Source organism: Arachis stenosperma, chromosome 6 (assembly GCF_014773155.1).
Source record: "Arachis stenosperma cultivar V10309 chromosome 6, arast.V10309.gnm1.PFL2, whole genome shotgun sequence".
Taxonomy (NCBI): domain Eukaryota; kingdom Viridiplantae; phylum Streptophyta; class Magnoliopsida; order Fabales; family Fabaceae; genus Arachis; species Arachis stenosperma.
Window position 1 is genome coordinate 88,093,941 of NC_080382.1, and position 72,089 is coordinate 88,166,029.

Below are 72,089 nucleotides of genomic sequence, written 5' to 3' on the forward strand. Positions count from 1 at the left end.
GAGGCTGGGGTGAAGATGGGAGTAGATGAATTCATACCCATTGAACATCCAATCACCAAGAAGTCAATGGAAGGACAAATGCAAGACAACTCTATCAAAAGGAGGGCGCAGGAGTTCCTCCCTGAATTCCCTGAAATTGGCTACTGGGCCAGCCTAGAAGCATCTATCAACAAGTTGCAAGAGACTATGGAGCAACTGAAGGAAGAACAGCAGAATCAGAACTGCATGCTCTACAAATTGCTGAAGGAACAAGAGAAGCAGGGGCGTGAACTCCAAGAGTGGAAACGCCAAAAGCTCTCCTCTCAAGCTGAGGGAGCATCCACTTCTCAAAATCAAGGTTGTTGAGTCCTAACTCTGTGAAAACCTCTATCATTAGGAGCCTAATCTTTTCGTTTTTTGTTGTTTTGTTTTGTTTTCTATTTTTATTTTTTAGTCTCATCTTATATCTATTTTTGAGTCTTGTTCTTAATTCATAATTAATAAAATTTAACATTCATGTCTTAAAGCTATGAATGTCCTATGAATCCATCACCTCTCTTAAATGAAAAATGCTTTAATCACAAAAGAACAAGAAGTACAGGATTTTGAAATTTATCCTTGAAACTAGTTGAATTAGTTTGATGTGGTGACAATACTTTTTGTTTTCTGAATGAATGCTTGAACAGTGCATATGTCTCTTGAAATTGTTGTTTTGAGAATGTTAAAATTGTTGGCTCTTGAAAGGATGATGAAAAAAGGAGACATGTTATTGAGGATCTGAAAAATCATAAAAATGATTCTTGAAGCAAGAAAAAGCAGCAAAAAAAAGAGAAAAAGAAAGAAAAAGAAAAAGAAAGAAATAAAGTTGTGATCCAAGGCAAAAAGAGTGTGCTTAAGAACCCTGGACACCTCTAGTTGGGGACTCTAGCAAAGCTGAGTCACAATCTGAAAAGGTTCACCCAATTATGTGTTTGTGGCATGTATGTATCCGGTGGTAATACTGGAAGACAGAGTGCTTTGGGCCACAGCCAAGACTCATACACTAGCTATGTTCAAGAATCATTATACTTAACTAGGGGAATCAATAACACTATCTGAGTTCTGAGTTCTTATAGATGCCAATCATTCTGAACTTCAAAGGATAGAGTGAGATGCCAAAACTGTTCGGAGGCAAAAAGCTACTAGTCCCACTCATCTAATTGGAACTATGTTTCTTTGATATTTTGGAGTCTATAGTATATTCTCTTCTTTTTATTCTATTTTGATTTTCAGTTGCTTGAGGACAAGCAACAATTTAAGTTTGGTGTTGTGATGAGCGGATAATTTATACGCTTTTTGGCATTGTTTTTAGTATGTTTTTGGTATGATCTAGTTAGTTTTTAGTATATTTTTATTAGTTTTCAGTTAAAATTCACTTTTCTGGACTTTACTATGAGTTTGTGTGTTTTTCTGTGATTTCAGGTATTTTCTGGCTGAAATTGAGGGTCCTGAGCAAAAATCTGATTCAGAGACTGAAAAGGACTGCAGATGCTGTTGGATTCTGACCTCCCTGCACTCGAAGTGGATTTTCTGGAGCTACAGAAGCCCGATTGGCGTGCTCTCAACGGCGTTGGAAAGTAGACATCCTGGGCTTTCCAGCAATATATGATAGTCCATACTTTGCCCAAGATTTGATGGCCCAAACCGGCGTGGCAATTCAGCCTCAGAATTTCCAGCGTTTAACGCTGGAACTGGCATAAAACTTGGAGTTAAACGCCCAAACTGGCATGAAAGCTGGCGTTTAACTCCAGAAAAGGTCTCTACACATGAAAGCTTCAATGCTCAGCCCAAGCACACACCAAGTGGGCCCGGAAGTGGATTTTTCTGTCATTTACTCATTTCTGTAAACCTTAGGTTACTAGTTTACTATTAATAGGATCTTTTGACATTGTATCTGTACCTCATGACACTTTTACACGTTTCTTTGTATACCTTCCACGGCATGAGTCTCTAAACCCCATGGTTGGGGGTGAGGAGCTCTGCTGTGTCTTGATGGATTAATGCAATTACTACCGTTTCTTATTCAATTATGCTTGCTTCCATTCTAAGATATCACTTGTTCTTAACCCGGATGAATGTGATGATCCTTGACACTCATCATATTCTCAACTATGAACGTGTGCCTGACAACCACCTCCGTTCTACCTTAGATTGAGTAGATATCTCTTGGATTCTTTAATCAGAATCTTCGTGGTATAAGCTAGAATTGATGGCGGCATTCAAGAGAATCCGGAAGGTCTAAACCTTGTCTGTGGTATTCTGAGTAGGATTCAATGATTGAATGACTGTGACGAGCTTCAAACTCCTGAAGGCGGGGCGTTAGTGACAGACGCAAAAGAATCACTGGATTCTATTCCGGCCTGATTGAGGACCGACAGATGGATAGCCGTGCCGTGACAGGGTGCGTTGAACATTTCCACTGAGAGGATGAGAGGTAGCCATTGACAACGGTGAAACCCTACATACAGCTTGCCATGGAAGGAGCCTTACGTGTTTGATGAAGAAGACAGTAGGAAAGCAGAGATTCAGAAGATGGAGCATCTCCAGAACCTCAACCTATTCTCCATTATTGCATAACAAGTACTTATTTCATGTTCTTTTGCTTTTCACAATCAACCCTGATAATTTCTGATATCCTGACTAAGATTTACAAGATAACCATAGCTTGCTTCAAGCCGACAATCTCCGCGGGATCGACCCTTGCTCACGCAAGGTATTACTTGGACGACCCAGTGCACTTGCTGGTTAGTTGTGCGGGATTGCAAAAAGTGTGATTGCAATTTCGTGCACCAGCAAGCTTTCTCATCATTGAGAGGGGCATTAAGTTGATACTGGCACCTAGATCACAGAGAGCTTTTTATAATGTCATCTTGCCTATGGTGCATGAAACTACAAAGCTCCCTGGATCTTTGAGCTTTGGTGGGATGCCTATTTGAATCACAACACTACATTCCTCAGTGAGCATAATGGTTTCCTTCTCATGCCAACTTCTCTTTTTATTGATAAGCTCTTTCAAGAACTTTGCATATAGAAGCATTTTCTCTAATGCTTCAGCCAGGGGGATGTTAATTTCCAATTTCTTAAAGACTTCAAGGAATTTGGGGAAGTGTTGATCCTTGGTCTCCTTGTTAAACTTTTGAGGGTATGGCAAGGGAGTTGTGAGAGTTTTCTTCACTTGCTTTTGCTCATTAGTTGGTTCTTTCATTATTTGCTTCCCTTTCCTTGGAATTTGTGGCTGTTTCTCTCCTTTTTTAGGCTTCTCTTGAGTTTGCTTGCTTGCTGTCAACTCTTCTTTGTTGCTGGCTTCCTCTTTCTCTGCTGACTTTTTGTCATTTTCTACAGGCTTTTTGATAGTTTCTTTGTTATTTACCAAAGTCCTACCACTCCTCAGTTGAATAGCTTTGCATTCCCCTTTAGGATTCAGAATGGTGTCATTTGGTAGTAAGCTTGTTGGCCTTTCAATCACAGCTTGCTTGGACAATTGTCCAATCTGCCTTTCTATATTTCTTATTGAAGCTTCATGATTCTTGCTTGTCATCTCTTACTGCTTCATCATCTTTTCCATCAGTATCTCTAGGTTTGAGATCCTCTGAGAGTCTTGTGGTATCTGTGGCTGATTATGAGATGTTGAGGGTGAATGATAAGTGTTTTGGTAAGTGGCTGGGTTATTGGATGGATAATGGTTGGAATTGGGGTAGTTATTTTGGGGTTTTCTATATGGATTTTGGTTATTGTTCTGCTGGTTGTGGTTCTGGTTGTTTCTTGAGTTGTTTTGTGTTGAATTTCTTTGCCATGGCTGCTAATTTTGATTATGGTTATCTCCCCATATGAGATTCGAATGGTTCTTCCAGGATGGATTGTAGGTGTCACTATAAACTTCATTTAGTCCTGCTCCTTGGTTTGCATATAGTTTACTTGTTCCTGTTACTGATCTTCTTGGTTTTCTTCATTCTGCCCCTATGTGGTTGATGGTTGGCTTGTATTCACTACTGCAACTTGGAGGCTATCAATCCTCTTAGTCATTTGTTTAAATTGTTGCTGAATTTGCTGTTGCATCATCTTATTTTGAGCTAGGATAGAATCCACTCCTTCCAATTCTAGCACTCCTTTCCTTTGTGATGGTTGGTGTTCATACCCTGGGTCGAGCTGTCCGACCCGGGATGTTCTACAGACAAAGAGACCGACCTCTTCAGGTCAGGACAACCCGATCTCTTTTCAAAAAGCTCGGCCAAGTCACAGACGGCCCAAACAAAGGGCCCAAAATAGAGGAACACGTCCCAAATCCAAGGGCGGCCCAAGCCCGTAGAGACAAAGGTGGTTCCCTTGAAGATAAAAGGACCCCAATCAAAGATAAGATAAAGATAAGATAAGATAACTAACTTATCTTATCTAAGAAGGTCACTCAACGCCATTATAAATACACTGGAGCACCCAGATATAACTCATACTCTGATTCTACATAAAAACCTGCTTAATACCCTTGCTAACTTAAGCATCGGAGTCCCTTGCAGGTACCACCACCCTCCGGTGACAAAGGATCAGCAGCATTGTCAGTCTAGTAAACCGGACACATCATCTCCGATCAGCACAGAAGATCTCGTCCGAGATCGACCTACAGTTTCAGGTAACCCTTGGAACATTGGCGCCGTTGCCGGGGAACCTGGAAGTCATCCCATTACCATGGTGGACGACCATGACAACGATCACACCTCATATCTAAAAGAAAGAATGCCGCACAAAAACGTGGGCACAACACCAAAAGATACTCCTCAAGTCAATGATAAAAACTTCAAGGGAGACTTGGAGGCATTCCAAAGTCAGTTAAAGCAACTCGAGGAAGACGCTCTACGTCAACGAGAGGCCGAAAAGGATCTACAAAGAGAAATAAGACGACGCCGGGAATTGGAGAACAAACTCTCAAAACTTGAGGCCGATGTCAAGACTAAAGCCAGCCATCCCACCCCCGAAGATAGCACCCGTAAGGAACAAGATCCATTCACCAGGGAGATCATGAAAATAAGAATCCCAAAAGACTTCAAACTCCCAGACATGACCTTGTACGACGGCACGACGGATCCCACCCATCATCTCAGCAACTTCAGAAGCAGAATGTACCTCACTGATGCCTCAGATGCAGTTCGTTGCAAAGCCTTTCCAACCACTTTAACAAAGACAGAAATTAGATGGTTCGACAACCTCCCTCCTAGGTCCATCTCAAGTTTCGACGACTTGGCTAAAAAATTCCAGGCCAGATTCTTCATCCACAAGGACAAAGCAAAACATGCTCCGAGCTTACTAGGAATCAGACAAGGAGAGCGGGAAACCCTGCGAAACTACATGGAGAGATTCAACAAAACATACATGGATATACAAAACCTTCCAACAGAAGCTGCCATCATGGGTCTCAATAACGGTCTGCAAGAAGGGCCTTTCAGTCAATCCATATCAAAGAAGTATCCCACATCTCTGAACGAAGTGCAGGAGCGAGCAGAAAAGTACATCAACATGGAGGAAAAATCAGACTTCAAAACCAGGGTTCACCCCTCGGGATAAAGACAAAGATTCCAGAAAGAAGGAAGATCAACACGGAGAAAAAATCAAAAAGTACCACAATTACACCCCTCTTCGGGTGTCTCTTGTGGATGTCTACAGAGAAGTTTGCAACACAGAAAAAATACCACCAGCTCGACCACTCAAAGGCAAAAAAGGAGGAAGAAATCGGGCTGAATACTGTGAATATCATCGGATCCGTGGACACTCCACTAATGAGTGTTTCGATTTAAAAAACGTCATAAAAAAGCTCCTACGAGAAGGAAGGTTAGATCAATATCTGGCCACCCACAAAGATGAACAAAGGAAAAGAAGAAGTGCAGAGGATGTTGGACCCACTATGCGATCATCCTGGACACCAGAAAGACACGTCCACATGATACACGGCGGATTTGCCGGAGGAGGAATCTCCAAGTCATCCCGCAAAAGACATCTCAAAGACATATATCACGTCGCGGGAAGGAAGGAAGCACCCGACATCCCGGCGATCACTTTTACCAAAGAAGACGCATCCGGCATCACATCAGGACATGACGATCCCATGGTCATCACAATCATACTGGCAAACGCAAATCTCCATCGTACACTAATAGACCAGGGGAGCTCTGCCGATATCCTATTCAAAACTGCCTTCGATAAACTCGGCTTGGAAGAAAAGGAACTCAAAGCATATCCGGACAGCCTGTTCGGATTAGGAGATACCCCGGTTTAACCAATGGGATACATTCCGCTCTACACAACTTTTGGAAAGGGAAGTCAGTCAAGAACACTCAAAATAGACTACATCGTTGTTGACGTAAACTCAGCCTACAATGCTCTAATAGGTCGAACAACGTTAAATCAACTCGGCGCAATAGTCTCGACTCCGCCGCATCTATGCATGAAATTCCAAACCGCAGAAGGAATAGCCATAGTAAAGGCAGACCAGAAAATGGCGCGCCGCTATTACAACGAAAGTCTAAACCTCAGGGGAAGAGGTGAAGAATTCCATACAATCGAGCTTGGTAGAGCTCGGAGGCAAGAGGAGCTTCGCCCACAACCTGAAGGAGAAATAGAAAAAATCCAGATCGGAAACACCCCGGACCAAATAACCAACATCGGCACACTCCTAAAAGGGGACATAAGAGAATCACTCATACAGTTCCTACGCGATATTGCCGACCTCTTTGCATGGAAGGCCGCAGATATGCCAGGTATAGATCCCAAACTAATGTGACATAAGCTAGCAGTCTACCCAGGATCTTGGCCGGTATAACAAAGACGCAGAAAACTAGGACCAGAAAGCTCTCAAGCGGTGGAAGAACAGGTGCGAGCTCTACTGGAGGCAGGCTTCATAAGAGAAGTCAAATACCCGCTCTGGCTTGCTAATGTCGTTTTGGTAAAAAAGTCAAATGGGAAGTGGAGAATGTGCACTGACTATACCGATCTCAACAAAGCTTGCCCAAAAGATCCTTATCCACTCCCAAACGTCGACGCATTGGTAGATGCCTCCTCCGGATACAAATACCTCTCCTTTATGGACGCATACTCAGGATATAACCAAATCCCAATGTACCCACCCGACCAAGAAAAAAACCTCTTTCTTAACCACAAAGGCAAATTACTGTTACATTGTTATGCCTTTCGGTCTCAAAAAATGCAGGAGCCACTTACCAAAGATTAATGAATAAAATTTTTTCGGATCACATTGGAAAAATCATGGAGGTCTATGTAGACGACATGCTAGTGAAGACGCAGAATGAAGAGATGTTACTATCCGACTTGACACAAGTATTCAACACTATAAGACAACACCGCATGCGACTCAATCCCACAAAATGTACCTTCGCGGTAGAAGCCGGTAAATTCGTGGGTTTTATGATCACACAGAGAGGAATCGAAGCAAACCCGGACAAGTGCAGGGCCGTACTCGACATGAAAAGCCCGACTTGTATCAAAGAGGTGCAACAACTCAACGGACGGCTGGTAGCCTTGTCCAGATTCCTGGCGGGATCCGCAATAAGATCTCTCCCCTTCTACGCCACTATAAGGAAGGGAAAGGAGTTTGAATGGACAGTCGAGTGTGAGCAAGCCTTTTAAAACTTTAAAAAGTTTCTGGGAGAACCACCTATATTAAGTCGGCCTCAGAAGGGGGAACCGCTCATCTTGTACCTCGCAGTGGAAAATATGGCAATAGCTTCAGCACTGGTCCGAGAGGACAACAGCGGACAGCAACCCGTATACTTTATCAGCAAAGCATTGCAGGGATCCGAGCTGAACTACCAGAAAATAGAAAAATTTGGTTACGCTATCATAATAACATCGCGCCGACTTCGCCCATATTTCTAGTCTCTCACCATTAAAGTTCGAACTAACCAGTGATGCCAGGGCATTTAGGCCAGTTTCACTGACCTTTTCTTTGCTATTTTAGGGTAGTTTCATGCATTTTCTTAGTGAATAAGGCAAGTTTTGGGTGAATATACACTTACACATTGATTCAAGCAACTATTGTGAATTTTGCATGATTTCATGAGATTGTTGCCATAATTGCATGATAATTTGATGATGCATAATCTCATGACTTTGGCTAGAGCTTTGATGCACTTTAATTGCTTGATTTCAGGACAAATGAAGCATGGAAGAACTACGTTAGCATTCACGTTAACTTAGTCAACGTGAATACTAACGTGGGATGGTAAAGAGCTTGCAACGTTAATGAGAAAAGTGATCACCAATAACGCCTGCGAAGCTATTCATAGCTTACGTTAAGAGCCACGTTAACTAAGTTAACGTGGTACTTAACGTAGAAGAAAAAAGAAGACTCCACATTAACGAGAAACATGAACTCCAATAACGTTTCTCCTCAACGTTAGTGGTAAAAGTGAACACCAGTAACGGTGGGAAACTAGGCAATGCCCTACGTTAAGAGTCACGTTAACTTAGTTAACGTAAACTCTAACGTGGAAGAGGATCAACAACGCCAATGTTAGTGACACTCACTTTTGTCACTAACGTTGGATCATTAGCATTGCCTACGTTAACTCTCACGTTAAGATTGTTAACGTGAAAGTTAACGTGGAGTTGAATTCAAAGAACCAACGTTAGTGACACTCACTTTTGTCACTAACGTTAGGAGATGGCTTCATTACTACGTTAAGAGCCACGTTAACTTAGTTAACGTGGGTTCTAACGTAGGGACTTAAGGCAATTGGAGCATTAGTGACAAAGGTGAGTGTCACTAACGCTCTCGAAGGTGATAGATACCCACGTTAAGAGCTACGTTAGCCAAGCTAACGTAAGATCTAACGTAGGGGCAAGGAGGCAAGCATCGTTAATGAGAAAAGTGATTCCCATTAACGTTTGCAAAAAGGGGCACAAGCCAACACTAATGGAAAAAGTGAGTCCCATTAACGTTGGACAAGGATTGAGAAAGAAACGTTAGAAGTCACGTTAAGATTTCTAACGTTGAGACTAACGTGGGTATACAAGGGTGGAACGTTAGTGGAAAAAGTGAATGCTACTAACATTCTCGCACCCAAAATGTAGTCAACGTTAATCTCACTAAATGCCTAAGCCTAATTCATATTCCTTTGCAAGCTGGGCCCACTAAAGATGAGAATTGCTTCAACTCAAGGTCCAGAACCCACATCCAAGACTTGAGGAACTCACTAGAAGATCATGAGGAGTAGTATATATAAGAGTAGTTTGAACTAGAGAAGGGATTAGCACTTTTGGGAACTACTCTCTGCATATTTACTTTTCTGTACTTCTAGCATGGATTCTTCTTTTCTGCCATTTTTCATTCCTAGAGCTATGAACAACTAAACCCCTTTCATTGGGTTAGGGAGCTCTGTTGTAATTTGATGGATCAATTATAGTTTTCATTCTTCTTCTTCTTTCTTTTCTCTTGATCTTACTAGAAAGCTTTCGATCTTAATTCGATTGGTTAGTTGTCTTGGAAAAGAAATTCTCCATAATTGGATCTCCTTTGAACCTTGGAAAAGGGATGAGGAGATCATGCTAGAATTGCTTTCTCATGTTGGACTAAATTGGGGTTTAGATGGATATTGTGACATTTAATCCTCCCAACACTTTGATTTGGAAATACATGTGGTATAATCAGTGACCAAACTTCATCTCTTCCCATGAGCAATTAAATCAAGGAATTGGGCAATTGTTCAAGCTTAGAGAGATTGGATTGCCAAGGAATTGGAATCCAATCACTTAAGATTGCTAAGGAGATTAATGAATGCATTGATTGAGGAAGAGATGAGAATGAACTTGATCCGGAGAATGCAACATCTCCTAAACCCAATGATTTCCCCATTTCTGATCTTACCCATTCTATTTACTTTCTGTTATTTAATTTCTTGCTCTTTACCCCAACTCCCCGTTTAAGATTCTGCACTTTAAATTCTGTTATTTACTTTCTAGTCATTTAAATTTCTGCATCTCAATCTAAATTCTGTTTAGCTCAACTAGCATATTCTTCTAACTAAAGTTGCTTGACCAATCAATCCTTGTGGGATTCGACCTATGTGAGTTTTACTTGACAACAATTCGGTATACTTGCCGAAGGGAAATTTGTTGAGAGACAAGTTTTCATGCATCAAGTTTATGGCGCCGTTGCTGGGGATTAATTTTGAATCAACAATGATCAAGTTAGAAGATTACTAGATTGAGCATTTTTTTTATTTCATTATTCATTTTTTTTTCATTCAGTCAATTTATCTTAGTTCGTTTTTAATTTCTTCCTCATCCCCTATACCCTCTCTATTTTCTGTTCTTTTTTTTAGTTGATCATAATTCAGTCCACTATCTGTTTGATAAATTGCATCACTCACACTAACAATTACTCTAACAAGAATAGCCTTCACTATACCTCCTGTTGTGTAATCTGTTTGTTGTATGACAGGGAGAAGAGAAGGAGTTTCAACATCCTTTGATTCAGAACCTGAAAGAACCCTTCGGAGACTGGTGCACGAAATTGTGATCATCAATGGCGCCATCAGCATGGTACGCACAATTGCAATCTCAACTCTTTATCACAACTTCGCACAACTAACCAGCAAGTGTACTGGGTCGTCCAAGTAATAAACCTTACGCGAGTAAGGGTCGATCCCACAGAGATTGTTGGTATGAAGCAAGCTATGGTCACCTTGTAAATCTCAGTCAAGCAGACTCAAATGGGTATAGATGATGAATAAAACATAAAGATAAAGATAGAGATACTTATGCAATTCATTGGTGAGAATTTCAGATAAGCGAATGGAGATGCTTTGTCCCTTCCGTCTCTCTGCTTTCCTACTGTCTTCATCCAATCCTTCTTACTCCTTTCCATGGCAAGCATTATGCAAGGGTTTCACCGTTGTCAGTGGCTACCTCCCATCCTCTCAGTGGAAATGTTCAACGCACCCTGTCACGGCACGGCTATCCAGCTGTCGGTTCTCGATCATGTCGGAATAGAATCCAGTGATTCTTTTGCGTCTGTCACTAACGCCCCACAATCGCGAGTTTGAAGCTCGTCACAGTCATTCAATCATTGAATCCTACTCAGAATACCACAGACAAGGTTTAGACCTTCCGGATTCTCTTGAATGCCGCCATCAGTTCTAGCCTATACCACGAAGACTCTGATCTCACGGAATGGATGGCTCGGTTGTCAGGCGAGCGTTCGTTTGTCAGGCGAGCAACAACCATGCGTCGTGTATCAGGAATCCAAGAGATATTCACCCAATCTAAGGTACAACAGAGGTGGTTGTCAGTCACATGTTCATAGGTGAGAATGATGATGAGTGTCACAGATCATCACATTCATCAAGTTGAAGAACAAGTGATATCTTGGAACAAGAACAAGCTGAATTGAATAGAAGAACAATAGTAATTGCATTAATACCCGAGGTACAGCAGAGCTCCACACCTTAATCTATGGTGTGTAGAAACTCCACCGTTGAAAATACATAAGAACAAGGTCTAGGCATGGCCGTGAGGCCAGCCCCATGATCTAAGATAGCATAAGACTAAAGATAGCTACCAAGATGTCAAATACAATAGTAAAAGGTCCTATTTATAGGGAACTAGTAGCTTAAGAATTACAAAGATGAGTAAATGACATAAAAATCCACTTCCAGGCCCACTTGGTGTGTGCTTAGGCTGAGCATTGAAGCTTTTTCGTGTAGAGACTCTTCTTGGAGTTAAACGCCAGCTTTTGTGCCAGTTTGGGCGTTTAACTCCCACTTTGGTGCCAGTTCCAGCGTTTAACGCTGGGAATTCTGAAGGTGACTTTGAACGCCAATTTGGGCCATCAAATCTTGGGCAAACTATGGACTATCATATATTGCTGGAAAGCCCAGGATGTCTAATTTCCAACGCCGTTAAGAGCGCGCCAATTGGGCTTCTGTAGCTCCAGAAAATCCACTTCGAGTGCAGGGAGGTCAGAATCCAACAGCATCTGCAGTCCTTTTTAGTCTCTGAATCAGATTTTTGCTCAGGTCCCTCAATTTCAGCCAGAAAATACCTGAAATCACAGAAAAACACACAAACTCATAGTAAAGTCCAGAAAAGTGAATTTTAACTAAAAACTAATAAAAATATACTAAAAAGTAACTAAATCCTACTAGAAACATACTAAAAACAATGCCAAAAAGCGTACAAATTATCCGCTCATCACAACACCAAACTTAAATTGTTGCTTGTCCCCAAGCAACTTGAAAATCAAATAAGATAAAAAGAAGAGAATATGCAATGAATTCCGAAAACATCTATGAAGATCAGTATTAATTAGATGAGCGGGGCTTTTAGCTTTTTGCCTCTGAACAGTTTTGGCATCTCACTTTATCCTTTGAAATTCAGAATGATTGGCTTCTCTAGGATCTCAGAATCCAGATAGTGTTATTGATTCTCCTAGTTAAGTATGATGATTCTTGAACACAGCTACTTATTGAGTCTTGGCCGTGGCCCAAAGCACTCTGTCTTCCAGTATTACCACCGGATACATACATGCCACAGATACATAATTGGGTGAACCTTTTCAGATTGTGACTCAGCTTTGCTAGAGTCCCCAATTAGAGGTGTCCAGGGTTCTTAAGCACACTCTTTTTGCCTTGGATCACAACTTTATTTCTTTCTTTTTCTTTCTTTTTCTTTTTCTCCCTTTTTTTCGTTTTTTTTTTGTATTCACTGCTTTTTCTTGCTTCAAGAATCATTTTTATGATTTTTCAGATCCTCAGTAACATGTCTCCTTTTTCATCATTCTTTCAAGAGCCAACAACTTTAACATTCATGAACCACAAATTCAAAAGACATATGTACTGTTTAAGCATACATTCAGAAAACAAAAGTATTGCCACCACATCAAACTAATTAATCTGTTATAAAATCTGAAATTCATGCAATTCTTCTCTTTTTTCAATTAAGAGCTTTTTTCATTTTAAGAAAGGTGATGGATTCATAGGACATTCATAACTTTAAGGCATAGACACTAACACACTAATGATCATAAGATACAAACATAGATAACCATAGAGCATAATTTTTGAAAAACAGAAAAATAAAGAACAAGGAGATTAAAGAACGGGTCCACCTTAGTGATGGCGGCTTGTTCTTCCTCTTGAAGGTCTTGAGGTCCTCAATGTCTCTTCCTTGCCTTTGTTGCTCCTCTCTCATGATTCTTTGATCTTCTCTAATTTCATGGAGGAGGATGGAATGTTCTTGGTGCTCCACCCTTAGTTGTTCCATGTTGGAACTCAGTTTGGAACTCAGTTCTCCTAGGGAGGTGTTCAGTTGCTCCCAATAGTTTTGTGGAGGAAGGTGCATCCCTTGAGGCATGATGGTGTTTTTGCGGAAAAACGAATTTCCAACACATAAATCCAACCGGCAAGTGTACCGGGTCGCATCAAGTAGTAATAAATCACTTAGAGTGAGGTCGATCCCACAGGGATTGATGGATCAAGCAATTTTAGTGGGTGATTAGTTTAGTCAAGCTAACATTTAAGTGGAATTGGATGAAGTGTAGCCAACAGAAAGTAAATAGCAAGGAAAATTAAAGTGCAGAAAGTAAAATTGCAAGTAACTTAAATAACAAGAAAGTAAAATAGCTGAAACTTAAATTGCAAGAAAAGTAAATTACATGAATAGTAAAGGGGCTGGGGTGCTGGAATTTAAAGAGAGTAATAGATTAAGCAACTAGAAATTTAAATTGCAGAAAATGTAAATGTGCAGGAAATTAAATCAAGCTCAATGTGAATAAAGATGTGAAAGTGGAGAATGCAGGAAAGGAAATTGCAGAAAAGTAAATGTAGCAGAAGAGGAATGAAACAGAAAGTAAAATGCAGCTCAATTTCAATAGCTAAAGGAAAGTTGAAGATCTCAGGGGTGGAGGAGACTAGAAAACAAGTCTAGATCTCAATCCCTTCCTTGATCAAAGTAGAAAGCAAATTGAAGAAGAAAGAAAGATGAAAGCCGTAGAGAAAAACTTGGATCCAAAACTCAATTAACTGAATTATGCAGAAAATCAACAAAGAGCAATCTTAGATCAAGAATGAAACAGAATTCCTTCAAATCTCAATCCAAGATTCAAGCAGAAAGGAAAATTAAAAGAGAGAGCTATCAAATCCTAACACTCCTTAGTGAGCTAGCCTTTTCTGCTTCTCATCGAGCTCTAATTGATGCCTTTATATAGGCTTTACAAAGTGAAAATGAAAATAAAATTAAAACAAAATAAAAATCCTAATCTAATTGATCCATGTGCCTTTGAGTCATGTTGAGTGGGCTTTGCTTGCTTTGGATTTGAGGGAAATGGGTCTTGGATGGCCTTGGTTCAATTGGTGAAGATTTGAGTTCAAAGGGAATTTGAATTGAATTTTGATTGAATTTGGCCCATGACACTCCCAGGAGGCTGCCCTGCCCTTGTGGAGGGCAAGGCAGAAAATGTTGCTTGTGCCCTTGGTGCGTGCGTGATGCGGGCTTGGTGTGTGAAGATGCTGCCCTGCCCTTGTGGAGGGCAGGGCAGAAAAATCTGGTGCGCCAGTTTGGTGCTTGTGCGTGCTGCTGGTGCTGCCGAAGGATGCCTTGGTGCGCCAGAATGGTGCGCCTGTGTGCACCACAAAATGCTGCCCTGCCCTTGCGGAGGGCAGGGCAATGTTTCCAAAAAATGAAGCTCCGCGTTCGATACTTGGTGGATGCACACGCTACTTCTTTTCCTTGGTTTATTTTTGCTTATTTTTGGCCCTTAAAGATGCCTCTCGTTCCTGCCCCAATTGTTCGCCAAATATGGATTGCTATATATCGTTGGAAAGCTCTGAATGTCAGCTTTCCAACGCAACTGGAAGCACATCAATTGGACGTCTGTAGCTCAAGTTATAGCCCTTTGAAGGAGGCATGGTCATGCTGTGAGCGCCCAGATTTTACCTTAGCGAAATTCTTGCTTCCAATCCTCAATGTGCATCACGATTCTGCCCTGCCCTTGGCAAGGGCAGGGCAGTGTGCGTGCTGGCTGCTTCCTTCCTTGATTTGGTCATGGGCCACACTTTTAAAAGTGTGGCCTAAGGCTCCAAAGTGTACCCCAACTTCAAAGTGTACCCCAAAGCTTTTTTTTCTCCTTTTTTTTGTGCTTCTTTGCTTCTTTTTCTTCTTATTTCCTACAAGATTTATAAAATTAAAATATCAAGAAAATATATCATTTAAGTACAAAAAGCATTCAATATTTAAGCACAAATCATCAATTTCTTGTATGAAAAAGCATAGAAAATGGGTATATGATGACATGTCATCACAACACCAAACTTAAATCTTGCTTGTCCCCAAGCAAGAAAAGAATCATGCAATAAAGATTGACAATCCAAGGTAAGAAGAATAGCAACTCAATGTTCATGGCAAGCTAGTTTTCTATGCATGCTACAATTACAAAAGAGATGTAAATGATTGATGCTTCTATTTAGCTTATTTATGAAATCTTTTTCTTATAATTCTTCTTGAAACAAGCTTTTGATTTTTTTTTTCTCCTTTTGGGTGCTTTGCCCCATGAGTTAATAACAAAGCTACGACTTCTAAATGCTTTGTTTTCAAGTATTACCACTTGATACATAAGCACCACAAGCATTTAATTAGAGGACTTCATTAAGCTCATTTTTTCTTTCTTTTCTTGACTCTCTAATCATTGATGCTCAGAGCCTTGAGCTTTGAGGGAGTGCTTTTGCACTTGAGCCTAGCCTTGACTTCTAAGTGTTTTGTTTTCAAGCATTTAGCTTGATACATAAACACCACAAGCACTTAGCAAATAAATTGCCATTGGTACTCAGAGCCTTCAGCTTTCTCATTCTTTCCCTTTTTCTTTTCTTGCTTTAATTGTATTTGCTTCTTCAAGGTTTTCATGATTTCAAAAGATTTCACAAAATGTACTAGATGAAAAACTTCAATTAAATAAAATCCAATGCAATTGAGCAACAATCAATCATACTAGCTTTCCAATACTTGTATGCACATGCTAAATTCTTCTTTAATTCCTTGTTTGTTTATGATCATGATGCTTTTTTGCTTTTGGATTCATAAAACTCAAGTTGGTAGTCATAATGTCACAACAACATGTTTCAAATCAAATTCAAGCTATGCTTAGTCATACCACACATGCCTAAAGAGAATATAAAGACAATCATGCAATTTAGAGTGCTGGAAATAAATTAGAGGAAAAGGAACTTTACAACCTTGTAGTTCATCTTCTCTATTGTTGTCCTTTTTCCTCTATTCTTCCTCTTTCCCTTGCCAAACTCAAAATGCTTGCTCATCCTCAAGCAACAATTAGAACAATGGCTATGGGGCTAAGATAGATCATGAATGTCTTACATAATGAAATGTTAGCGTTACATGTGTTGCAAGCAAGCAAAAATGAAAAATAACAATCAAGGCACAAGAGACAGCGACATTTTGATTGCAAGCATAAGAAGGTGAGCACAATACATTGCATAAAAGATAAGTGGCACACCAAACTTAGTGTGACACTTTCACTTGGAATTAATGCAAGTATCTAGTAAAGATTGGAAGAAAATTTTTATTGCATAGCAACACCAAACTTAGAATGCAATCATATGTCAATTTTATTTAAAACAAAACTAAATGAAACTGTTGTATGTTAAAGACAATCACCAAGCCAATAATCTGTCATGAATAAAGCTCTCTTGGTAAAGTATTAACAAACACAGTAAATAAGCAAACTAAAATGAAAGCAAACAGAAAAATGACTAAAGAAAGTAGAATGAAAAGTGTCAAATTAAAAGAAAAAAATAAAACTGCAGAGGCATTATGATTATGCAGACAAGTAGTGTTGCTTGAATGAATTGCATAGAAAAATAAGTGGCACACCAAACTTAGAATCTTGGTGTGTCACTTTCATTTTTGATTTGATGCAATCATCCAAAAAGATTGAAAACAATTTTGTTGCAAGGCAACACCAAACTTAGAATGTAACCATATGCCCATTTATTGAATTTAAACAAAGTAAAGAACAAAAACAAAGCAGAGAAGAAATTATACCTACGGTTGGGTTACCTCCCAACAAGTGCTCTTTTAGTGTCATTAGCTTGACATGTTGTTCTTCACTTTCTTCCTCTTCTTCCAATTAGTTAAGAGGAATGACTTCATGGGGGGAGAAGTTTCAGCTTTTGTCCCTTTCTTGGTTTCCTCTCAGCAAGCTTTCTTTTGAAATTGGCTTGGTTGAGCTTGCTTGCTGACTTAGGGACAGAATTGGTGCTCTTGTTAGTTGCCTTCACTTCTTTGTTGTTAAGACATGGTTGCTGTGTGATTTTTGGAGTTTGATCTTCATCCAGAGCCTTTTGAATTGGTGGTTCCATGACCACTTCCTTCATGTGATTTTCTGCTTTACTTGAGTTTGACTTCTCTTGAGTGTCTTCCTCCCTTTCTCCTTCATGATTTTCCATTAATGCCTCTGAGAGGGAATCTTTATGTTTCATTGTCACCTCAAGTGGCTCTTGTGAATGTAAAAGTTCAGGATCCAATGCCTCCTCCACCTCATTTTTCATTAAAATTTTGCTTGACACATAGGCTTCTCCATCTTGCCTTTCCACTTTCTTCGTTGCACTCAACAATTGAGCTACGTGCACTTCCATGTTTGTGAAGAAGTTCTCTTTCCTTTTCTAGAATATCTGTGCCTCCCTCTCATATTTTTCAAACATGGTCTCAAGCTTTGAGAGGCTTTGGTTCAAGGAAGTTTGTGTGGGTGGTGGATTTTGATAGAGGCTTTCTGTTGAAGCATGGTCAAGTGATGATATCTTTGGATGAATATCATATGGAGCATTAGAATTTCCTTCCCAGCCACCAGTAGAATCATGACTAGCATCATTTTGTGGTGGAAGAAAATATCCCATATGGTTTTCTTGCTCATCTTGTGGTTCTGAAGCATAGCTCCATGGATTGGAGTGCTCAGAATCTGTATCTTCTTGGTGATATTCCCAACCATCATTAGAATAATGACTTGAATCATATTGTGATGGTGGGCAATATCCTATGAAGTTTGGTTGATTAAAAGATGAGGTGAACTCCATTTGAATTTTGTAGAACACAACACCAATGAAAATTGAAATTACTCATATCAGATATGAGTTTTGCTTAGTGAGGCAAAAACACAAACACCTTGGTTTCAATTTGAATCAGAGAACAAAAATAAAAAAAATGCTTGATCTAGACTTCTCACCCACTTAATCATTGTTGATCTAAATCAATCCCCGGCAACGGCGCCAAAAACTTGATGGTATTTTTGCAGAAAAACGAATTTCCAACACACAAATCCAACCGGCAAGTGTACCGGGTCGCATCAAGTAGTAATAACTCACTTAGAGTGAGGTCGATCCCACAGGGATTGATGGATCAAGCAATTTTAGTGGGTGATTAGTTTAGTCAAGCTAACATTTAAGTGGAATTGGATGAAGTGTAGCCAACAGAAAGTAAATAGCAAGGAAAATTAAAGTGCAGAAAGTAAAATTGCAAGTAACTTAAATAACAAGAAAGTAAAATAGCTGAAACTTTAATTGCAAGAAAAGTAAATTACATGAATAGTAAAGGGGCTGGGGTGCTGGAATTTAAAGAGAGTAATAGATTAAGCAACTAGAAATTTAAATTGCAGAAAATGTAAATGTGCAGGAAATTAAATCAAGCTCAATGTGAATAATGATGTGAAAGTGGAGGGCAGGGCAGGATTTGATGAGTGCGCCTTTGGTGCGTGCGTGATGCGGGCTTGGTGTGTGAAGATGCTGCCCTGCCCTTGTGGAGGGCAGGGCAGAAAAATCTGGTGCGCCAGTTTGGTGCTTGTGCGTGCTGCTGGTGCTGCCGAAGGATGCCTTGGTGCGCCAGAATGGTGCGCCTGTGTGCACCACAAAATGCTGCCCTGCCCTTGCGGAGGGCAGGGCAATGTTTCCAAAAAATGAAGCTCCGCGTTCGATACTTGGTGGATGCACACACTACTTCTTTTCCTTGGTTTATTTTTGCTTATTTTTGGCCCTTAAAGATGCCTCTCGTTCCTGCCTCAATTGTTCGCCAAATATGGATTGCTATATATCGTTGGAAAGCTCTGAATGTCAGCTTTCCAACGCAACTGGAAGCACATCAATTGGACGTCTGTAGCTCAAGTTATAGCCCTTTGAAGGAGGCATGGTCATGCTGTGAGCGCCCAGATTTTACCTTAGCGAAATTCTTGCTTCCAATCCTCAATGTGCATCACGATTCTGCCCTGCCCTTGGCAAGGGCAGGGCAGTGTGCGTGCTGGCTGCTTCCTTCCTTGATTTGGTCATGGGCCACGCTTTTAAAAGTGTGGCCTAAGGCTCCAAAGTGTACCCCAACTTCAAAGTGTACCCCAAAGCTTTTTTTTCTCCTTTTTTTGTGCTTCTTTGCTTCTTTTTCTTCTTATTTCCTACAAGATTTATAAAATTAAAATATCAAGAAAATATATCATTTAAGTACAAAAAGCATTCAATATTTAAGCACAAATCATCAATTTCTTGTATGAAAAAGCATAGAAAATGGGTATATGATGACATGTCATCAAGGCATCTCAGGGATTTCATGATGAGAGGGGTCTCTTGTTTGCTCCATCCTTTTCTTAGTGATGGGCTTGTCCTCATCAATGAGGATGTCTCCTTCTATGTCAACTCCTACTGAATAACAGAGGTGATAGATGAGATGAGGAAAGGCTAACCTTGCCAAGGTAGAGGACTTGTCCGCCACCTTATAGAGTTCTTGGGCTATAACCTCATGAACTTCTACTTCTTCTCCAATCATGATACTATGGATCATGATGGCCCGGTCTATAGTAACTTCGGACCGGTTGCTAGTGGGAATAATTGAGCGTTGGATGAACTCCAACCATCCCCTAGCCACGGGCTTGAGGTCATGCCTTCTCAATTGAACCGGCTTCCCTCTTGAATCTCTCTTCCATTGGGCGCCCTCTTCACAAATGTCTGTGAGGACTTGGTCCAACCTTTGATCAAAGTTGACCCTTCTAGTGTAAGGGTGTTCATCTCCTTGCATCATGGGCAAGTTGAATGCCAACCTCACATTTTCTGGACTAAAATCTAAGTATTTCCCCCGAACCATTGTAAGCCAATTCTTTGGGTCCGGGTTCACACTTTGATCATGGTTCTTAGTGATCCATGCATTGGCATAGAACTCTTGAACCATTAAGATTCTGACTTGTTGAATGGGATTGGTAAGGACTTCCCAACCTCTTCTTCTAATCTCATGTCGGATCTCCGGATATTCACTCTTTTTGAGTTTGAAAGGGACCTCGGGGATCACCTTCTTCAAGGCCACAACTTCATAGAAGTGGTCTTGATGCACCCTTGAGATGAATCTTTCCATCTCCCATGACTCGGAGGTGGAAGCTTTTGCCTTCCCTTTCCTCTTTCTAGAGGTTTCTCCGGCCTTGGATGCCATAAATGGTTATGGAAAAACAAAAAGCAATGCTTTTACCACACCAAACTTAAAAGGTTTGCTCGTCCTTGAGCAAAAGAAGAATGAAGAGAGTAGAAGAAGAAGAAATAGAGGAGATGAAGATGGCTTGTGGTTCGGCTAAAAGGGAAGAAGTGGTGTTTAAGGTGTGTGAAAATGAGGGAGTGAAGATGGGTTTATATAAGGGTGGAGAGAGGGGTAGGGTTCAGTCATGGGAGGGTGGGTTTGGGAGGAAAAGTGGTTTGAATTTGAATGGTGAGGTAGGTGGGGTTTTATGAAGGATGGATGTGAGTGGTGAAGAGAAAGATGGGATTTGATAGGTGAAGGGTTTTTGGGGAAGAGGTATTGAGGTGATTGGTGAATGGGTGAAGAAGAAAGAGGGTGGTGGGGGTTGGTGGGGATCCTGTGGGGTCCACAGATCCTGAGGTGTCAAGGAAAAGTCATCCTTGCACCAAATGGCGTGCAAAAATGCATTCTGAGCCAATTCTGGCGTTAAACGCCAGGCTGGTGCCCATTTCTGGCATTTAACACCAAGTGCTTGCCCTTTTCTGGCGTTTAACGCCAGTCTGGTGTCCCTTTCTGGCGTTAAACGCCCAGAATGGTGCCAGACTGGGCATTAAACGCCCATCTGCTAGCCTTACTGGCGTTTAAACGCCAGTAAGTTCTCCTCCAGGGTGTGCTATTTTTCTTTCTATTTTTCATTCTATTTTTGCTTTTTCAATTGATTTTGTGACTTCTCATGATCATCAACCTACAGAAAACATAAAATAACAGCGGAAAATAGATAAAATATAACATTAGGTTGCCTCCCAACAAGCGCTTCTTTAATGTCAGTAGCTTGACAGAGGGCTCTCATGGAGCCTCACAAATACTCAGAGCAATGTTGGAACCTCCCAACACCAAACTTAGAGTTTGAATGTGGGGGTTCAACACCAAACTTAGAGTTTGGTTGTGGCCTCCCAACACCAAACTTAGAGTTTGACTGTGGGGGCTCTGTTTGACTCTGTTTTGAGAGAAGCTCTTCATGCTTTCTCTCCATGGTGACAGAGGGATATCCTTGAGCCTTAAACACAAAGGATTCTTCATTCACTTGAATGATCAATTCACCTCTGTCCACATCAATCACAGCCTTTGCTGTGGCTAGGAAGGGTCTGCCAAAGATGATAGATTCATCCATGCTCCTCCCAGTCTCTAAGACTATGAAATCAGCGGAGATATAATGGTCTTCAACCTTTACCAGAACATCCTCTACAAGTCCATAAGCTTGTTTCTTTGAATTGTCTGCCATCTCTAGTGAGATTCTTGCAGCTTGTACCTCAAAGATCCCTAGCTTCTCCATTACAGAGAGAGGCATGAGGTTTATGCTTGACCCTAGGTCACACAAGGCCTTCTTGAAGGTCATGGTGCCTATGGCGCAAGGAATTGAGAACTTTCCAGGATCTTGTCTCTTTTGAGGTAATTTCTGCCTAGATAAGTCATCCATTTCTTTGGTGAGCAAAGGAGGTTCATCCTCCCAAGTCTCATTACCAAATAACTTGTCATTTAGCTTCATGATTGCTCCAAGGTATTTAGCAACTTGCTCTTCAGTGATATACTCATCCTCTTCAGAGGAAGAATACTCATCAGAGCTCATGAATGGCAGAAGTAAGTCCAATGGAATCTCTTTGGTCTCATTTTGAGCCTCAGATTCCCATGGTTCCTCATTAGGGAACTCATTGGAGGCCAGTGGACGTCCATTGAGGTCTTCCTCAGTGGCGTTCACTGCCTCTCCTTCCTCTCCAAATTCGGCCATGTTGATGGCCTTGCACTCTCCTTTTGGATTTTCTTCTGTATTGCTTGGAAGAGTACTAGGAGGGAGTTTAGTAATTTTCTTGTTCAGCTGTCCCACTTGTGCCTCCAAGTTTCTAATGGAGGACCTTGTTTCATTCATGAAACTTTGAGTGGTTTTGATTAGATCAGAGACCATGGTTGCTAAGTCAGACTGGTTCTGCTTAGAATTCTCTGTCTGTTGCTGAGAAGATGATGGAAAAGGTTTGCTATTGCTAAACCTGTTTCTCCCACCATTATTGTTGTTGAAACCTTGTTGAGGTCTCTGTTGATCCTTCCATGAGAAATTTGGATGATTTCTCCATGAAGAATTATAGGTGTTTCCATAGGGTTCTCCCAGGTAATTCACCTCTTCCATTGAAGGGTTCTCAGGATCATAAGCTTCTTCTTCAGATGAAGCATCCTTAGTACTGCCTGGTGCATTTTGCATTCCAGACAGACTTTGAGAAATCAAATTGACTTGCTGAGTCAATATCTTGTTCTGAGCCAGTATGGCATTCAGAGTATCAATCTTAAGAACTCCTTTCTTCTGATTTGTCCCACTGTTCACAGGATTCCTTTCAGAAGTGTACATGAATTGGTTATTTGCAACCATTTCAATTAGTTCCTGAGCTTCTGCAGGTGTCTTCTTCAGATGAAGAGATCCTCCAGCAGAGCTATACAACGACATCTTGGATAGTTCAGAGAGACCATCATAGAAAATACCTATGATGCTTCATTCAGAAAGCATGTCAGAAGGACACTTTCTGATCAATTGTTTGTATCTTTCCCAAGCTTCATAGAGGGATTCACCTTCCTTCTGTCTGAAGGTTTGGACTTCCACTCTAAGCTTACTCAATTTTTGAGGTGGAAAGAACTTTGCCAAGAAGGCATTGACTAGCTTTTCCCAAGAGTTCAGGCTTTCTTTAGGTTGTGAGTCCAACCATATTCTAGCTCTGTCTCTTACAGCAAAAGGGAATAGCATAAGTCTGTAGACCTCAGGGTCAACCCCATTAGTCTTGACAATGTCACAGATTTGCAAGAATTCAGCCAAAAACTGATGAGGATCTTCCAGTGGAAGTCCATGGTACTTGCAATTCTGTTGCATTAGAGAAACCAATTGAGGCTTAAGCTCAAAGTTGTTTGCTCCAATGGCAGGGATAGAGATGCTTCTCCCATAGAAGTCGGGAGTAGGTGCAGTAAAGTCACCCAGCACCTTCCTTGCATTGTTGGCATTGTTGTTGTTTTCGGCTGCCATGGGTTCTTCTTCCTTGAAGAATTCTGTTAGGTCCTCTACAGAGAGTTGTGCTTTAGCTTCTCTTAGCTTTTGCTTCAAGGTCCTTTCAGGTTCAGGATCAGCCTCAACAAGAATGCTTTTGTCTTTGCTCCTGCTCATATGAAAGAGAAGAGAACAAGAAGATGTGGAATCCTCTATGTCACAGTATAGAGATTCCTTGAGGTGTCAGAGGAACAGAAAAAATAGAAGGAGGAGGTAGAAGAATTCGAACTTAGTGAGATAGAGTTCGAATAATGCATTGAGGAGGAGTGGTACTCCATAAATAGAAGGATGTGAGAAGAGGGGAAGAATTTTTCGAAAATTAATTAAAAAGATTTTAAAAATCATTTTGAAAAAGATTTTGAAGAAGATATGATTGAAAACTTTTTTGAAAAAGATGTGATTAAAAAGATATGATTAAAAAAGTTATGGTTTTAAAAAGACATGATTTGAAAAACAATTTAAAAAGATTTGATTAAAAAAAAATAATGACTTGGCTAACAAGAAAAGATATGATTCAAACATTAAACCTTTCTCAACAGAAAAGGCAACATACTTGAAATGTTGAATCAAATCATTAATTGATAGCAAGTATTTTTGAAAATGGAAAAAAATTGATTTTGAAAAAGATTTGATTGAAAAGATTTGATTTGAAAAAGATTTGATTTTGAAAAACTTTGAAAACTTGAAAAAAATTTGCATTAAAAACAAAATCTTCCCTCTTGTGCCATCCTGGCGTTAAACGCCCAGAATGGTATCCATTCTGGCATTTAACGCCCAAAATGCTACCCTTTTGGGCGTTAAACGCCCAACCAGGTATCCTGGCTGGCGTTTAAACGCCAGTTTTCCTTCTTCACTGGGCATTTTGAACGCCCAGCTTTTTCTGTGTAATTCCTCTGCTGCATGTACTGAATCTTCAGTTCTCTATATTATTAACTTGAAAATAGAACCAAGATCAAATAAACAATGCATGCAAGACACCAAACTTAAAATGAGACACTGGACTCAAACAAGAAACATAAAAATATTTTTGGTTTTTATGATTTTGTAATTTTTTTTGGATTTTTCGAAAATTAAGTGGAAAAGAAAATAAAGATATCAAAATTCTTAATGAGAATTCCAGGAATCATACAATGTTAGTCTAAAGCTTTAGTCTAAAGGAATTAGACATGGATAGCCAAGCTTCAGCAGGACATTGCATTCAAGAGCTAAATTGATAAGAATCAATCAGCCTTGGTGATGATAAGAACATCACCTTGAAACACTAGAATTCATTCTTAAGAACTCTGAAAAAAAAATACCTAATCTAAGCAACAAGATGAACCATCAGTTGTCCAAACTCAACAATCCCCGGCAATGACGCCAAAAACTTGGTGCACGAAATTGTGATCATCAATGGCGCCATCATCATGGTACACATAATTGCAATCTCAACTCTTTATCACAACTTCGCACAACTAACCAGCAAGTGTACTGGGTCGTCCAAGTAATAAACCTTACGCGAGTAAGGGTCGATCCCACAGAGATTGTTGGTATGAAGCAAGCTATGGTCACCTTGTAAATCTCAGTCAAGCAGACTCAAATGGGTATAGATGATGAATAAAACATAAAGATAAAGATAGAGATACTTATGCAATTCATTGGTGAGAATTTCAGATAAGCGAATGGAGATGCTTTGTCCCTTCCGTCTCTCTGCTTTCCTACTGTCTTCATCCAATCCTTCTTACTCCTTTCCATGGCATGCATTATGCAAGGGTTTCACCGTTGTCAGTGGCTACGTCCCATCCTCTCAGTGGAAATGTTCAACGCACCCTGTCACGGCACGGCTATCCAGCTGTCGGTTCTCGATCATGTCGGAATAGAATCCAGTGATTCTTTTGCGTCTGTCACTAACGCCCCACAATCGTGAGTTTGAAGCTCGTCACAGTCATTCAATCATTGAATCCTACTCAGAATACCACAGACAAGGTTTAGACCTTCCGGATTCTCTTGAATGCCGCCATCAGTTCTAGCCTATACCACGAAGACTCTGATCTCACGGAATGGATGGCTCGGTTGTCAAGCGAGCGCTCGTTTGTCAGGCGAGCAACAACCATGCGTCGTGTATCAGGAATCCAAGAGATATTCACCCAATCTAAGGTAGAACGGAGGTGGTTGTCAGTCACACGTTCATAGGTGAGAATGATGATGAGTGTCACGGATCATCACATTCATCAAGTTGAAGAACAAGTGATATCTTGGAACAAGAACAAGCTGAATTGAATAGAAGAACAATAGTAATTGCATTAATACTCGAGGTACAGCAGAGCTCCACACCTTAATCTATGGTGTGTAGAAACTCCACCGTTGAAAATACATAAGAACAAGGTCTAAGCATGGCCGTGAGGCCAGCCCCATGATCTAAGATAGCATAAGACTAAAGATAGCTACCAAGATGTCAAATACAATAGTAAAAGGTCCTATTTATAGGGAACTAGTAGCTTAAGAATTACAAAGATGAGTAAATGACATAAAAATCCACTTCCGGGCCCACTTGGTGTGTGCTTGGGCTGAGCATTGAAGCATTTTCGTGTAGAGACTCTTCTTGGAGTTAAACGCCAGCTTTTGTGCCAGTTTGGGCGTTTAACTCCCACTTTGGTGCCAGTTTCGGCGTTTAACGCTGGGAATTCTGAAGGTGACTTTGAACGCCGGTTTGGGCCATTAAATCTTGGGCAAAGTATGGACTATCATATATTGCTGGAAAGCCCAGGATGTCTACTTTCCAACGCCGTTGAGAGCGCGCCAATTGGGCTTCTGTAGTTCTAGAAAATCCACTTCGAGTGCAGGGAGGTCAGAATCCAACAGCATCTGCAGTCCTTTTTAGTCTCTGAATCAGATTTTTGCTCAGGTCCCTCAATTTCAGCCAGAAAATACCTGAAATCACAGAAAAACACACAAACTCATAGTAAAGTCCAGAAAAGTGAATTTTAACTAAAAACTAATAAAAATATACTAAAAACTAACTAAATCCTACTAGAAACATACTAAAAACAATGCCAAAAAGCATACAAATTATCCGCTCATCAGAGACTAAGAAGGGAGGCAAGAGGAAAAAGGATTATTGGTGCTGAAAAAGAGGAAGAATACTTTGAACCCAACATGGAAGAGAATTTGGAGAACAACCACGAAGAAGAAGCTCATAATCATGCCAGAGAAGGCCATGCAAACCGGGCTGGGCAAGAAAGGAGGGTCTTAGGATCCTATATCAATCCTAATCCAAGAAACTGTGGAAGCAGCATTCAGAAACCCACCATACATGCCAACAATTTTGAGCTAAAACCTCAGCTCATCACGCTGGTGCAGAATAATTGTTCATTTGGAGGAGGTGCTCAAGAAGATCCTAATCAACACTTGACCACCTTCTTGAGGATTTGTGACACAGTGAAGTCCAATGGAGTCCACCCAGATGTCTATAGGCTACTCTTGTTCCCTTTTTCACTCAGGGACAAGGCATCCAAGTGGCTTGAATCCTTTCTAAAGGAAAGCCTGACAAATTGGGAGGAGGTAGTGAACAAGTTTTTGGCAAGGTTTTACCCCCCTCAAAGGATCAATAGGCTGAGAACTGAAGTGCAGACGTTCAGATAGCAAGATGGGGAGACACTTTATGAAGCTTGGGAAAGGTTCAAAGATCTAACAAGGAGATGCCCACCAGAGATGGTTAATGAGTGGGTCCAACTTCACATCTTCTATGAAGGTCTTTCCTATGAGTCAAAGAAGGCTGTGGATCATTCATCAGGAGGCTCTTTAAACAAGAAGAAAACCATTGAAGAAGCCATAGATGTCATCGAAATAGTTGCTGAGAATGACTACTTCTATGCCTCTAAAAGAAGTAACACTAGAGGAGTAATGGAGCTGAACCATATGGATGCATTGTTAGCTCAAAACAAGATGATCACCAAGCAACTAGCAGATCTTACCAAGAAGGTGGAAGAGAACCAAGTTGCAGTAGCCATCACCTCATCACCAACTCAAGAAGGAGTAAACATAGGAGAAGAAGGTGACTGGGCGCAAGCCAACTATGTGGGAAACTCAGCTAGACAAGTCTATGATCCATACTCCAAAACATACAACTCTGGATGGAGAAATCACCCCAACTTTGGATGGGGAAATCAACAAGACCAAGGGCAAGATTAGAGACACCCCAACTTCAATTCTAACAACAATGCTACTCATCAAAACACCTCACAGAGATACTATCAACATCCATCTAACCAACCTTCTCAACCACCTAACATCAACCCACCATCATTAACAGATGATAGGCTTTCAAAGATTGAGGCTCTACTTGAAAACATATGTAGAGAAGTCCAAGACAACAAAGTATTTAAGGAAGAAGTGCGAGCTAATATCAAGAACCAAGGAGAAAACATCAAGAGATTGGAGTCCCAAGTAGGGTACCTATCTCAACAAATTCCCAAACCCACTGATGGATTCCCCGGTGATACAGAGAAGAATCCAAGAGGAGAAACAAAGAAAGTAAGATGGGAAGAATGCAAAATGATAACCACAAGTGATAAGGGGAGTATGAATGGAAAAGAACACCTCCAAAATAACCAAAAGGAAAGCCAGGAGGAAGGAAGCTGTGTAACTCAGCTTACATCCAAGGAAGAGCTAAAGAAGAAGGAGGTATTGAACCCATATGCACCTTTTCCCCACAGGCTTAAAGGTGGTGTAGCAGGGAGAATGTACTCAAGGTTTCTTGATATGTTTGCATCTCTAGATGTAAATATACCATTCATTAAAGCCCTCCAACAGATGCCCTTCTACATCAAATATATAAAGGAGCTACTAGCCAGAAAAAATCTATTGAAGGGTGGACAAACAATCAAGATGAACAGAGATTGTAGTACTCTCATTCAACCAGGGCCACCCATAAAGAAGGAGGATCCAGGGAGTTTCCACATTCCTTGTGCCATAGGAGAAACAATGATTGACAAAGGGCTTTGTGACTTGGGAGCAAGCATCAACCTAATGCCTCTCTCCCTCATGAAGAAGCTTCAAATCAATGAACTAACTCCTACTGATGTAATTATCAGATTGGCTGACAAAACTCAAAAACAAGCAATAGGGGTGGTTGAAAATGTGCTGGTGAAGGATGGGAGCTACTATCTTCCCACATATTTTGTTGTTCTGGAAATGGATGAGAATCCTATTTACCCCATCATTCTAGGAAGACCCTTCCTAGCCACTGCTAGAGCACTCATAGATGTAGAACGAGGAGAGTTAGTGTTGAGAATACATGATGAACAGTTCACCTTCAATGTCTTTAAACCCTCACAAGAATCAGATCATGGTAACAGAGAGTTGATGGAGGAGCCAACCAAGGAAGTATTGATGAAAGAAACAAGCAGTAAAGCAGAGACAATACAAATACAAGCCCCATTAGTTGGAAAGCCATATAGTCAAGAAGAACCACATTCAAAGGAAATCCAAAGGGAACCAGAACCACCAGAACCATGCAAGATCAATAACAAGAATCCCCTAAAGAAAGAATCCATAGAAAACAAGACAACATCAATGGAAACAAAGAAAAAGGTTCTAAGGGGATGGAAAAATAAGAAAATCCCTACAAAAAATTTCTCACCAGGTGATGAAGAGATTTCTACATACTTTCCATCTATACCACCTCACTTCCCCACTATTCCATCTCAGCTTCCCCCCGTATATACCATCAATAAAATTATGTCCTTAGAACATATGGAGCTTATCAACAAGGCCAATGGACATAGGTTCACTGCAAGAGGGGAGGACTTCAAGCACTATCAACCACCTTGACAAGGGACAATCGTCGAGCTAGTGAAGCTAAAAAAGCGCCTTGTTGGGAGGCAACCCAACCTGAGGTAATTTTCCTCTTCATAGGTTTTTTTTTTGATAAAAATGTCAAAGTGGGTTCTCTATAGTGTGAAGAGCTAAGTTTGGTGTTATACACCAAAAATAATACAAGGGTGAATATAGGGCTTTAAGTTTGGTGTCCCACCAAAACCCCAGCCTAAGAGTGCTTTGCAGCCCTTAATGATGAAGCATTGCTCTAGCAATTAGAGAACTCACTTGACAGAGGCTTAGCCTCTAATACATAGATGATCTTTTTAACTCATAGTGTTTCAGTATAAAAAGCACACAAAGTTATTGCATACATCCAATTTGTCAAGGTAAGCAAGGAACTAAGTTTGGTGTTCACACACCAAGCCAAGTCCAGAAGCTCACACATAGGCATGCATGCTAACTCTGTTCCAAGTGCTTAGAGAACAAGCAACTTTCAATAGTGTTACAGGATTCCAATCAACCCCAGGGGATGAGCATATCTCAGTACCCACGGGAGCAGAAGAAGAATGAGCATACCAACAAGTGAAAGGTAGTGAAGTTCCTCCTTAGTTTACTTTCCTTTTCAAAGCTTTAAATAAGGAAAATCATGTATGAAATAGAACATGCTTCCATGTTAGCTTAGGATTTTCAATTATGCATTTAAGTTTCATTGCTTAGGTCTATGTTATTGAGCTTTGATGAGCGGATAATTTATACGCTTTTTGGCATTGTTTTTAGTGTGTTTTTAGTGTGTTTTAGTTAGTTTTTATTATATTTTTATTAGTTTTTAGTTAAAATTCACTTTTCTGGACTTTACTATGAGTTTGTGTGTTTTCTGTGATTTCAGGTATTTTCTGGCTGAAATTGAGGGACCTGAGCAAAAATCTAATTCAAAGGCTGAAAAGGACTGCAGATGTTGTTGGATTCTGACCTTCCTGCACTCAAAGTGGATTTTTTCGAGCTACAGAAGCCCAATTGGCGCGCTATCAACTGCGTTGGAAAGTAGACATTCTGGGCTTTTCAGCAATGTATAATAGTTCATACTTTGCCTGAGATTTGATGGTCCAAACAGGCGTTCCAATTCAGCTCAAGAATTTTGGCGTTAAACGCCGGAACTGGCACAAGAATGGGAGTTAAACGCCCAAACTGGCACAAAAGCTGGCGTTTAACTCCAAGAAAAGTCTCTACACATGGAAGCTTCAATGCTCAGCCCAAGCACACACCAAGTGGGCCCGGAAGTGGATTTTTATGTCATTTACTCATCTTTGTAAACCCTAGGCTACTAGTTCTCTACAAATAGGACCTTTTTGCTATTGTATTTTCATCTTGAGATCTTTGAATCTTTTGATCATGTTTTTATGATTGAACCCTCTTTGGGAAGCTGGCCATTCGGCCTTGCCTAGACCTTGTTCTTATGTATTTTCAACGGTGGAGTTTCTACACACCATAGATTAAGGTGTGGAGCTCTGTTGTACCTCGAGTATTAATGCAATTACTATTGTTCTTCTATTCAATTCGGCTTATTCTTGTTCTAAGATATCACTTGTTCCTCAACTTGATGAATGTGATGATCCGTGACACTCATCATCATTCTCACCTATGAACGTATGCCTGACAACCACCTCTGTTCTACCTTAGATTGAGTGGATATCTCTTTGATTCCTTAATCAGAATCTTCGTGGTATAAGCTAGAATTGATGGCGGCATTCAAGAGAATCCGGAAGGTCTAAACCTTGTCTGTGGTATTCTAAGAAGGATTCAATGATTGAATGACTGTGACGAGCTTCAAACTCCTGAAGGCTGGGCATTAGTGATAGACGCAAAAGAATCACTGGATTCTATTCCAACCTGATTGAGAACCGATAGATGATTAGCCGTGCTGTGACAGAGCGCGTTGAACATTTTCACTGAGAGGACGGGACTGTAGCCACTGACAACGGTGATGCCCAACATACAGCTTGCCATGGAAAGGAGTAAGAATGATTGGATGAAGACAGTAGGAAAGCAGAGAGACGGAAGGGACAAAGCATCTCCATACGCTTATTTGAAATTCTCACCAATGAATTACATAAGTATCTCTATCATTATTTTATGCTTTATTCATAATTCATCCATAACCATTTGAATTTGCCTGACTGAGATTTACAAGATGACCATAGCTTGCTTCATACCAACAATCTCCGTGGGATCGACGCTTACTCGCGTAAGGTTTATTACTTGGACGACCCATTGCACTTGCTGGTTAGTTGTGCGAAGTTGTGATAAAGAGTTGAGATTGCAATTGAGCGTACCATGTTGATGGCGCCATTCATGATCACAATTTCGTGCACCAAGTTTTTGGCGCCGTTGCCGGGGATTGTTTGAGTTTGGACAACTGACGGTTCATCTTGTTGCTTAGATTAGGTATTTTTCTTTAGAGTTCTTAAGAATGAATTCTAGTGTTTCAAGGTGATGTTTTTATCATCACCAAAGCTGATTGATTCTCATCAATTTATCTCTTGAAAGTAATGTCCTGCTGAAGCTTGGCTAGCCATGTCTAATTTCATTAGACTGAAGCTTTAGACTAACATTGCATGATTCCTGGAATTCTTATTAAGAATTTTGATATCCTTATTTTCTTTTTTCACATGATTTTTGAAAAAACTCCAAAAAAAAATTATAAAATCTTAAATCAAAAATATTTTTATGTTTCTTCTTTGAGTCTAGTGTCTAATTTTAAGTTTGGTGTCAATTGCATGTCTTTATTCTTCTAATTTTTGAAAATTACATGCATTATGTTCTTCATTGATCTTCAAGTTGTACTTGATGATTTCCTTGCTCTGATCTTTAAATTCTCTTGTCTTGAGTGTTTTGTTGTCTCTCATATGCATTCTCAAATTGTTAATGTCAATAGTATACAAACTTCTAAGTTTGGTGTCTTGCATGCATTGTTTATTTGATTTTAGTTGCATTTTGATTATTCCTTATCATTAAAAATTCAAAATTTTTTTTTAATTTGTGTCTTTTCAAGTCAATAATATAGAGAATTGAAGATTCAGAACATACAGCAGAGGAATTACACAGAAAAAGATGGGCATTCAAAACGCCCAGTGAAGAAGGAAAACTGGCGCTTAAACGCCATCCAGGGTACCTGGCTGGGCGTTTAACGCCCAAAAGGGTAGCATTTTGGGCGTTAAACGCCAGAATGTATACCATTCTGGGCGTTTAATGCCAGGATGGCATAAGATGGAAGATTTTGTTTTTAATTCAAATTTTTTTTCAAGTTTTCATAATTTTTCAAAATCAAATCTTTTTCAAATCATATCTTTTCAATCATATATTTTCAAAATCAATTTCTTTCCATTTTCAAAAATACTTGCTAACAATTAATGATTTGATTCAACATTTCAAGTATGTTGCCTTTTCTGTTGAGAAAGGTTTAATGTCTGAATCATATCTTTTAAATTTCTTGATAACCAAGTCATTAATTTTCAAAATCAAATCTTTTCAAATTGTTTTTCAATCATATCTTTTTAAAACCATAACTTTTCAATCATATCTTCTTAATCACATCTTTTTCAAATAGTTTTCAATCATATCTTTTTGATTTATAATTTCAAAATCTTTTTCAAAAATCACTTTATTTCTTTCCCAATCATATTTTTCGAAAATCATTCTTTAATTTTTCAAAATGTTTTTAAAATGTTTTTAATTTATTTTCGAAAATCTCTTCCCCTCTTCTCACATCCTTTTATTTATGGACTAACACTCCTCCTCAATGCACAATTCGAACTCTATCTTTCTTGATAAGTTTGAATTCTTCTACCTCTTCCTTCTATTTTTCTTTTCCTCTGACACCTCAAGGAATCTCTATATTGTGACATAGAGGATTCCATATTTTCTTGTTCTCTTCTCTTTCATATGAGCAGGAGCAAAGACACAAGCATTCTTGTTGAGGCTGACCCTAAACCTGAAAGGACCTTGAAGCGAAAGCTAGGAGAAGCTAAAGCACAACTCTCTGTAGAGGACCTAACAGAAATCTTCAAAAAAGAAGAACCCATGGCAGCCGAAAACAACAATAATGCCAACAATGCAAGGAAGGTGCTGGGTGACTTTACTGCACCTACTCCCGACTTCTATGGGAGAAGCATCTCTATCCCTGCCATTGGAGCAAACAACTTTGAGCTTAAGCCTCAATTAGTTTCTCTAATGCAACAGAATTGCAAGTTCCATGGACTTCCAGTGGAAGATCCTCATCAATTTTTAGCTGAATTCTTGCAAATCTATGACACTGTCAAGACTAATGGGGTTGACCCTGACGTCTACAGACTTATGCTATTCCCTTTTGCTGTAAGAGACAGAGCTAGGATGTGTTTGGACTCACAACCTAAAGAAAGCCTGAACTCTTGGGAAAGGCTAGTCAATGCCTTCTTGGCAAAGTTCTTTCCACCTCAAAAATTGAGTAAGCTTAGAGTGTAAGTTCAAACCTTCAGACAGAAGGAAGGTGAATCCCTCTATGAAGCTTGGGAAAGATATAAACAATTGATCAGAAAGTGTCCCTCTGACATGCTTTCTGAATGGAGCATCATAGGTATCTTCTATGATGGTCTGTCTGAACTATCCAAGATATCGTTGGATAGCTCTGCTGGAGGATCTCTTCATCTGAAGAAGACGTCTGCAGAAGCTCAAGAACTCATTGAAATGGTTGCAAATAACCAATTCATGTACACTTCTGAAAGGAATCCTGTGAACAATGGGACGAATCAGAAGAAAGGAGTTCTTGAGATTGATACTCTGAATGCCATACTGGCTCAGAACAAGATATTGACTCAGCAAGTCAATATGATTTCTCAAAGTCTGTCTGAAATGCAAGCTGCACCAGGCAGTGCTAAGGACACTTCATCTGAAGAAGAAGCTTATGATCCTGAGAACCCTTCAATGGAAGAGGTGAATTACATGGGAGAACCCTATGAAAACACCTATAATCCTTCATGGAGAAATCATCCAAATCTCTCATGGAAGGTGATGAGCGGATAATTTGTATACTTTTTGGCATTGTTTTTAGTATGTTTTAGTATGATCTAGTTAGTTTTTAGTATATTTTTATTAATTTTTAGTGAAAATTCACTTTTCTGGACTTTACTATGAGTTTGTGTGTTTTTCTGTGATTTCAGGTATTTTCTGGCTGAAATTGAGGGACCTGAGCAAAAATCTGATCCAGAGACTCAAAAGGACTGCAGATGCTGTTGGATTCTGACCTCCCTGCACTCGAAGCGGATTTTCTGGAGCTACAGAAGCCAAATTGGCGCGCTCTCAACGGCGTTGGAAAGTATACATCCTGGGCTTTCCAGCAATATATAATAGTCCATACTTTGCCCAAGATTTGATGGCCCAAACCGGCGTTCAAAGTCACCTCAAGAAATCCCAGCGTTAAACGCTGGAACTGGCACCCAAATGGGAGTTAAACGCCCAAACTGGCACTAAAGCTGGCGTTTAACTCCAAGAAGAGTCTCTACACGAAATTGCTTCATTGCTCAGCCCAAGCACACACCAAGTGGGCCCGGAAGAGGATTTTTATGTCATTTACTCATTTCTGTACACCCTAGGCTACTAGTTTCTTATAAGTAGGACCTTTTACTATTGTATAAAGAGCTTTTGATCATGTTTTGATGATCAAACCCTCTTTGGGAGGCTGGCCATTCGGCCATGCCTAGACCTTGTTCTTATGTATTTTCAACGGTGGAGTTTCTACACACCATAGATTAAGGTGTGGAGCTCTGCTGTACCTCGAGTATTAATGCAATTACTACTGTTCTTCCATTCAATTCCACTTGTTCTTTTACCAAGATATCACTTGTTCTTCAACATGATGAAGGTGATGATTGACGCCCATCACCATTCTCACCCATGAACAAGGTGACTGACAACCATTCTTGTTCTACAAGCATCTGAGGCTTAGTGAATATCTCTTGGATTTCTGATTGCACGATGCATGGTTGATCGCCTGACAAACGAGTGCTCGCCTGACAAACGAGCCAGCCATTCCGTGAGATTAGAGTCTTCGTGGTATAGGCAAGAACTGATGGCAGCATTCAAGAGAATCCGGAAGGTCTAACCTTGTCTGTGGTATTCTGAGTAGGATCCAATGATTGAATGACTGTGACGTGCTTCAAACCTGTAACCTACTGGGCGTTAGTGACAGACGCAAAAGAGTTATTCTATTCCAGTAGGGGAGGGAACCAAACCGGTGATTGGCAGCACTGTGACAGAGTGTGTGCATTAGCTTTCACTGCGCGGATGGGAGGTAGCTGCTGACAACAGTGAGACCCTATACGAGCTTGCCATGGAAAGGAGTAAGAAGGGTTGGATGAAGACAGTAGGAAAGCAGAGAGACGGAAGGGAAGGCATCTTCATGCGCTTATCTGAAGTTCCTACCAATGAATTACATAAGTATCACTATCTTTATTTTATGTTATTTTCGTTCATCACCATATATATCTGAGTTTGCCTGACTAAGATTTACAAGATGACCATAGCTTGCTTCAATACTAACAATCTCCGTGGGATCGACCCCTACTCACGTAAGGTTTATTACTTGGACGACCCAGTGCACTTGCTGGTTAGTTGTGCGAAGTTGTGTAATGCCATGGTATTGAGCGCACCAAGTTTTTGGAGCCATTACCAGGGATTATGAGAGTTGTGAAAAGTATAGTTCACAATTTCGCACGTCAAGTTTTTGGCGCCGTTGCCGGGGATTGTTCTAGTTTTGGGCAAGCCTTTGGTAACATCAGTGCCAAGATCCGGCAACAACATCAAATTTTTGGTGTTATTGCCCGGGATTGTTCAGGCTAGACAACTGACGGTTCATCTTGTTGCTTAGATTAGGTACTTTTTTTTCGAAATTCTTGAAGATGAATTCTAGAGTTTCATGATGATTTGTTGAAATCTGGCTGGCTGAGAAGCCATGTCTAATCTGATTGGACCGAGGTTTCAACTTATCACCACAAGAGCCTGTTGATTTCGTATCAATCTTGCTTTCGGAGCAGTGATTTGCTAAGGCTTGGCTGACCTTTGGTCATGTCTAGTGTTTTGGACCGAAGCTTTCTTTGGAAGCTTGGCTGGCTGTGAAGCCATGTCTAATTCCTGGACCGGAGTCTTAGACTAGCATTGCACTGATTCCTGGAATTCTCATTAAGAATTTTGATACCTTTTTCCACTTAATTTTCGAAAAACACAAAAAAATTCAAAAAAAAACCATAAAATCCAAAAATATTTCTTGTTTGAGTCTAGAGTCTCATCTTAAGTTTGGTGTCAAATGCATGTTTTTGTTACATTTTTTCGAATCCATGCATATATTTCTTGTTTTGATCTTTGAATTCTATTGACTTGAGTATTTTGTGTGTCTCATATGCATTTTCAGTTCATTAGTGTCAGTAGTATACAAACTGCTAAGTTTGGTGTCTTGCATGCATTGTTATTTGATTCTTGTTGCATTTTGATTATTAAAAATCCAAAAATATTTTTAATTTGTGTCTTTTCAAGTCAATGATATAAGGGATTGAAGATTCAGAATACACTGCAGAGGAATTATACAGAAAAAGCTGAGCATTCAAAAATGCCCAGTGAAGAAGGCAGACTGGCGTTTAAACGCCAGCCAGGGCACCTGGTTGGGCGTTTAACGCCCAAAAAGGTAGCATTTTGGGCGTTAAACGCCAGAATGTATACCATTCTGGGCGTTTAACGCCAGGATGGTGCTAGGGGGAAGATTTTGTTTTCAAATCAATTTTTTTCAAGTTTTTCTAAATCAAATCTTTTTCAAATCATATCTTTTCAATCAAATGTTTTCAAAATCAATTTCTTTCCTTTTTCAAAGATACTTACTAACAAATAATGATTTGATTGAACATCTCAAATTTGATGCCTTTTCTGTTGAGAAAGGTTTAATGTTTGAATCATATCTTTTCTTGTTAGGCAAGTCATTAATTTTCAAAATCATATCTTTTTCAAATTGTTTTCAAATCATATCTTCTAAAATTGTTTTCAAATCATATCTTCTCAATCACATCTTTTTAAAACCATAACTTTTCAATCAAATCTTTTTAACCTCATCTTTTTCAAAATAGTTTTCAATCAAATCTTTTTGACTTCTAATTTCAAAATCTTTTTCAAAAATCACTTGATTTCTCTTCCACTTTCAATTTTCGAAAATTATCAATCAAATTTTCAAAATGTTTTCAAAATCTTTTAATTGAATTTTCGAAAATCCACTTTCCCCCTTCTCACATCCTTCTATTTATGGAGTACCACTCCTTCTAATGCACAATTCGAACCTTATCTAATTAAAGTTCGAATTCTTCTTCTCCTTCTTCTTTCTATTTCTATTTTCCTCTGACATTTCAAGGAATCTCTATACTATGACATAGAGGATTCCATATTTTCTTGTTCTCTTCTCTTTCATATGAGCAGGAGCAGAGACAAAGGCATTCTTGTTGAAGCTGACCCTGAACCCGAAAGGACCTTGAAGAGAAAGCTAAGAGAAGCCAAAGCACAACTCTCTTTAGAGGACCTGACCGAATTCTTCAAGGAAGAAGAACCCATGGCAGCCGAAAACAACAACAATGCCAACAATGCAAGGAAGGTGCTGGGTGACTTTACTGCACCTACTCCTGATTTTTATGGGAGAAGCATCTCTATCCCTGCCATTGGAGCAAACAACTTTGAGCTTAAGCCTCAATTAGTTTCTCTAATGCAACAGAATTGCAAGTTCCATGGACTTCCAATGGAAGATCCTCATCAGTTTTTAGCTGAATTCTTGCAAATCTGTGACACAGTCAAGACTAATGGGGTTAACCCTGAGGTCTACAGACTGATGCTATTCCCTTTTGCTGTAAGAGACAGAGCTAGAATATGGTTGGATTCTCAACCTAAAGAAAGCCTGGACTCTTGGGAAAAGCTAGTCAATGCCTTCTTGGCAAAGTTCTTTCCACCACAAAGATGGAGTAAGCTTAGAGTGGAAGTCCAAACCTTCAGACAGAAGGATGGAGAATCCCTCTATGAGGCTTGGGAAAGATACAAGCAATTAATCAGAAAATGTCCTTCAGACATGCTTTCTGAATGGAGCATCATAGGTATTTTCTATGATGGTCTCTCTGAACTATCCAAGATGTCTTTGGATAGCTCTGCTGGAGGATCTCTTCATCTGAAGAAGACGCCTGCAGAAGCTCAAGAGCTGATTGAAATGGTTGCAAATAACCAATTCATGTACACTTCTGAAAGGAATCCTGTGAATAATGGGACTAGTCAGAAGAAAGGAGTTCTTGAGATTGATGCTCTGAATGCCATACTGGCTCAGAATAAGATATTGACTCAACAAGTCAATTTGATTTCTCAAAGTCTGTCTGGAATGCAAAATGCACCAAGCAGTACTAAGGAAGCTTCATCTGAGGAAGAAGCTTATGATCCTGAGAACCCTTCCATGGAAGAGGTGAATTACCTAGGAGAACCCTATGGAAATACCTACAATTCTTCATGGAGAAATCACCCAAATCTCTCATGGAAGAATCAAGAGAGACCTCAACAAGGTTTCAATAACAATAATGGTGGAAGAAACAGGTTTAGCAATGGCAAGCCTTTTCCATCATCTTCTCAGCAACAGACAGAGAGTTCTAAGCAGAATACTTCTGACTTAGCAACAATGGTCTCTGATCTAATAAAGACCACTCAAAGTTTCATGAATGAAACAAGGTCCTCCATTAGAAATTTGGAAGGACAAGTGGGTCAGCTGAGCAAGAAAGTTACTGAACTCCCTCCTAGTACTCTCCCAAGTAATACAGAAGAAAATCCAAAAGGAGAGTGCAAAGCCATAACCATGGCCGAATATGGAGAGGAAAGAGAGGAGGAGGACGCCACTGAGGAAGACCTCATTTGCTTCGCTTGTTGCATGAAGAAAATTGAAGGGTCCAACACCAAAATGATTCTATGTGCTAATTTCTTTCAATTTTCATCCCTCTGATCTAGGTTATGAAGGATAGGTTCTTTGAAGGTCTAGTAAAAAATCCTTTCCGATGGCCTAGGTTGTTAAGAATAGATTTTTTAAAGATCTAGTAGAAAAAAATCTTATCTATCCCTTTATGTTCTCGCTGCGTCTTCTCTCCATCTTTTTCTTATCCCTTTATCATTCGTTCTAATTTCATATCATTTGTTTACTAATTACAAACTTTTATTCTCATATATTACAATTTATTTATTATTTATTTTATCATTCTTTTGAAAAATTATTTATAATTAATTTTGCACCGTAATAATAATTTATTTCTAAAGAATATATTAGTTATTTAAAATATTTGGTTTACTAAATAATTATTATCCATTCATATTTGTAATATAATTTAACTATTATTCAATAAAATATTTATTGAATTAATTATTCTACATATATGCTTTATAAACATAAGGTGTCTATTATTCGGTGATTTTTTATATTCTTATAATTTAACATACTCTATCAACAAATTATTTCATAATATTTATTTTAATATGAACCTTTAGATTTATCATCTAATAATATATTTGCTTGGTACACTGATGTTCATATTTTTATTAAAATATTTTAGGTGCGACCATCTTTAAAAAACACTCTAAAAGATTATGTTTTTTAATTATTTGTTAAGTAGAAATAACACATTATTTGAACAAGGAGTCTGTCTTTAGTAAACTCAACTCTTTTAAGCTTTTCAGATATGCACAATAAATAATTTATGAATATGGTGCATATGGGGAGTTTAATAATAATAATAATTTTTTTATATTTACTCCAAATATTTTTTAAATTCATGAGATATAACCCTAATTTTTTTTACCTGTAACCTTATTGCCTCTGAATTACCAAATCTAGTCCACGCTTATCTATTCTCTACCATCGCCGTGCATCAAGTATTCGCCGTCTGTCTCAGACTCTGCTCAGACATCGTCGTTCTCATCCTCTCTCTCTCGAAATGGTTCTTAGACGCTTATCTGCTCTCATCATCTCTCTCTTCTCCCTCTCTCGGCGTTGTTCTCATCCTCTCTGTCGTTCGTATTCAGCCTCAGAGTGGTGACGTGGGTCTCAGTGAGTCAACATCGTCATCTGCGTCGTGGTGCTCCGTCTCCCCTTCATCGCTCCACTTCAAATGTTCTAATGGAGTCTCAGTCTCAGGTATGAATTTGCTTCATTTAGCTCATTTTTTATCCTTTTATTTTATATATATATATCTTTTTTGTTGATTCAATTGCTTTTTTTGTTCTACTTTTTTTGTTAAACTTTTTTGTATGAATTTATTTCATTCATTTCATTCAATTAGTTGTTTTGTTCTGTTTATTTGGTTCTTTGAAATTTTTTGGGTTATGTTTATGAGGGTTAAAAAATTTTGGTACATGTTTTTATGATTCTTATTTCAAATTTTAGGGATATGTTTCTATTCATGATGTTATTTTTTTATTTGGTATTGATGTTCGATTTTTGTTCATGATTTCAACCTCTGGCACTACAAGAAAACATCTCTAAAAGCGTGGCGATAGCTTTTCGCCACGCTTTTGAGCTACCGCCACGCTTTTGAAAGGGTCACATCTACTAGCGTGGTGGTTGCTCTATCGCCATGATTTTGGTGACCTATCGCCATGCTTTATTTTTTTCCATGTTGTTGCTGATTGCCACGCTTAAAAATCGTGGCCGTATGTGATAGATACAGCCACGCTTTAAAAGCATGGCGATAGCAAGATACGGCCACGCTTTTAAAGCGTGGTGATAGCCTTGTCAAATTTTAAAAAAAATCTTTTTTTTTTGACTTTACCTTCATTACTACGCAATATAAATTTTCAATCCTTTTTTTTTTACCAAACCTATAAATATAGTATGCAATTTTCATTATAAGACAAATCAAACAATAATTAGCAACATATATAATTTTTGCCATAATTGATTGTTTTATACATTAATACTCAATACAAAACTTTCCAGGTTTTTTCAGTAACAAAAAACCATTCAACCTCCTATCCAACAGAAATTCATTAACTAGGTAAAACGCATGTATAATTACAAAAGAAATGCAAAATTAATAGCAGGTCTGGGGTCTGAAGAACATGTCAGGGTCCCTCATTTTTTGTATTTTATGTTTTCTTTACAACCTTGTGCCCAATAAGTACATAACCGAGCTCAATATCCCTCTTTCAGAATGAATCCCAGCAATGTCTGGTGGAGCTGAAAGAAATGACACAAACATCAACAAAATGATTTCATTTCCTTTTCACAGAACATAATAATAAAAATGCTGACAATCACCAACCAAAGACATAACAATGAAGAAACAAGTAATAACCCCATTGGCAAGCAAGCTCAGTGCTTTTTTTTCCTATTGATAAAGAAACAAAAAAAGGCAAAAGGGTCCATTGAATTACCATGCAAAAGGGAGAAAGGAATCGAACTAATTGGCAATGCAAGATATAATGCAATTAGGTAGAGATCAAATTTCAGGAAAAATGAAAAGGGGGGCAGCAGAAGAAGAAAAATAATTTTTGAATGCAAAGATTGCTTTTTTTTTCTCTTTTCTCCAGCAGAAAACTAGAATTGAACCCCTTAATGTTCCCTTATAATAGTGCCCTTTGCAGGATGATCTCAGAGGAAAGTGTTTGTATTCTCCTCCTCTACACATTGGTGTTACTTTTGTTCGATAGAAGTTGACAGTGACGTAGCTTCCCTTTCCCTTGATTTCGGCCAATTGGAATTATAGGAGGCACAGACGATTTCTGACGTTTTCTTCTTTAGCAGCTCGGTTAGAAAGCTTCTCCAGAGCTTCCGTTGTTTTGATTTTGTACGAAGGTAGGATTTGATAATTTTATCATTATTAAATGTGAATTTTATAAGTGAATTTTGGTTTGATTGATTATTGTTGAGTTTGATTAAGTTTATGTTGAAATTTTGTTGACTTGTTGTTGTTGTTTGTGAATTGTGGTTCGGCCATAAAGAACAGCCCAACTAGGGTTATTTTGATGATTTTGGGGCTGTTGTGAATAAGAAATTATTGATTAAAATTGATGAGGTTTGATGGCCGAGAGATTAAATGAAAAGCGGTGAAAATCGGTAATAGTAAAGCTTAAAAATGGACTTAAAACTCAAGGAGAAAACTTGAAGAATTTTGGAAATGGGGTTCAGTCCTTTGGTAAAGTTATAATCAGAAAAAATAAGAGTTACATTTGAGATTGAAATAGTAATTTAATGAAAATTGAAGCTAGTTTTGTAATTATATACGTTTTGTGGTATTTTGGGTAATAATTAAGAAGTTCAAGGGTAAAATGGTATTTTATAAAAGATGTAAGGTTATTTTAGTAATTATACTATATGTAAGAGTATTTTAATAAATTATAAAATTGTTGAGGTAAAAATATAAATATTTTAGAAAGCTCAAAGATTTAAAATAATTTATAAAAGCTTAATAATAAAGCTTAAGTTATAAGTTTTGAGTAATAAAAAAATCATTAATACTGTTATTAATTTATTAAGATTATTATCAATGTGTTTTTGAAATATATTATACATTAGTAATTTGTACTATAACAGAATAGAAGAGTTAAACAGTAACCTACTTAAAAGCTGTAGAAAAACGAACATAGGTTGAGAATCGTATGATTCACTCTTCACATAATATCTAGGGAAAGATGAGGAAAGAGTGTAAAGACAATTTATGGTATTGATAAACCACTATTTTACAGTTTATTTTGTGTTTAATTGAGTGATTTTTATCAAGTCTTTACCCACTTATTCATATGATTTGCATGGCTTTATAACTCCTTCCTAGTCTTGATTTATGGTTGAAAACTTGCTTCGTAGAGATCTTTTTATTGTGTATTTTAATTCTCCTTTATACCATTCGATGCGTGATCCGTGTGTTAAGTGTTTCAGAGATTACAGGGCAGGAATAGCTTAGAGAATGGAGAGGAAGCTTGCAAAAATGGAAGGAACACAAGAAACCAAGGAGATGACCAGCGAACACCAATGCGGACGCATGGCTCACACGACCGCGCGAAATGGAGAAAATCATAGTGACAAGTGCGATCTGTAGAATTAACAGAAATCACTGGGGGTGCTTTCGGGCCGTGTTTTGACCCAATTTTCGGAGTACAAAAAGATTCTCTGTTGGTTTAGAAACTATACTTACAATGCGATTATATTCTTGTGAATTTCTTTACCGATAGAAATCAATTCGTCAGGTATTAAAACAAGGAAAAGAAAAGAAGACGAAAAGAAAAGATTAAAAGAATCTAAAGAACCTCTGCCACAGGAGAGCAGAGAGTAGATATAAAGAACGTATTAACCAAAGAGATCCCTACCACAGGAGGGCAAAGCATAGAAAAGAAAAGAAAAGAAAAAAAAGGTAAGTAGAGAAATTGTTTGGCACTGAGAATGAGCTGAGATGATTGCTTACCTGCTGAAAACGAGCAGAGATATGGTGGTAAGTTCACTGAGATTCACTTTCTAGAGATACATCGGCCAATCCAAAGGATGGTCGCACCTGTAAGATAGAGGTTGCTTACAGAGGTTATCAATACATACGTTGGCCAGAGAGAGCCTCACCTGTAAGACCAAGGTTGCCTACATAGGTTAAGTTTGCATACATCGGCTCAATAGAGGCGCACCTGTAAGACAGAGGTTGCTTACAGAGGTTATGACACTGAAAGCCAAACTAAAAAAAAAGTTGCTGAGTTGAGTCAGGAGCGGGTTGAAACCGACAGATAAGCTCATTACCTGCACTAGGAATAGACATGCTTCATGCTTGTTTGCACATATTTGTTTATGAGTGTGTTTCCTATGATTGTGGGTGTGCTAAATGGTTGTTCGAATTCTGTGTTCTATAGTTGTAGAAGTGGATTGTCCCTTGTTGACTGTTTTTGCTTACCAAGTATATATAAAATGAACTAAACTTCTAACCCTGATCCTACTAAGAACTCCCCAGTTCTTACCCCCTAATTCTACCCCCTTTCAGCTACATGTGCGAAAGTTTAGTGCGGGAGTTACAAGAGCACAGAAGATTATGTTTACGAGTTGAGTTGTTAGATTTTATTTTCCCCTCGTTGTTTACTGTTTTGGTTTTTAGAGGGGTAGGACTAGTGTTTGAGGATCTTTGAATAAGTCCATGTATATAAGGCTATGTGAATATATATACTTTTGTGATTAAGTGATTTAAAATAAAGTCTCCTTTTGTTTTCTTAATTAAAGTTTAGGTTCGTATTCATGAAGGCTTGATATTAAATAAATATAGTATAAAATTAAAGGAATAGAGGTAAGTAGTACTCGGACTCTTAGTACGATCATGAAGTGCTAAAAATTAGGGTGTTACATTCTGCATTAGGAATACTAATCTCTTCTTGTTCTTTCGAATCCATTTCTTCATTCCTCCAAGTTTCATTCTTTTCTTTCCCTCGATCTCTTCTTAATTCCCTTTTGTTTACCAGATTCGACATCCTTGGTAGCTTTCTATCATCTTGTTACGCTTCCTGTATCTCATCTTTACCACGTTTCAAAATTGCAATGGATTTAGTCCGACACCTCCAACCACACTCTCAATATCCAACTTAGAGCTTCAACTCACCTAGCATTCCTTCCTCTAGGATTAAAGTCCAATCATTCCTTAGAAATTTCTTGCTCAGGGCATCCGCTACAAAAGGTATATCCTATCATGTTATGTTCAAAGAGACGAACGAGCAACACAAACGGTGTTAACCAGAAATCAAAAGAAATTCTTGTATACGGTCAAACAGAGTTGTACAAAAATAATGAAATGCACAAGAAGAGGAACTAAGGTGCATCTCAAGGAAAGAGTTCAAATCAAGAACCGTTGATAGAAAGAACCAAGTGTATAGAGTCAAGAAAATCTCAGCTGATTTTGAAGAATACGGTTTACAACTGAGAGCAACTATACTCACATCAAGTTCTCAAGATTCAAGGATTACGTAATTATACCAAGACAAGCTCAGGCTCATCATGGAAGAAACAAGATTTATGTGTGTAAGGAGTAAAATTGGAATTTAGAGTTTCAATGCAGGTTTCAAAAGAAAGATTAGGTCGAATCACGAAGATCTGTCTACACCCTCCCTCTCGTATAAAGCCTCGTGCCATTCTCTTTCTTCTTTATCAGAATAACTGGCGCTTCCCACAGGAAAACACTTGGTCAGACAATTCTCTCTTCTAGTACTCCCATCAACTTGATTCTTAAGTTCTACCGATTATAATGGTGTCTTCACTTGGGGTGAAATCAACTGATCCGGCTTTCGGCACTAAGTCTATTGCAAACTCACTTTCTCCTTGAGATGGAAATTCTGGTATACGTCAGGGGTTACCTCAAAAACTCTCTCACAATAGGGATTTGGCCTCACCTTCACTCGCCTCTTAAACAATTTACAGCTAAAGGTTGAATCTGTTCCATTCCTCTTCCTCGTAGTTTACCGTCACTGGGTTTCGAACAATAGCTCTGCGTAGCTCTCAACACTTCCAATCCCTTAGATATAATCCAACCCATTTTCGTTGCGTCACTCTAATGCTTAACCTTCAAGAGTCTAGCCACTCCTCTTAGTTAACTAAATATCGCTCTATCTCAACAATTGATAGTCTTCAACTAACCATTCACTTGGACTCCACGATTATCAAAACTTGTCATACATTATGAATGGATGTCACATACTAATTTTATGCAAGGTAGTTAGAAATTCAACTACTAGTTCACTATTACGTCGGGTCTGAGAATCAGATTCAGCTACATCCTGGCCTTTCCTGTGTGAACAATTACGAGACATATGCTATGGTTTTTCACACTTGTAATATATGCCTAGTTCGGCCCTGCAAGGTCTGTCTGGATGATACTTTTTGCATCTCGGACACTTTAAGTCTTCCAGTTGAGTACTAGTCTGCTCTCCTTAATCCTATCCCTAACGGTTGTTGTTCTTTCGATAAATTTTCTGGCACTGAGAATGTGAAGCGACATAATGACCCTTTTTGAAACTTTGACTCCTAGGTGTAATCTTCTTTCCCTTTTCCTTTGTGTAAGATTCCTGGCGGTCTCTCCTTGCCACCACAGTCCTTCTCGAGCTTTCTCCTATTACTTGACCCGTGTTAACTAACTCTGAATAACTCACCATCTCCATTGGTACCACGACGCTCGAAATATTATCTCCACCCTCATGTTAGTTACAACCTTCATTGCCATCTCCAATTTGTTGTCCCATCCTACCCATCGCTCGGCTGGTCCAGCAACAACAGCACTAATAGCAGCAGTAGTGCTCGTCATAGCGGTAATGGAATCAGTCAAACTCCCTATCGGTATGGTTACCTCGTTACCTCTCCGACCTCGACCTCGATTACGCCCATGACCAAGCCTACGAGACGCCATTTGGTTCCTGTTCACACCAAACAAGTGATATCAAGGTGATCAGTCTCAATATCTCAAGTTTAGTACTTCGAAGTTCCAAATGATTGCTCATGAACTTTATGCTATGTATATCAGTTAGATATCCTAAATAGCACATAAACACGACTCAGAGTATACTCAAAAGCATAGTCAATCCATCCCTGAGGCTCTACAAGAACAAATTGCTCTGATACCATAATGTAACACCCTACCACATAGAGCTTTACGCTTAAGTCATAAAACAGAGCTGGTGTTGTATTCCGACATCTAAAATAATATATACATATATATATATATATATATATATATATATATATAAGAATAATAATAATAATTGAAAGAACGTATTATATGAGGAGCCTTGAAGAATAGGTAAAGCAAAAATCGTAAAATTAAAAGCGCAATGCTCAGGAATAAGGGTACAGAATAAACAAGCTCCTAACCCAACTTGTGAAGCTAAGGTTGGCCGTAGAATATTTATATACATACATATAGAAATCCGTAACCCAAAATACATAAAAGTAACCGTAGTTCTCCATAAACCTCTATGAGGTGCAAAAGTAAAACATATATATATATATAAGGAGAGTCTATACATATAGATATAACAAAATGAAATAAGATATAAAATCCCAAAAGCCCACTTCACTGCAAAGATCTCCAGACACCTAGCGAGGTATCTCTTGACCTACATCTGAAAAACAAAAATAACTGTATGGAATGAGAACCGGGGGTTCTCAGCATGGTAATGGTACCGCATACATAAGATATAAGGTCTCGGGAAAGCTAGAGGCAATCCTAGAACTCCGACACTCAGATTATGAAACTTAAAGATCTAAAACAGAAATATTAAACAGGTGGACCTCTAAGGTTCTAAACTCAACCAAACCTTAAACCTAACCCTCCATCATCTACTTTCCTTCAAAACCTCCAACACCGGTGGAATCACACAGACAAGCAAGCAAACAATGGCAAACACAGCTAGAATATAAGTACTGTAGATAGCAAATATAACAATTAAGCCTATTGAATTCACTTAGGCATTCTCAATTAATGCACAAGCAAGCAATTCAAATAATATGCATATGATGTATGCCTATCCTAGGACTGATGAGTCTCATCTGTCGATTATCAAGCCAACCCAACAATTTTGACTGCTAAACCCTAGACTGTCCCCCGTTGCGCATCCCCAAGAGTCTATGTATAGCTTTTTCTAATATATAAAATTTGCTCATTGGGCGGTTTCCTTCCCAGGAATTTGTATGTATCCGATCACCCTTATGACGTAGGGTCAATAGAGTATCAAGTCTCAACTTGGAGCACGTGATGGCAAGCCACTGCTCTTTACCCAGGAAAACTCGTATCTCAGATAAAAATGTGCGCATACGCTACAAAATCATTCATATTCATTCATAATCTCTGCATAATCATTCACTATAGCCATGGAATCACATATACATCATGTATTTGCATCACATATTCATTTATATTCTTAGAGCAAGTGGGGCGAACCACACCCTTGCATCTATCCAGGGAGCCTCTATACTAATCAACTTGGAACAAGTGGGACGAAACCACAACCCTTGCGTTTACCCAGGAGGTATGTCCTCATATGCCCACGAGAAACAAAAGAGGGGATCCTAACCTCCCACCATCTTGCTGGGGGCAATTTTTACAATACCAGAAGGAGCAAAGAAGGGAATTCTCACCTTTCACCATCTCCTGAGGTCGCACTTTCAAGAAAGAATGCTCAGATGAAATATTTATTCCTTTCTTTAATCAGTTTTATAATTTAAGAAGTATATACATATATATACATATACATACATATATACACACCCTATCTCCTTATACCTAATTCATCACTTCTCAAGCTTTCTTCATCTCCAAGTTACCAACCCCTCCTAACTTCTTCTCATCAATCAACACATAACTAAGGTTTGGGGGCTAAAAGAGTGAAAATAGAGGTTTAAAGGTTTAAAATTAGGTTTTAAAATGAAAAATTCACTTTGCTAGAAATAAGGGCGTCACGTACGCGTGGACTCATTTTGCCTCGCTCGCGTACGCGAGATGCCCAACTCGAAAGGGTTGGTCGCGTTGCGTGCAGGTGGTCGCATACGCAACCCCTCAAAATCACTGCTCACGTACGCATGCACCCTGCTCACGTACGCGAGATGCCAAACCCGAATGGGTTGGTCGCATCGCTTACAGGTGTCGCATATGTGAGTTCTGCAGAATGGGAAAAAATGCTAAGTGCTGCAGAATTTCAATTTTGCACACCAAACTTTCGACGCGCATAACTTTCTCATTTTAAAACATTTCTCATCCGTTCTTTGAACGACATAAACTTCACAAACCCAGTTTTCATATGAAACAAGTTTAAAGGAATTTGAGGGGTCTGGAGGCCGAGTTATGGCTCATCAAAATTCAGCCAAAAATTATATTTTCACAAAATCTTTCAAACCTCTATTTTCACAAAACATAACTCATTACTAACATTTTATACTTAAAAACAGTACCAAAACATACCATTTACAGCAACACAACCCCACATACTACTATAACCAATGATACCTCAATTATACTAATAAGATATTCAATAATTCATCACATAAACATATTCACTCTCATAACTTTGTCAATCATCATTAAATCATCATTAAGCATTCCAACCTATCCTATGGGCATTTAGCCTAAGTTTTCACAAGACATTATATATTAAATATGAGAAACCAAAACCATACGTTGGCCGATTTCCTCGTATGACCTAAGAACAACCCCACAAGGCAAGCTCACAAGTTCCACCACCAAAAGTTAGCCTCCAAAGTTTCCAATAAAGTTTCCATCTCCTCATTTATACTCCAATACATATATATATATATACACCCAACACATATTATCACACATGTATACCAAAAATTTAATACCCAACACACATAATCAAGGAATTAACTAAGGTTCAAGGATTCTCACCTTACCCAAGCACCAATGGAGCATGATTAAACATTTTTCTCAAGCTAATCGGATCCTATAATATAAAAGAACCAAAATCTCAACACTCACTTTATCCAAATTTTGAAAATTTGGGGAAAGGAGAATTGAAACTTAAGAAGTGGCTTCCTTACCTGATTATGTATCGGGCTTTGTAGAGCTTAACGCCACAGACGCGTGGCCCCAAACGGTGTGGTGATCGGAGTTCGGAGTGAGAAGATATGGTGATATGAATGGAAGACAAGGATTTTGGAAACCTTCCTTCTCTTCCCTTATATGTTTCAATGTGAAACAACAATGAGGAAGAAGGAGATGAGCTGAAGCTCATTTTGTTCATGGGTTGGGTTGGGCCCGGTTTGACCGGTTTGGCTCACTTTTGCCCAATCTTGGGCCAAATTCTTTAATATTAGTGTCAAAATTCTTAATTTAATTAGATCTATCTCATTAAACTATAAAATTCATATTTCTAATTCCTTTTATAAAAAATTAATTTATTAACTAATTATTCATTAATTTTACAGGGTTTACAAAGAGCAGAAGGAAGAAAAATTAGTGTAAATAGAAATACTTGTGGCAACAATTCAGTTGCAGAATTTAACACCAGTAACAAAACAAAGAGGTCTTAAGTGAACATGAACTGTAACTAAATAATCTAAAAACTAGATACCACAAACTAGTGTATACAAATAACAAATAATCTACGGTTGGTTAAGTTCGTTGAGTTGAAACCAATGCTCATTAGCGTTGTCCATAATGGTCTTTCTCAATTAATTGGAGGGTCCCTAAACCAAGTCTATGGTAGTTGTGATTAGCACCTGATTCTTAGATATCTAAAGGCCCCAAAAAAAAGCAAATCCAAAATCAAGAGGTCACTAGAGAGCCCAACGAGTAGCCAATAACAAGGCCTTACAAAATTTTTAAAACACGTAGGAAATAAAACGGTTGACGTTCTCACCTTTGGTGGTATCTTAGGATTGAACGAATATTCCATATTCAACTACCTTAGTACCCATAAGGCAGAATCTTGTCTTTATATCCCTACCAAATGTGAACTTTACTTGTGTTGGTTATATCTTATCAATAAAGTTAAACTCAAAAACATACTTCATAGCCAGAATATGTTTGCCCTTATCTATAAGCTTTTGGACAAAGAGCTACAAAACACATATACACACTGTCTTCCACATTAAAAACCACCAAAATGGTGACAATGAAAATCCATCTTCAGTAATGTCACTATCTCAAATTACAAGCTCAGATCCATTTCTAAAAGCTAAAAGAAACAATGGCATACACAATTAGTATTATTGTAACTACTAAAAATCTAACATGTTCCACAACCTATGATGCCCAAACACTTCAGTTTTGTTCAACTATGCATATCGAATGTGCATATGCATCAAATACTAACATTTTAAACTTCTTACATTGTTAATAAATTTTTCATAAATTTCAGAATATACATATGCAACACAGTATACCACTTGTTTAAAGAAAAAAATGGAAACAAAACACAATAAAAGGTCATCGGATATTTTCATAAACATTTTTATTTTTAAAAAGTTTGAATCTATTCAACTCACTGCTGATAGCTCATGGGGTATTCAATAATCAATTAGATCTAAATCCAACCAATAATTTTCACATAACCATAACAAAGTCAATAAAAGATTGATCTTTTGTACCAATTTTCACAATTGGATACTGAAATGACAAACTCAAGAAGCTGCAACAAGTAATTTAAAGTTATAGAGATAAGATTGAAAAATCTCAACTTTAACTCAGTTCCTGTTCCTTCCAACTGAACAATTATAGCCCTCCAATAGTGAGATTTCCAGGAATAGTGAACCTCACTTACCACATAAGAATCTCTATTTTCAAAAATCAAATCAAAATATATAAAACATGAAACTTTATTTAAAAGAATTTGAAAAGGGGGGTAAGTACTTATTTGCGTTTCTTGGACCTAGTAGCAGACTCTTATCATGTGTCTCTGCTTCTAAAGAGTGGCCTTGTCCACTGGTTCCTCCACCGCCCTTCTCTTCCCTTTTGCCACTGCAACTACCCTTCCTGATTATTACTATTTTTTTTCAAAATTAACACAGGTAGATCAAAGTACTCACAAGCTTAATCGCAACCTCTTTATTTGTCTGAATATTGATACCCACACAAAAATTTTTAAAATAAATTAATCTGAAAAAATTAATCGGAAAATTCGGAAATTAGTTCAATTATGCACACACAAAAAAAGAAAGGAGAGAAAGCTCAATGAGATAGATCTCTCCAAAGGATCCACTACTAATTTTTCGATTGATACGGAACTTATTCCCAACTCAAGGCTCCATTAAAGGTCAACTTCTTTTGACCAAAACTCTAAAAAGGCTTGGGAAATTTGAGAAGAAAAATGAAACACAAGCAACAGAGTTTGAGCTCTATGACTTGAAGAAGTAGGTCATGGAGTCGTTGTGAAAGAAGGCAGAGGATAGTGGGTAGAGGAAGAAGCGGAGGGACATCGCAAAGAGGAAGATGGCAGAGAAAGTGGGTGACAGAAGAAGCGGAGGCTCATCTCTGCAGCAAGTAGGGGTTTGGTTCTCACATTTTATATTGGGCAATTTTAAAATATTAAAAGAGTTGTTATCTTTAAGTGTAATTTTTAATAAATTAATAATAAATTAAATATAAATCATTAGATCGTTTATCAATCTAATCTAACGCTTCAAATTTTATGGTGTATTAGATAAGCTCAAAAGATTTGAGCTGATTTTATATATACTAGTCCAAAAAAAAAGGAAAAAAAGAGAGAATAATATACAGCATATTGATTTTAGTTTGCAAAGCGAAAGATTTAATTTGGGAAGGAGAAATGATTGATAAATCCCTTGCCATAAAAAAATTGATACATCACGAGTGTTATGTATTAAAGTTGAAATTAATCCTGTCAACAACCCTGGATAAATATGGATGATTTGTAGTTTATATAGTATTTAATTGTTATTGACACAACAAATAGACCGGTAATGGTTTCATATTGAAACTAATTAAGGTTGTAATTAGTTTATAATTTGGTTGTATTTCATATAATTACACTTTTCCCAAATTTTCCTTGTATTTTATGACTTTTTTTCTTGGAACAAGTTTGCCTAAAATTAGCTCAAGTTTTTTGAGCTGATCTAATGCACCATACAATTTAAACCATTAGATTAGATTGATAAACAATCTAATGGTTTATATTTAATTTATTTATAATTTATTATGAATTACAATAAGAGATACAAATTTTTTTATATTTTAAAATTGCCATATATAAAATTTCAGAACCAAACCCTCATTTCAACTGCTTGCTGCCTTCTTCCTCTTTGTGACGACCTTCTGCTTCTTCTTCTATCCTTAAGGCTTTACTCTCGAAAAGCACTGTCGTCACTGATCACGACATCACTGCTGTTACTCCTCTTCATAATCATCATCCTGTTCCTCATCAGTTCCCATAGGTGTCCGCCATTGAAGGCTCATCCTCCTCCGCAGCTGAGCCTTTTGGCAATGAGATTCATGCTACTGTGGCAAGTGGAGTTCCAGCAACCTCGTTATCATCAGGAAGCGGTGGTAGTGAAGGAGAATGGGCAGTTACTGTGGCAAAGGGGAAGAGAAGGGCGGTGGAGGAACCAGTGGACAAGGCCAGCCTTCAGAAGTAGAGACGCATGACCAAGAATTGTTAGTCTACTGCTAGGTCCAGGAACGCAAACAGGTACTTACCGCATTTTTCAAATTTTTTTAGTAAAGTTTCATTTCTTATATATTTTTATTTGATGTTTGGAAAATAGAGATTCTTATATGGTAAGTGAGATTCATTATTCCTGGGAATTTCACTATTGGGGGTTTTACTGAATTAAAGTTGAGATTTTTTTTTCTCTTTTATTGATTAAGTTGGTTGACTGTAGGCTGAAAACAAAAAGAAGAGGTTGAAGGAGTTATGTAACGTATCTCACTTTTTGTTAACTCAATATTGCTTTAGTATAGATAGTAGAGAGATATTTAAATTAGTTTTATTATTAACGCTGTGATTGTTGTATAGTAGGGTTTAAATGGTTTGATATGGATCGGATATGACTGATAAGATGATATAATGGCGTAGTCTTATACATGTAGTCAATGCAATCTAGCTGGGAAAAGCTCTTTTTTCTGTGTATGATGTGTTTGATAATAATCACTCCCACGTTGAATAGTTAGTGCTATATTGGTTTGGTTAGGAACTTAGGATATAGATACTTCAAATATTTATTGATAATATTGATTTGATTTTTAATTTTGGTGGGGTGCAGAAGAAGGAGGTGCTTGATGAGGGAAGATGAAGATGCTTGGGCAAAGAAATACATGCTTATAATAAAGGGAAAACTCTAGTTGTAAGCAAAGTTCCTTTGCCTGATTACTGTGCAGATCTTGATAAGCGTCATGGATCAACACAAAAGGAGGTATAGTATATCTACCCTTTTTTTAATGTCTGATTTCTATTTTTGTGTGTGGAAGGATTTAGAAATGTACTTAACTTTGTTAAGTGTTCTGTAGATTAGAATGTCTACAGACATTGAACAAAGAGTAGAAAAATCTTTTGAATAACTCATAATCAGTGGGGGAAGCGTTTGCTAGTTTTCCTTCTGTATCCATTGAATTGGGATAGAAACAATCATTAACTGCTACGAAATCTGTTTCTTCACAACAGAGTGATTCTTCAAAGGATAAATTTAATGTTGCTCTAAAGAAAAGGCAGGAACAACATAGCTTCCACAATTCATTCTGGAAGAGGAAATAGGATCTTTGCGCTGGGGCTGATTGCAAACTAATTTGTACTCAACCTTGTTTTTACTCAACCTTTTTGTAATTTATGTTATTTGATACTGGTTTTTTTGCCTATTTCATCAAGTTGTTTAACAATATTTGGATCTTATACAACAATGTTATTTGATTTTTTCCTTAAGTGTTTACAAATTAGCTTATATCAGATATCACCGATCCAAAGACAACCAAGATGTTGAAATTTTTGGTTTTCAAGATCAAGATGCCTATTTAGTCCCTTATTAGTTTAACACTTCAATGGATTATTAATTCCCAAATTCCTTAGGTTCAAGAGGTCTGTGTAATACAAAAATTCCTTCATGTGAGATTTTGGGACCAAAAATTGTTGCACTCTACGAGACACGCCATGCATTTTTTTGCTATGTCATCAAAAGAGAATAATGTATATATGCTACAACATTTGGTAAAAGTAAGAGTTTCCAAAAGTGACCGTTAATGAAACTTTCTAACAAGATCAAGCCATGAAAATAGGAATTTTAGTATTAGAATAGAAATGGAATATTTAAATAAAGATTGAGATTGGTCATAATTATTTCTAATTGATATTTTAAAAAACTATTAATTAACTATGTTGATAGCTAGATTTTTTCAATTTTTTTCTATTTAGAAGTTAAGACACCCTTTGATCTGTTGTGCAATAAGTGCTATTGAGTAACCAAAAGTGATGAACCTTGTGAAAATTTCTATTCACATGATGAGCACTGTAGAATATATAATGTTCATAGACATGGCATTCTCTTAAAATCACATAGAAATGCTCTTATATTTCAAGGAGCAACATTACATCTTTTTAAATTTTGGAGAGAGAAAAAAATTACATTTAAATTAGTGTATTATGATAGTTTGTGCCAGCAAATTATCCTACAAAAGTTAACTTGATGGATTGTTGAGATGGTTGATCTGAAATTGATTTAGAAGCAGCAATGACAATGACAGATGATAAAGATTAAGATTTTATTTGAAACTGTGCCATCAAGCTATACCTCTAACCAAACTAAGCTTCTAATTGTACCTGCAAAATTTGAAAAAGCAATATCTATTATGACATTCAACAAAGCACAAATTCATGTTTAGATCAACTTAGTATAACAAAAATACCCCTGAGAAATTACAAATTGCAGCACATATTAACAGAGAAAACAACTTAATTTCAATTTTCAAGATAAACAAGAAAAATAATCTATTGAATATAGAAAAATATCACAGCTTCTTTTCACCATTTTTTTAATTACTTTAAGTTCTTAATTTAAAAATCATATGCAATTGATAAATTCAGGAACTCATTGATCAAACCCTAAATCAATCCAAACACAAATCTATTGAAACTCTTGAAGTGTAGCGATGAAGGGAGAGACGGTGCTAAGGACGACGAAAAGACGCGGTGCACGATGAAGGCAGAAAGAACGACGACGTTCTAAAGCTGAAAAGAGAATTCTCAAATAAATTGGCAGTAGACGTGAATTCTGTGAAAAGGGAAGAGAAAGAGAGGCCGATGGCAATGGGTAGGGATTATTGTTGATGGCAGTTGGTTCTGTGAAAAAGGGAAGAGAAAGGCAGTGGGTGGGGATTATTGTTGAGGCTGATGGTAGTTAGGGATTGTTGATGATGGCAATGGGTTCTGTGAAAAGGGAAGAGAACGAGAGCAGAGAGTGTGTTAGTGGATTTTGTTGCTAAGTGAAGGTAGCAAATTTAGGGTTACCTAAATAAATTTTAAAAATATTTATGGTAAAGATAAAAATTTAATAATAATTATTAAACTCCCATTTAAGGTCTATTTATAAATTAATTATTATTCTTATCACAAAAGCTCAAAACACTTGGGCTTACTAAAGACAGACCCCTTTGTATTTATGACTTAATACATAATAAATATTCAAACTAAACAAAATATCAACCATTAATACCTCTACTAATTAATTTGCATATGCAATAAATTTAGGGATGTACATGATCAAGTGAAATCGAATTTGTTTTAATTCAGATCCGACCCTAAATATATAATGGATCTATTTTGTAGATCCTAACTCGACTCTAAATCCGATGAAACCTAAATATTTTTAGACCATAATTATATCGGGTCCAAATTAGATGAAAATCAGACATTTAAAACTTTAACAATAATTTATAAAGAAGAAACTTTTTACTGAAAACTGATATCCATATTTGAACATGAATTTGTCTATAAATTCTAATTTGATACTTCTTTGATTTATTTTCTAATTCAACAAGTGTGATTAAAAATAAAACAATAAACTTATAATTAATATAATATAATATTAAAATTAGTTTAAAACATATATACTTTTTTTAGTTTTTTTAGAGTGCACATAGTTCGGGTAAAGTAGGGTTCACTTTGACTCGAACTCGACTCTAAATAATGACCGGATCTATTTTTATGACCCGTACTTAACCCTAGATCCGTTGAAATCACACCCAATTAGTCTCTAAAATGTTTGAATTCAGACCAGATTTTCAAATCGGATTAGACCATATACACCCCTAAACAACTTTAGCACAAAACACTTTACAAAATGGGACCGATCATACTGTAACTTTATGTTCTCTTAGGTTTCAGTGGAGTAGAAATTATCTCTATTAGTATCCCTATATGACTATATACCCCGAAACGGTACTCTAATATCAATAGTTGTCTTCGTGTAGAAGGAATCGCATTGCCCCATAACTTTTTATCGTTCAAAGTATAACCTTTTGTACAAACGTTAAAATTAAGAACAATTAAGTATGTGGGAGGAATTGACAGAGAAGTGTGTGATTAAGTGATAGCAACACACAACTAAATATCAAAAAATGTTTAAGTGTATTGGTACACTAGTATTTAATAATTTTTAATAGTTAACTTTAATTATAAAAAATATAATATGTATATATATAATATAAAATTAAAATCAACAGTTAAAATTTATCAAAATATTAATGTACTGATATATTGAAAAAAAATTAAATATGACCATACCCAATAATGTTGACTTTGTATTTATTTAAGACTACAATATGAGATTCTCGTGAGATTTGAGACTGAGAGGTAAGATCGCAAAACTGCTCTTAATTCAAACGATGAAGGAAAATTTGAGATCATGTTCCCTTACAGCTAAGAAATTTACAATTTTTTCCCGCCAAACTGACATACATACATCTTTTTAATTGGATAGAATGCAAAATTCATTCAATGTGAGTTTCACATTTCATCGGAAATTATAGAGTAAATCACTTAAATAAACTGAATCTAATTCAAAATTATATAGATGTCTTAAATTAAAATTAATTACACGCTATATTTTAAATACTTTTATATAAATCGGATCAAATTGACTCGATTTATGTTATGTTTGTGCGGCACAAATAATATATCGAATGTAGTTAATTTTAAACTATATAAATAATTCTAGTTTAGAAGATATGTAATTTTAAGCTAGAATTATTTTATTTGTTTGATTTATCCAAAATTATGTATTCATTTTGCATACAAAATAAATTAAGAATAAATTATCAGAATGGTATCCGAAAATTCAAATCGCTAACAAAAAGAATCTAAAAAATTATTAACGACAAATAAAGCACAAACAATTTCAAAACGTGACAAAAGGAATTAAATATTAAATATATATTTTAAAAAATAATTTTAAAGATTAAATTTTGATGTAAAGTTTTACAATCATTATATAAGATCTTTTCATTCTTAAAATTTAGTAATTTTTTATCGAGTAAAATTTCTTTAATTTTTTTTATTGTGAATGACTATTGTTTTTAAAAATAAAAAGAAAAATTTAAAGATCAAATTTTGCTCTGAAGTTTGTTGTGCACCTAAATATTTATTTAAATGTTATCACAAAAATTTAGATCAAATAAATAAATTGTTTGCTAAAATATAAAAAAAAAATTTGTTACTTAACAAAATATAATATTTTATTGATTCTTTTACAAAATCGGGACCCATCATACTATAACTTTTTCTTCTCCTAGGTTCCAGTAGAGTAGAAATTATCTCTATTAGCATTCCTATATGGCTATATACCACGAAACGGTACTATCAACAGTTGTCTTCTATAGGTGTAGAAGGAATAACATTGTCCCGTAACTTTTTATCGTTCAAATTTTCAAATGTATTGGTATATCGGTATTTCAGTGATATTTAATTGTCAATCTTAATTATAAAAAACATATATAATATATATAATTAAGATTAACGGTTAAAAATTATTGAAATATCAGTATATTGGTATATTTGAAAACTTTTCCAAACTATAACCTTTTGTATAAATGCAAAATTAAGAAAAATTAAGTATGTAAGAGGGGTTTGCAGAGAAGTTTGTGATTAAGCGATAACAACACAACTAAATATCGGATGATGTTTAAGTGTACCAATACATTAATATTATAATAATTTTTAATCGTTAATTTTAATTATAAAAAAATATATTATATATATAATTAAAATTAACAATTAAAGTTTATTGAAACACTACTGTATCTGTATACTTAAAAAGTTTTCCCTAAATATGAACATGGCCAACAATGTTAACTTTTTATTTATCTAAGACTACAATATAAGATTCTAGTGAGATTTGAGACTGACAAGTAAGATGGCAAAACTACTTTTAATTCAAACGATGAAGGAAAATTTGAGGCCATGTTCCCTTATAGCTAAGAAATTTACAATTTTTTCTCCGCCAAGCTGGCATACATACATCTTTATAATTGGATAGAATGTAAAATTCATTCAATGTGAGTTTCACATTTCATCAGAAATTATGGGGGTAAATCACGTAAAAAATTGAATCTAACCTAAAATTATGTAGATATCCTAAATTAAAATTAGTTACATGCTATATTTTGAATACTTTTATATAAATTGAATCAAATTAATTTGATTTATATCATGTATGTGCACACAAATAATAAATTGAATCTAATTAATTTTGAGTTGTGTAACTAATTCTGATTTAGGACATGTGTAATTTTGAGTTAGAATCATTTTGTTTGTGTGATTTATCCAAAATTATCTATTCATTTAACAAACAAAAAAAAATTAAAAATAAATTATCAGAATGGTATCTGTTACGGTGGGTATTTGGAGATTAGTGGGCTGGACTCGTTGGCTTGGCCCAATAATCTGAAGGAGGAACCCTTTGACTAGGTTCGCGTCAAGGAGCCTCCGTCCGACTTGTGTGCGCGAGAGAAGGGGGTGGTACCTGCAAAGACACTCCGATGCCTAAGTCAGCAAGAGTCTAAGCAAGTTTGGAGAATATTGGAACTTAGAGATACCTGAGGGATATCAGTGTATTTATTGTGGTGAACCAATAACCACTGTTGGAGTAGTTCCACCTTTTAAGGAGCATAACCGTTCCTTTATTTTAGGGAAGTTGAGATATGGCTCCTGAAAATGGGTTTGAGAGATTTTAGGGGCAGTTACTTATTTGAATAAGTGTTATCTACCAACTAACCTTTGTTCCCAACTTCTTTAGGGTGGAGTCTGTGTCGAATCCGACCTCTTGGGAGGAGGTCGGTTACGTTGGGAGGCCAATCTATGAATTAGGCCTTTTTATCCTATTTGGACCTGGGCTTTGGCGTTGGGTCAGGGTATGAATAGTGCCCCTACTCGAGTCCAAGCTCTTACATTTATGAGTTAGACTCGAGTATTTTAACTCGGGCTTGTAGCTGACATGGTGAGGAACCGACGTGATTTTTCAAAAACTGACGTGATTCAAAATTTCTCAACCGTCCCGTCTAATCAAACGTCGCATCCGTTTGGGGTTTCATATTTATGCGTGGGGAGTAGTTACATTGGTAACGGTGCATCTCTTTAATGATCACGTTGATTTACCATTATGCCCCAAGCGTGCTTATAAATACTTTTCCCTCTCTTTCCTTGTTTCGTTTCTGAAAATTTTCTCACTTACACACTCTGTTCGAAAGAAAGCTTCCTCTTTTTCGATCACCTGCTGTCACGCCTGATTCTTCGAAAGAAAAGGTCAGTTCTTTTTCCTTCTCCTCTTTTACAAATGCTTTTATTTGTATACTTTTGTTTTTAGAGGAGTGTTAGCTGTAGGCCTAGTGACTCTGTTTTATTGAGAAACTTACTTTAGGCCCTTTCAGAGACCCTGTTTTTTATACTTTTCCCTTTTTTCTTTGTAGGATTCGTCACCCTTTTAGAAAAAGATGTCTTCTTTAGAGTCTCTTTGACTGTGGGTGGATGATATCGTTCTTGGGGAGAGCCCCTTGGTAGATACTGACTACATTACTGACCTGCGTACTCATCATAGGATTTGTGTCTAAACCTTGTCTGTGGTATTCCATGTAGGATCTGGGATGGGATGACTCTGACGAGCTTCAAACTCGCAAGTGTTGGGCGCAGTGACAGTGTGCAAAAGGATCAATGGATCTTATTCCGACTTGATCGAGAACCGACAGATGATTAGCCATGCGGAAAACCGTAGAGGACCATTTTCACTGAGCGGATGGATGGTAGCCATTGACAATGGTGATCCACCTACATACAGCTTGCCATGGAAAGGAGTATGAATGATTGGATGAAGGCAATAGGAAAGCAGAGGCTCAGAGGGAACAAAGCATCTTTATACGCTTATCTGAAATTCCCACCAATGAATTGCATAAGTATTTCTATCCTATTTTATGTTCTATTTCACTCTTTTAGTTATCAAAACCCCATAACCATTTGAATCCGCCTGACTAAGATTTACAACATGACCATAGCTTGCTTCAAACTGACAATCTCCGTGGGATCGACCCTTACTCACATAAGGTATTACTTGTACGACCCAGTGCACTTGTTGGTCAGCTGCACGAAGTTTTGTATCACGATTTCATGTACCAAGGTTTTGGCGTCGTTGCCGGGGATTGTGAATATCTGTGAAGCTCCATGAGAGCTCACTGTCAAGCTATTGACATTAAAGAAGCGCTTATTGGGAGGCAACACAATTTTTATTTTCCAATTTCCATTGTTATTTTATATTTTCTTTAGGTTGATGATCATGTGGAGTCACAAAAACAACTACAAAAATCAAAGCAACCTCAAAAATAGCATTAAAAATAGCACACCCTGGAGGAGGAGCTTACTGGCATTTAAACGCCAGTAAAGGTAGCAGAATGGGCATTAAACGCCCATTCTGGTACCATTCTGGGCGTTTAACGCCAGAAAAGGGCACCAGACTGGCATTTAACACCAGAAAAGGGCACCAAGTTAGTGTTCAACGCCAGAAAGGGAAGAAAAGTTGGCGTTAAATGCCATAAATGGGCAGCAACCTGGCGTTTAACGCCCGGATTGGCACTCGGAGGGCATTTACACGCCAAAATGGTACAGGGATGAGAAATTCTTAACACCGCAAGATCTGTGGACCCCACAGGATCCCCACCTCAACTCACTCTCTCTCCTCTTCACACCTCCCCGTACCACCCTTCCCCAAATACCCCTCAACAATCACCTCCATCTCTCTTCCCCATCAACTCTTCACCACTCACATCCAACCACTCTTCCCCACAGACCCCACCTTTCAAAATTCAAAAACTTTCCCTCCCAAACCCAACCCTCACACACGAACCCTACCCCTCTCTCCACTCCTTTATAAACCCCTCATCCCTCCTTCATTTTCACACATCATAAACACTTCTTTCCCCCATTGGCTGAACCATTCACACATATCCATCTCCTCTATTTTTTTTCTTCTCCATCCCTTCTTTCTTCTTTTGCTCCAGGACGAGCAAACATTTTAATTTTGGTGTGGAAAAAGCGTTGCTTTTTGTTTTTCTATAACCATTTATGGCACCTAAGGCCGGAAAAACCTCTAGAAAGAGGAAAGGGAAGGCAAAAGCTTCTACCTCCGAGTCATGGGAGATGGAGAGATTCATCTCAAAGGTCCATCAAGACCACTTCTATGAAGTTATGGCCAAGAAAAATGTGATCCCTGAGGTCCATTTCATGCTCAAAAGGAATGAGTATCTGGAGATCCGACATGAGATCCGAAGAAGAGGTTGGGAAGTTCTCACCAACCCCATTCAATAAGTCGGAATCTTAATGGTTCAAGAGTTCTATGCTAACGCATGGATCACCAAGAACCATGATCAAAGTGTAAACCCGAACCCAAAAAATTGGCTCACGATGGTTCGGGGAGAATACTTAGATTTCAGTCTGGAAAATGTAAGGTTGGCATTCAACTTGCCTATGATGCAATGAGATGCACGCCCCTACACTAGAAGGGTCAACTTTGATCAAAGGTTGGACCAAGTCCTCATGGACATATATGTGGAAGGAGCTCAGTGGAAAAGAGACTCCAAAGGCAAGCCGGTTCAATTGAGAAGGCATGACCTTAAACCCATGGCTAGAGGATGGTTAGAGTTCATCCAACGCTCCATCATTCCTACTAGCAACCGGTCTGAAGTAACTGTGGATCGGGCTATCATGATCCATAGTATCATGACTGGAGAGGAAGTAGAAGTTCATGAGGTCATACCCCTAGAACTATACAAGGTTGCTGACAAGCCTTCCACTTTGGCAAGGTTAGCCTTCCCTCATCTCATCTGTCACCTATGCAATTTAGCTGGAATTGTCATACAGGAAGACATCCTCATTGAAGAGGACAAGCCCATCACTAAAATGAGGATGGAGCAAATAAGAGAGCCCATTCATGGACCTCATCAAGAGCATGAGGAAGTCCCTCATCAAGAAATCCCTGAGATGCCTCAAGGGATGCATTTTCCTCCACACAACTATTGGGAGCAACTTAACACCTCTTTGGGATATTTGAGTTCCAATATGGAGCAACTAAGGATGGAGTACCAAGAGCACTCCATTGTTCTCCATGAAATTAGAGAGGATCAAATAGCCATGAGGGAAGAGCAACAAAGGCAAGGAAGAGACATAGAGGAGCTTAGGCGTTCCATTGGATCTTCAAGAGGAAGAACTAGCCGCCATCACTAAGGTGGACCCGTTCTTTGATTTCCTTGTTCTTATTTTTCTGTTTTTCGATTTTTATGCTTTATGTGTTATCTATGTTTGTGTCTTCACTACATGATCAGTAGTATCTATGTCTTAAGGCTATGAATAAATTCCATGAATCCTTTACCTCTCTTAAATGAAAAATGTGCCTAATTACAAAAGAACAAGAAGTACTTGAATTTCAAATTTTATTTTGAAATTAGTTTAATTATTTTGATGTGGTGGCAATACTTTTTGTTTTTCTGAATGAATGATTGAACAGTGCATATTTTTTTTGATAGTGAAGTTTATGAATGTTAAAATTGTTGGCTCTTGAAAGAATGATGAATAAAGAGAAATGTTATTGATAATCTGAAAAATCATGAAATTGATTCTTGAAGCAAGAAAAAGCAGTGAAAAAGAAGAAAAAGTAGCAAAAAGAATGGCAAAAAAAAAAAAGAGGAAAAAGAAAGAAAAAGAAAAAGCCAGTAGCCCTTTAAACTAAAAGGCAAGGGTAAAAGGCATCCAAGACTTTGAGCATCAGTGGATAGGAGGGCACAAAGGAGTAAAATCCTGGCCTAAGCAGCTAAATCAAGCTGTCCCTAACCATATGCTTGTGTCATGAAGGTCCAAGTGAAAAGCTTGAGACTGACTTGTTAAAGTCGTGATCCAAAGTAGAAAGAGTGTGCTTAAGAACTCTGGACACCTCTAACTGGAGACTTTAGCAAAGCTGAGTCACAATCTGAAAAGGTTCACCCAGTTATATGTCTGTGGCATTTTTGTATCCGGTGGTAATATTGGAAAACAAAGTGCTTAGGGTCACGGCCAAGTCTCATAAAGTAGCAGTGTTAAAGAATCAACGTACTGAACTAGGAGAATCAATAACACTATCTAAAATTCTAAGTTCCTATAGATGCCAATCATTCTGAATTTCAAAGGATAAAGTGAGATGCCAAAACTGTTCAGAAGCAAAAAGCTACTAGCCCTGCTCATCTAATTGGGACTAAGTTTCATTGATATTGTGAGATTCATTGTATATTCTCTTCTTTTTATTCTATTTTGTTTTCAGTTGCTTGGGGACAAGCAACAATTTAAGTTTGGTGTTGTGATGACTAGATAATTTATACACTTTTTGGCATTGTTTTTAGGTAGTTTTTAGTATGATTTAGTTAGTTTTTACTATATAATTATTAGTTTTTATGATAAAATCATATTTCTGGACTTTACTATGAGTTTGTGTGTTTTTCTGTGATTTTAGGTATTTTCTGGCTGAAATTGAGGGACCTGAGCAAAAATCTGATTCAGAGGCTCAAAAAGGACTGCAGATGCTGTTGGATTCTGACCTCCTTGCACTCAAAATGAATTTTCTGGAGCTACAGAAGTCCAATTGGTGCGCTTTTAATTGCGTTGGAAAGTAAACATCTTGGGATTTCCAGCAATATATAATAGTTTATACTTTTTTCGAGATTTGATGGCCCAAACTGGCATTCCAAGTCAACATAAAAATTCTGGCGTAAAACGCCAAAACTGGCATAAAAGCTGGAGTTAAACACCCAAACTGGCACCAGAGCTGGCGTTTAACTCCAAGAGAAGCCTATGCACGTAAAAGCTTCAATGCTCAGCCCAAGAACACACCAAGTGGTGATGACAAGTCATCTTAGCCTAGTTTCACTAGTCTTTTTCTTTTGTTTTCACTTGAATTATGCACTTTCTTGAGGCTTAAGCAAGCCAATTTAGGTAGATTTTCATGCTTCCTTTGATTGAATCAACCATATGTGAATTAATGCTTTTTCATGAGATTTGATGACATAATTGATGCATATTAAGATAGAATGATCATCTCATGATTTCAAGCAAAGCTTTGATGTGTTTGGTTGATTTATGATAGGTGAAGAAAGCTTGGAAAAGGATTGAAGTGAGAAGGAATGACTAGAAGCTAAGAGAAGACAATGAATCAAGTGAAATTGAACCAGGAACAAATGAAGTTGGAGTTGAAGTTAGCCCCCAAACGTTGGCACAAACTTTTGGACTTGAAGTTAGCCTCAACGTTAGCCCCCTAACTTGGAGGCTAACGTTGGAAGCTAAAAATTTCTCCCAGGGTGTGCCACGTTTGCGCCAACGTTAGCCCCCTAACTTGGAGGCTAACGTTGGCATGAGAAATTGCTCCCAGGAGTGTGCCACGTTTGCGCCAACGTTAGCCCCCTAACTTGGAGGCTAACGTTGGCATGAGATCTCTCCCCCAGGGTGCTTCACGTTAGCGCCAACGTTAGCCCCCTAACTTGGAGGCTAACGTTGGCATGAGTAATTCCCTCCAGGGTGGCCAACGTTTGCGCCAACGTTAGCCCCTAACTTGGAGGCTAACGTTGGCGCCACTCCAACTCAAAGCAAGGCCAACGTTAGGGTCAAAGTTAGCCCCCTAACGTTGGCCCCAACGTGAAGTGCAGCAAATTGGTTTTGCTGCTAGAAAAGTTAGCTTTGAAGTTAGCCCCCTAACTTTGAGGCTAACTTTGAATCTAAATTTGCAAAACTCAATTCCGGTTCAATTGGTTCACTTGGGTTCTTCTCCAAACTTCAAGAGCAATCAACCAAGGCCTCTTTCAACCCAAATCCACCAAGAGCAAAAGCCCAAATTCAAGGCTTGAAGATCAATTGAAGAAAGTGTATAAATAGGCTTAGATTCAATTTATTCGGAGAGCTTCCTTTTAGAAAGTTTTAGATAGCTTTCTTTTCTGTTTTGGGAGCTGGAGTGCTTTTGAATTTCTTAGTTTAATTGCTTTCAATTTCAATTATACTTGTCTTGGATCTTGGGTTGGAGAATTGAAGGAATTCTGTTTCAATCTCACCTTGGATCTCTCTTTTGATTTTCACTGTTATTGAATTTCCCTCTTCTGCTACTTACTTTCTCATTTAATTTCCTTGCAATTTACAATTCCTTGCTCTTGTTCAAATTGGATCTAGGAAGGCATTGAGATCTAGACTCAGTTTTCTAGTCTCTGAGACCTGAGATCCAATTTCCCATTTCAATTCTCTGCTTCTTGCTTTAATTGTTCATTTAATTTCCTGTTTCGAATCTGTTTCACCCATTCCCCAGTTACTCTTCTGTTTAATGCAATTTAAATTCTCTTTGTTTAATTTTTGCAAATCCAAGTCCCAATCCCCTTTACATTTCAAGTCATTTACAATTCTTGCCATTTAAGATTTTTGCAATTTACATTACTTGCTCTTTAAGTTTCTGCCATTTAATTTCTTGCTTCTTAAGATTCATCACTTTAATTTCTGTTTCCTTTAATTTCATGCCAATTCCCCATTCCCTTTACTTTCAAAGCAATTTAAATTCTGCAAATCATCAATCAATCAACCAAATCTTGATTCGCTTGACTAATTCAACCACTAAACTAAAATTGCTCAATCCTTCAATCCCTGTGGGATCGACCTCACACCCGTGAGTTTTTATTACTTGATGCGACCCGGTGCACTTGCCGGTTAGATTGGTGTTGTTTTTGGGAGAGATTCATTCCTCAACCAAAAAATGGTTCAAAGACCTGATCCCAAGATCAAAGATGATCAAAAGATCATAGATGATCAAAAAGATGAAAATACAATAGTAAAAGATCCTATTTATAGAGAACTAGTAACCTAAGGTTTATAAAAATAAGTAAATGATGCAGAAATCTACTTCCGGGGCCCACTTGGTGTGTTCTTGGGCTGAGCATTGAAGCTTTTACGTGCATAGGCTTCTCATCAATGATACTCCAAATGTCAATGCAAACAATTTTGAACTTAAGCCACAACTCATCACTTTGGTTCAGAATAATTGCTCTTTTGGTGGAGGATCACTTGAAGACCCACATCAACACTTATCCACCTTCCTGAGGATATGCAACACTGTCAAAACTAATGGAGTACCTCCTGACAGCTACAAATTGATGCTATTCCCATTTTCTCTCAGGGATAAGGCTACCCAATGGTTGGAATCATTTCCAAGAGACAGCATCAACAATTGGGATGATTTGGTAACCAAGTTCCTTGCCAAGTTTTATCCACCACAGAGGGTAATAAGGTTGAAGGCCGAGGTACAAACATTCACACAAATGGAGAATGAACCCATCTATGAGGCATGGGAGAGATACAAAGCTCTAGTCAGAAAATGCCCTTCTAACATGTTCAATGAATGGGAGAAGCTGCAAAACTTCTATGAAGGCTTAACACTGAAGTCTCAAGAATCCTTGGATCACTCAGCTGGAGGTTCCTTGCAACTCATGAAAACTGCAGAGGAGGCTCAAGAACTTATTGATATGGTGGCCAACAACCAATACTTCTTTGCTCATCAAAGAAGTCGCCAACCATCACAGAGAAGAGGAGTAATGGAGCTAGAAGGAGTAGATTCAATCCTGGCTCAAAACAAATTAATGCAGCAGCAAATTCAACAACAATTTGAGCAAATGACCAAGAGGATTGACAACCTTCAAGTTGCAGCAGTCAACACTAGCCAACCATCAGTCACATGGGGACAAAATGAAGAAGTCCAAGAAGAGCCACAGCAAGAACAAGTTCAGTACATGCACTCTAATCCAAATGAAGTCTATGGTGATACATACAACTCCTCATGGAAGAATCACCCCAATCTCAGATGGGGAGACACTCAAAACCACCAACAACCATGGCAGAGAAACACAAACCAAAACAACCCAAGACACAATCAAAATTTCAACCAGCAGCAAACAAACCAAAATACCTATAGAAAACCTCAAAACAATTACCCCACTCACAACCAATACCAATCCACTAATCAAAATTCCTATCATCCACCGACCACAGCTCATAACCCACCACAAGCACCACCTGAACCCCAAAGAATCACCAACTTGGAAACCATGATAGAAAAAATGATGAAACTCCAAGAAATGACCAACAAAAACCATGAGGCCTCCATAAAGAACCTAGAAAGGCAGATCGGGCAAATCTCTAAGCAAATGTCTGTTGAGAGACCTTCAAGCTCACTGCCCAGTGACACAATCCCAAATCCCAAGGAGGAATGCAAGGCAATCCAATTGAGAAGTGGGAGAATATTGATGAGCAACAATGACACTGCAAAGAAACAAAAAGAGAGCATCAAAGAACCAACAGAGGATGAGGAGCAAACAAAAGCAGATCAAGCTAAGGAGCAAGTTGTGGTGCCAACCAAAAGCACTGAGAGACTCAAAGAACAGGAGAACCAGCCACATAGCTCAAAGGAAAAGACTCAAGGACAGCAGCAAATAGGAAAGAACATCACACCTCCACTGCCATATCCTCAGAGATTCAACAAAGAGGTTAAGGACCAACATTTCCACAAATTCCTTGAGACCTTCAAGAAGCTGGAAATCAATATCCCTCTAGCTGAAGCACTTGAGCAAATGCCTTTGTATGCCAAGTTCATGAAGGAGCTTATCAATAAGAAAAGAAGTTGGGATGAGAAGGAAATCGTATCACTCACTGAGGAATGCAGAGTCTTGATTCAAAAGGGGCTGCCTCCTAAGCTTGAGGACCCAGGGAGTTTTTTGTTACCTTGCACCATTGGGGAAGTGACCATCACTAAAGCAATGTGCGATCTCGGAGCAAGTATTAATTTAATACCATCCTCCTTAGTGAAAAAGTTGCATATAGAAGAAGTCAAACCAGTACAAATGTCACTGGAGCTTGTAGATAAGTCAATGGTGCACCCTAGGGGTGTAGTTGAAAATCTGTTGGTCAAGGTGGACAGCTTTATATACCCTGCTGACTTTGTGGTTCTAGAGTCAGACGAGGATGATGGTGACTCTGTCATACTAGGAAGGCCATTCCTGGCCACGGCTAGAGCCATCATAGACATAGAGAAAGGGGAGTTAACTCTCAGGATGCATGATCAGAGGGTCATTCTGAAGGTCTTACCAGAGGCACAGTTTGGTGAAAAGAAGAAAGACTCTATGGAAATTGATAAGGGAGGATCACAGCTGAAGGGAGAAAAGGACAAGGAAAGTCACAGCAACACCCCAAAGACAAGGATTGTGCAAATTAATGAAGAAGCTCAAGAAGATATTGGAATATTAGCCACAAAGAAGAGAGGTCCCCAAGAGAAGCCCATGGCCAGAAAAGAAAGATCAACAAAAGGAAGGATGAAAAGCAGGAACAAGACAAAAAGGGGTTGGAAAAACAGGAGGATCCCAACAGAGGGGCTGTCCAAAGGTGACAAAGTGCAACTGATATATCAACAGTCAGGTGCAAACCAACAAACTGATGACTACTACACTGTCAGTAACATACTCTCTTTAGAGCATGCTGAGATTGAACATCAGAAAACAAGGAAGAGGATCACAGTCAGGGGAGACAAATTGAGGCCCTACAAGCACCAACCACCATAAAAGAGAGCCTCAATGTCAAGCTAATGACAATAAAAGAGCGCTTCATGGGAGGCAACCCATGCTTTAAAATTCATGTCATTTTAAATTCAATAAGCTATGATCATTTGAGCATGAACCCCCCCTTCCTTTCATGAACAGGATCATTAACTGCATGCATTGTCTGAAGTTGGTATGCTTTCAAGCAATAATTCCGTTTTACATGCTTAAAGTGTCTTGATAAAGCATATAGCCAAGCACTAAGTTTGGTGTTCACTTAACTTCATGAAAGTTAGGAATTCATGCATCAATAATCATACAATTGTTATTTTCCAAAATCTCATAAATAGAAAAATCCTTCTCGGTAATGAAGGCATCAATTGTGAGGCACCTTTTGCCAAGAAACAAGTTTGGTGTCCACCAAACTTTGATGTACTAATTTAGAGACACAATTGATCCTTCATGAAGAAAAGAGAAAAAGAAAGTGTAACAAAAACAATTCTTATGAACATTTGACATTGGAATTACACTAATTGGAGGAGGAGACTTATTTTCTTTATACATGACCAAACACTAAGTTTGGTGTCCTCCTAAGAGAATGTCACGGTTCCATTAATGTTTTGTTATAAAAAGAACAACTCTAGCTACGGTTGGATAAGCTAATGTGTGTTGTCTTGTTGTGATGATTAGGTAGTCAAAGAATCTTCAATGAAAAAGACAAGACAAAGGAAAGCATAGCATGAGGACAAAATAGCATCACATCAAAAAGAGAATCTGCCATTCCTCAGAAGATGGTCACGGCAAAGGCAAGGCAATGAGCACATTTTGTCTTCATTCATCATTACATACATACCGTTGATTCCCTTAAGTCCAATTGCACCCTAGCCTTTCATTGCTCATTTAAAAAGCTCATCACCTTTTAGCCATGCACATAACCGAATCCTTATGGCTTTGAAACCTCAATTCTTTCATCCTTCACCATAAGCTACACTTCCTTCCAACAATCTAAACCTCCCTTCATCAATTCTTACCCCAACCAATTCGGTCTCACCCCTTTGTGCTCCAAACTCACATCAAACTCTCCAACACTCTTCACACCCCCTCTAACCTTACAAAACTCCATCAACTAAGTGATCATGGCCTCCTCATCAAGAACCAAACGAAGAAAAGGAAAAGAACCTATGGTGGAGGAGAGCACCCCTGAATATGACCGATGGAGGTTCAAGTCTTCATACCATCAATTTCAAATGGAGTGGATGAACAACAAGAAGATCTATCCAGAAATCCCATTCTTATTTCCGGATGATGGATGTCAAGAAATGAAGAACAAAATTCAAAAGAGGAGGTGGGAGGAGCTTACATCACCAGATACCCGAATCAATGCCAACATTATAAGAGAGTTTTATGCCAACATCCCGAGGCTTGACATGCGTGAGCCACCAACATACAAGAGCTATGTGCGGGGAGTGGAAGTAGATTTTAGCTCGAATGCAATCAAGAAAGTCTTGGGGCTAAAGTCAGTCCGCTTTAATGAACTAGGATACCAACAAAGGTTGAATGAGGATCAGGATTATGATGAGATTGCTAGAGGCATTTGTTTAGAGAACTCCGAATGGGAAGGAGATGGCAAGAACCGATATAAGTATTTGAAGAGATGTGACCTCACCCCGGAAGCCAAAGGATGGTATGAGCTGATGAAAAGATCAATTCTGGGTACAGTAAACACATCAGAAGTTAACAAGGAGAGAGCTGTGATGTTGCATTGCATCATGGTAGGAGGAGAGATCAAAGTCCATGAGATTCTTGCAAAAGATATCCAACGGATTGCTGAGAAGAATGCGGCCGGATCTTGGTTGTACTATCCAAGTACCATTTGGAGGTTATGTGTGAAGGCTAAAGTACCACTGGAAGATGAGAATCCAAAGTGGTTAGGCCAAGGCTTGCCCATAACCATTGAAAGAATGACAATAACTCCCGAAGCACATCATGGCCGAAGACCAAGAAGGCAAAGAGAAGAACCAATGGAAGAAGATGAGTTACACCAAGAAGAAGAACCACAAGAAGAGGAGGAACAGCCGCACTTTTCCCCACATGGCAATATGGATATGACC

General features: G+C 38.2%; 1 long non-coding RNA gene and 2 other non-coding genes across 3 annotated transcripts; 2 read left to right on the forward strand and 1 right to left on the reverse strand.

The window, feature by feature from the left end:
- The first annotated feature begins 23,050 nt into the window (after positions 1-23,050).
- LOC130938026 (small nucleolar RNA R71) lies at positions 23,051-23,158 on the forward strand. Its single transcript, XR_009069210.1, has one exon. It is a non-coding gene; the product is annotated as a small nucleolar RNA R71 (small nucleolar RNA).
- Positions 23,159-38,402: 15,244 nt separating this feature from the next.
- Positions 38,403-38,510, reverse strand: LOC130937762 (small nucleolar RNA R71). Its single transcript, XR_009068963.1, has one exon. It is a non-coding gene; the product is annotated as a small nucleolar RNA R71 (small nucleolar RNA).
- A 14,664-nt stretch (positions 38,511-53,174) lies between these two features.
- Positions 53,175-54,790, forward strand: LOC130936783 (uncharacterized). The gene is made up of 3 exons (XR_009068176.1): positions 53,175-53,566; positions 54,141-54,290; positions 54,539-54,790. It is a non-coding gene; the product is annotated as an uncharacterized LOC130936783 (long non-coding RNA).
- The last annotated feature ends 17,299 nt before the right edge of the window (positions 54,791-72,089 follow it).